Source organism: Mauremys reevesii, linkage group 2 (assembly GCF_016161935.1).
Source record: "Mauremys reevesii isolate NIE-2019 linkage group 2, ASM1616193v1, whole genome shotgun sequence".
NCBI lineage: Eukaryota > Metazoa > Chordata > Testudines > Geoemydidae > Mauremys > Mauremys reevesii.
In genome coordinates this window covers 59,523,189-59,589,255 of record NC_052624.1, presented here as the reverse complement: position 1 = coordinate 59,589,255, position 66,067 = coordinate 59,523,189, and the positions used below count along the sequence as shown (strand labels likewise).

At 39.9% G+C, this 66,067-nt stretch overlaps 1 long non-coding RNA gene across 3 annotated transcripts; it reads left to right on the top strand.

Moving 5' to 3' along the window:
• Positions 1 to 8,547: 8,547 nt before the first annotated feature.
• On the top strand, positions 8,548 to 47,835 carry LOC120396967. Of its 3 annotated transcripts, none has more exons than XR_005593589.1 (6): positions 8,548 to 8,635; positions 31,625 to 31,732; positions 37,072 to 37,141; positions 38,957 to 39,033; positions 46,106 to 46,727; positions 47,753 to 47,835. It is a non-coding gene; the product is annotated as an uncharacterized LOC120396967 (long non-coding RNA). The 3 variants fall into 3 exon arrangements; XR_005593588.1 differs by lacking the exon at positions 8,548 to 8,635 and adding an exon at positions 17,163 to 17,247 and having other exon boundaries at positions 37,075 to 37,141; XR_005593587.1 differs by lacking the exon at positions 8,548 to 8,635 and adding an exon at positions 17,163 to 17,247.
• Positions 47,836 to 66,067: the final 18,232 nt, after the last annotated feature.

Here is a 66,067-nt window from a genome sequence, read left to right as displayed (position 1 = left end):
GAAGTCGACGTTAGATCCACTTACCGCAGTGGCTACGCTGCACTGTGTCAATGGGAGAGCATTCCTCCTCTCTACGTGGCGCCTCCCTTCCCTGCCTGCACATGCCCCCTCTCGGGGACAGGCATGGAGTGAAACCAGAGAGCCCTGGCTGCCTGCTTCTCTCCTGCCCCTGAGGCCCCTGGGTGGCGCACTCCCTTCCCTGCCCCAGCCCACCCTGAGTCTGAGCTGTGCCTCCACCCTCAATGCTCGGGGAGTGGAGCCGGAGACAGCGCACAGAGCTGCCTGGGCCACTGCTGGCTGCACCTACGCCAGCAACAGCAGGGATGGGGAGCTGCTTGCAGGGAACCACCCAAGGTGACCATGACACTTGTGTCCGTGTATGGACATGTTACCGACCCCTGCTGTGATCTGCAATGAGTTTTATTCATAACCTTTTCCTATTTTTATTATGCAACCATTTATATGGTAATTTTTTGTCTCATTTAATATACAGTTATATCACAAAAGAATAAAGATATTACAATAAAATGAGGATGAAAAGGAGTATAATATAGAGAAATGAGGGATGACATCACCACAAATAGTCAGTCTTCACGCTTGTGGTTACCATGAAGTCCTGAGCATTTCTTGACATCTACGTAGCAGCTACGTAGTGTGGCCCCCTGTGTAGTATCCTCTTGGTCTACACACATGCACAGATGCATCTATACACATATACACACATATGTGTGTGTGCACTTGTGTGTATCAAAGGAAAGGATTCAGATACTGATGGGGAAATCATGGTAAGATCAGAACTTTGTTTCAGATCATATGTTATATCTAAATATATTCTGATCCTTCCGAGGATTCTACTTTCTCTCTGCCCCCAGGACATATTTAGTGGTGGCAGCTGAACTCTGTAAGGGAGCTTCTGGGGCCCTCCTCCTGCTACCAGTTAATCTCTAAGGGAGGCTGGAGACAGCAGACACCTCAGCATAAAGCCTTCACGTCCCATGTTACCAAGAGTGGCAGCAGAAGTCTTCAGGGGGAGGCTCCTTAGTTTTTATGATGCTGGCCCCTCTGCTGCCTATTTTAATACTGCATTCCTTGGGACTTCCTCAGTAGTAGCACCCCAGAGTGCACAGTGTGCCTGGAAAATCCCAGCGCACTAGAGGAGCAAAGTTGAAAGATGGAAAAACTTAACCAAATGTTCCCAAGCTTCTCATAAGGGCAAAAGATTGGGAAGGTGCGGGGGGAGGGAGAAGGAGTATATATAAACTTTATGGGTTTTTTTGTCCCCAATGTGTGCCCATGGTAACTGCCCTTAATTTTAATGATAATTATAGATCTACCTCTTTTAGGTTTTTATACGGCACCTACCACAGTGATATCCTAAGCAAGTATGTACTAGTGGCTCAAGAGATACCCTAATACCTAAGCTATAGTGAATTGGAACTGAGATGTTATACAAGGTTATCACAATTTTTAATGTAACTGCCAAATCTCATCCACTTCGTTACACTGCCTTTCACAATGAAAGCGCCAAATGGATGTGTTGCCTTTGCTGTCTGTAACCCCCCGACCACACTGCTCCTAGAGCCAGAAACAAAATCAAGAAATGCTGACTCCCATGATTTCACTGCAGTGTCATGAATAGGTGAGCAACCTGCCAGCTCAAGAGTGTCATGTCCTTCTCTAGGGGCTGGTGTATAGAGGATAACAACCTACTCCTTTAGCTCAAGCAGAAGAGGTTGGTGCTGTGGATCTGAACATCTGGGTTCACATCCTGCTGACAGCCCAGATAGGAAAAAGTAGTGTGTGATCATGCAATTAAAGTCTGCATCATAATACATCTGCACAAGAAGATCAGAATTAAAGGTGCACATGTAGCCTTAATGCTAGCATTTTCTAACACTCTGCTTGACTTTTCAACCGTAATGTTCTTTTAATGTAGGGATTTTTAAAAGAGGTAATAGATACATCTAGGAACCCCTCTTATTGAGGGACTGAAAGCCTCAGACCAATGAGTTACAATTCTTTGATCAGCCGGCCACCAGTATGAGTTCAGGCCAGTTCAGGAGGGATTGAAAGTTTTCCATTTCTAATGGATGTTTGATGGCCCCTATATGAGATGAGTTTGGTGGATCTCTGCTCCAGTTTCCACATCACAACCTCACCACGATGCTTTACACTAATTGGCAGATTCAGCAGAGAGGAAAAGAACTGCATGGATTGTGGAGCCTGAACTACCCCTGTTGTCCTGGGAGGAAAGCCCTTCCAGATAGGACTGAGGCATGCCAGCCAGACAGAGAGTGAGAAGCTTGCCATGCTGTCCCCTGTAGATATATAGAAGACTTCATTCATCAGTGCAGACCAAGAACATTGCATGGGACAAGAACATTGCATCCATGCCCCCTTTGCTCTGCCCCCATTTCCCTGTGATGCGCACAGCAGGGAGCAGGAGTGATGTAGGAGCGTTTACACCATCAGGGGCCAGTTATACTAGTGGAGCAGTGCAAAATGGCTGTAATCACAAGAGAACTTGGCTCATGTCTATCTTCTCTGTCAATATACGTAGAGCTGGATGAAAGTTTCCCACCAAAATATTTTTTAATGGAAAATTATCTTTTTTCACCTAAACAAAAGGTTTCATCAAGCAATTGTACTTTCCTTTTTGAAAAATGTTTTTAAAAACCCCAGAAAAATATTCAGTTTTTCAGTTTTCAAAATGAACTTTTTTTTTCAGTTTTTAGTGTTGTTGTTGTTGTTGTTGTTATTTCCCCTTTTTGCTTTCTTTTCTATTTTCCATGTAGTCTCTGGAAAAGGAGAGGAGAGAGAAAGGGGAAAACAAAAACCAAAAAAATTGCAGGAAATTTTGAAAAAATGTTTTAAAAATGATTTCTAAAAAAAAAATTAAAAAAAAAATTTGACCAGCTCTAATGATAGGTTATCTTATAAAGAGAACTCTCTGAGTCCTAACGGATGTCACTACTGTATATGCTTACTTTCTGATTCCGAGCCAGAAACTGCTCACCTTGCTCCTGTGTTTATTCCCCTTGCTTTGGCTGTAGAAACACTAGTCACATGTGTCAGGCAAGCAGGAGCTGGCCCTTTTATCTGTACCGTAGATGATTCTGTATTTTAATTTTAATGTGGTGTAGCTTGAAAGCTTGTCTCTTGCACCAACAAAACTTGGTCCAATAAAAGATACTACCACAACCACCCTGTCTCTATTTTAATGGTGATCATGGTAAAATCATTTCTACATCTTTGAATGCACACGCACACTTATGTACAGTAGAAAAAGCTTAGAGTCTGCATGTGATATACATAGTCTCTCTCATGCACACTCTCTAATCCTTTCTATTTTACATAAGGTGTGTGCCTATGAAGGCATAGTAAATAATTATACAGCATTCACCATTAAAATGTGTACAATTCTTCCTTTCACCTAATTAACATTTCTGTAGTATCTGAGGTCTTCCCTTTCCAAGTGAATGGAATATCAGTGTAAGGTTACAACTGCCATTTGCAAGTACTTAAAAGGCAGTGACTAATGTAATAGTGTATATCTAGAATACAGTATATTCTAAATTCCATTTCCACAAAATGTAGCATGGTTCTCCTGTTTGATTATAAAACCAGCTAGTAATTCTTATTTTATAGCATTTGCTGAGTGAAAGGGACCATGTTTCACTTTGCCCAAGCACAAACCTCTATCTCAGACTTTTCAATTCACTATTTATCTAAAATGAAATATTTTGCTAACTATGTGCTTTCAACAATAGACTGCTCTAAGCAGCTGCATTGTTTGTTTTTAAAGGATTCTATATTCAACCGGTTATAAAACAATAATGTCCCCTGTTCTTTGAAAAAAGCATGAGGATTAAAAAGGTATTAAAATATCCTCAAATGTTCATTAAATACAGAATTTCTTCTTGTTTCCTCTGTCAATATGTGCAAAGTCAGCGTCAGAGTAGCTTTTGCCTATTTCAATCACGAATCCACACAGAAAAATCTTAGTCCCCTACATACCTTTCTTGGAGTAATTTTAAGTTTTCCCATGTCCATTAGGCCCTTACAACCTAATCTTGCTCTGCCAATTGCTCCCATGGTGAGATCATTAAGTAAATTATTTTAAGATCAAACAGCCTGCAGTGACAATGGAGTTCCATGTAAGGTAAATGCTTCAAAGCCCCCCTTCCCCCACCCTCTCAAATTATAGCTCTACAGGCTATTCATCACCTCTCGATGGGGCTTGCCCCACCATTACTTGGCTTTTTGCTGCAGGCTAAGGTAGCACCACTAATTGGCCTTTGTAACAAAACTGACCTGTGGACAGGATAAAACTTGTTTGGAGCTTTAGAGACAAAAATTATTCAAGGTTAAAAACACATGAATGCCCCAGCTACGTCACCATAATAACTAGTGAATGAATTTCTTCCTCTTGGTTCTTAATGTGAAAGAATGCGTTCATGTGCCCACGCCAAACAAAAGCTCCTTCAGGTAGTTGAACTAGTTCACTTTTTTTTTTTAAGCTCAAGGACAAGTAGGTCTATCATTTCCTTTATTTCTTTGGAACCCCTCACAGTGAGGACCCTTTGATCTCAGAGAATAATGGTAGATGGAACAATTTAACTGCTTCATACAGGTGCAGGGAGTTTATTTGACAGATTGTGGCTTTTATTTCTAGCACATTAGCTGTGTGCATACAAATGGACTCTTGACAGATTCAAGCAGGTAGATCAGAATTAAAAAAAATAAAATAAAACCTCAACAAAAGCTTGGTCACACCTGCAAGGATAGCACAATTTGAAAATGCTGCATAAATTAAAGACAGGTAAAGCCATTAAGTTCCCCTGCTGTGAATGAATTTTTACAACTGAGGAAGACAGCGTGTGGGTGGGAAAGAAGCTTGAATGAGTAAACAACAAATCATCCAGACAATCTCCTTCCAGTTTAAAGAGCCTATACTCAGGCTGAGTTATTTTAAAATAAATAACTCTGCTAGCCAAGCCTTGTACTGTAGCACCTAAATTATATTGTCTATAACAGAGGACTGAATGGATGGGAGACGCAAAGTGAAGGAAAGCATTTTCAAATCATGTTTACTCAAACCGGCACTTTTTTCCCAAAGGATGATTATCTGTGCAAATTATCTTACATTTACAGTTACTCATGATTACAACTGCTGAAGTGAAAATCTGCCCTTTTAACTTTGTAAGCTGTTTTTTTTTCTTTTTTGGTTTTTCACTTAGCTTAAGTGTAGTTAAAATGGCTGGTATAAGATGCTATTCAATAGCCTACCATTTACAATAACAAGTCTTCTAAAGTTTGCTTCTTTAGACTGATACTGCTTATGAATGCCACTCATTAATTCTGCATTTATTTCTGTTAATTTCTGTTTTAAATTTGATGTCTTCTCAGTGCATTCCCATGCTTCCAGTAATGTCTTGTCCTTAGAGGCCTTGTCTATACTTGAAACACTGAGGTCTGGTCCACACACAAATTTTGTACCAGTATAGCTATTTTAGTTAGTGGTGTGTATATATTACCAATATAGTTATACTGGTACAATGTCTAGTATGGAATTTAACTATACCAATATAGTCACAGCGGTACTTGTGTGTGTGTGTAGCCAAGTCCAGAGAGTAGTTTGCCACTGGTGATAGCAATGGTAAAAACTGCAGAGTAGATCAGTTTCCACTACTGGTAGAGAATTACAAGTTCATTGACGAAGTACATTTCCCAGAAACTGAATAAGAGCAAACTATCTTACTGAAGGCTGAATACTAACAATAGCCGTTAGCCAATATCACAGATAGTTGCATACAGGGCCAAATTCAAAGGCGACATAAATGGTGGTTTCTTTACACGTTGGTGTAAGTTGGTGTAACTTGCATACTAAATGAGCTAAAATAGCAGGATTTCAGAAAAAGGTTTGGTCTACACTTTAAAGTTTTATGAGCATAGCTATGTCAATTAAGGGAGTGGTATTTTGCTGACATAGGTATGCTAGTAAAAGCCCTAATGTAAGTGCAGTTATATCAGTATAAGAAGTCCCTATACTAATATAGCTTATGCAGGTTCCCGGAATGCCTTTTCTCTAGTGCTATCCTATCCCTCATGAAGGAGAGTAGGATGCAGCTGCAGCTGGGCCTGTCAGTGACAGTGCAGTTCTTAAGGGTGCCAGGCTGCCAGGGGAAAAGAAGGAGGCTTTCAGCAATGCAGAGAGGCAGTCCCTCTGTGCAGTGGGAGATGCCTTTCCCTATGGAGCTATAAGATCACCAGAGTTTGAAGGCCACACCCCTAATTCCACCTGAGAGAAGCACTTTGAAAATTTCATCAGGCAAACCCAGGTGGAATCTCTGGCCCCTGTAGAAGAGGCTGTTGAAGGGTGCAATGTGGCACTTAATTTATACAACAATCTCTGAAAAATAACTCTATTCCATATTAAATTATTTTGTGCCCCTCATTGTATCAGCCACCATAGCTCATGTCATTCCAGAACAGAAGCACCTAAAGGTCAAACAAGCTTTTATTTTTTTTTTAGTTAAAAGCAAACTCTCCTTTGGAAAAAGCCATAGTGTGTGATTGCTGAAAGGCTGCCTCAGAGACACAGTAATATTTCCTTTATTCAGTCTGCTTCGGTGGTTTCCACAGCTGGAATCCAAATAATAAATGTACCATGCACCAGCCACCAAAATAAAAAGGACGTGAAATGTATTAATAATAATTTTTCAGCAAGATCTAGTGCAAAAAAAATGGTTTTAAGACTTTCCATATTCTACTTGTTTGGTCTTTTCTATTTTAACATAGGAGAATAAAATATGCTGCTTTAGACCATATTTCTGTTAAAGCTACTACAGGTTTATGAGGGTGCTAAAATGGTGCAGCAAAATAAAAATTAGCATCACAGTTTTGTAGCGTTATTTATTGCTCTTATTTAACTAAATATATGGTAGTTATTGGCATTTCCATGTAAGCAGGTTTGTTTTTCAAAAATTTGAATTCATGTCTGGTATACAGTCAATCAATCTACATTTGCACAACACCTTTCTCAGACAAGCCCCTTAACAAGCATTCTGAAATATCAGATTTACATTAATACCCACTGGATCAGAAGCCGTTCAATGCAGGACTGAAAAAAATTTCTTAAAATGTAGTTTGCATAGAGGTGGGTGCTGGGTTAATTTCTACCAGGGTTCCAAATTCTAAAGGCATGGTTTTTCCATATGATGTTTGTAATTTTGGATGAATATTGGTGTAAAGCAGCACAAAATCAGACAGCAAACAGTGGGGGGGTTTTAAATGAAAGCAAGGGATTTTGAAAGAAATAAGAGGAATTGGTGATTCAGTAGGTGGCACTCTTCCCTCTGAGTAGATATTGAACTAATGTTCTGGCTTGGAGTTGGCTACGGGTCATTGTGCTGTTGAGGTGTAGCTGTCTTTCAGATGAGCTACAAAACTATGGTCTTGACCACTTGTGACCTTAAAGAATCCATGATAGTTTTCATGAGAGTAGGGGTGTTAATCCCAATGTCCTGCCCAAATTTCAACTCTGGTAATTAGATAATATCTTCAGTGCCTAAATCTTCTATGCAATTTCAACTGGACATGGTATTCACTCTTACTATATGTCATGAACTGTTGCTGTACACTGTTAAACAGTTGTTGAGTTTCACCCAGAGGTGGCTGCATTTTAGTTGAGGGAAAAGTGGTTCTTATATAAATAGGTAGGTATAATCATTGAACAGTCATTTGGACAAAGCTACTATATAAAGATCCTGTAGCAATAACAAAAATTAATACCCACTTTCATAACAAAGCACATTTTTTAAAGCCTGGAAACAAAGGGAAAGACACTAAAGATCTAGCTAGTCATTTCATATCGGAAAATAAGTAGACAGTAATAAAAGAACAAAATGTTTGTAATAGAAATTATTAGCAGAAATGGGCCCAAGCAACAAAGTGCAGACACTAATCAGAATGTTGGTCAGAGATGGCAGTTTTTGTTCAGAGCATTACAACCATAAGACTCATGCTGCAAAGATTGGCAGAATACATGTTGCACCCTTCTGAGAGGTGGAGTTTCCAATGGAGTGGTATGCCTCCACACCACCTCCGATGCGGGTCTATGCCTACTAAGCACACTCTACCCTGTAATATTTACATCTCAGACACATCTGACTTTTTACTGTATAAAGCACTAGAACTTGAATTGTTGGGTACTGTCAGTGAACTAGACTAGGTGGCTTATCAGGTCTTTCCATCTCTTACTTTGGTAGGTCTGTCATTTGAATTCCCACTGAGAACTCAAGAATTAGGTTAAAAAAACACATTAAAAGTCCTACATTTTCATTATTTTGGGCTTATATAACAAGGGTATTTAATCTCCTGCTGTGTGTTTCCTATACATCTTGATTTTTAAGCTTTGTCTACGCTATGGGGGGAGATTGATCTAAGTTACACAACTTCAGCTACATGAATAATGTAGCTGAAGTCAATGTACTTAGATCTGCTTACCACGCGCTTCTCATTCAGGTGGAGTACAGGAGTCGACGGGAGAGCGATCTGGGGTTGATTTATCAGGTCTTCACTAGACCTGCTAAATTGACTGCCGAAGCATCGATCGCGGCATGTCAATCTCCCGGTAAGTGTAGACAAGCCTAGTGTAATGTAAATGAGAAAGCTAAAGAACTGTCTGTCATTTAAATTCCATGAACTCTTTTTTTTAATTCAAATGTATGCATACAAATGTTATTCCTTCAAATGAGCAATGAGTGGTCACTGGCCCAAGTCTGGGTACTACTCTATGATAATTCTGATAAATTTGAGGAAATTTATGAGATGATCTCAGTTGGAGTCTGAATTGTATAGTTCCCCTTAAACAATCAGTTAAGAGAGAACAAGGACTGTTTATGGACTTTGGATAGCAAAAACTAGCACAATGGCAATGCAAAAGAATGTTAGTGCTATTATTAATGCACTCGCAACATGTAGTTCCAATCAATTACATACTCTTTTCAATTTTGATGTCTAAAGATGACATGTTAGTACAGCTGGCATGGCTTCTAATTTAAGAATTTGACATCAGAATTAATGACATAATTACGTATTGCTGTAAAATGCCTATACATGAAATATTAAGTTAAGCAGTATTACAAATAAGAAATATTTGTCATTTAGCACTATTACTGATAATATGGTTTTCTTGGTTTTGTAACCCTTCAGCACTATACCTAATTTGTTAAAGGAAACATAACACCATCTGGCCACAACAGCCTCCTGCACAGCGCAGATTAAATAACCACAATGATTTCCTGTAGCGAATGGGAGGGAGAGAGTGGATGTGTTACCCACAAAAAAGGCATGGCCAGTCTGCCCAAACACAGCACATGATCCATGTGGCCAAAACCCAGTGTTGGAGGGCATCAGTGGGCTGTTTGCCACTCCATCCCATTACCAGCAGCATAGCTAATTGAATAGTACATGTGTAGTGTTCAGTTTGTTATGGCTCACACTTGTATTTATTCCCTATTCACAAGTATTCCAATGACTGCCAGGTATTTGTGGAAAAAGTGCATGAACCCCAGAAGTTTCATGCATTTTAACAAGAATAATCATCATTTAGCCCAAAATGCAGAATGAAAGTTCATTATCTGGCATTTATTACTCTCCTGTTTAAAAACTTCATTATTCAATAAAGGAGAAACAATATCATGTGACTCAGGTGACCAATCACAATCCCACAACATAAATACCAAATATTCAAAGCAAATAGATTGTGAGCAACCAAGAGGTCAAAATGATTTTTCAGAACTATGTGGTGAACAACAAATACACTCTCCAAAATCAGGATTTGATCGTGAACAATTTACTAATAAAAAAGGGTGCATTGTTAAACAAATTAAATTAATAATTAACATTATCTATAACTAAAAGTTTGACCAGATGTACACAGCAGTAGCTTGCAATGGGCCAGCTAGAAGGATACCCTAGTCCTACAAAACACGATGATACAAAGATGGCAGGGGTTGCAATCATTTTGAAGGACAGGATTAGAATTCAAAATGAATTTGACAAATTGGACAATTGGTCTAAAATCAACAATATGAAATTCAATAAAGGTAAGTGCACAGTATTGACCTTAGGAAAGAAAAAACAAATTCACAACTACAAAACATGGAATAACTGGCTATGTGGTAACACTGCTGAAAAGAGTCTGGGTGTTATAACAGGTTACAAATTGAATACGAGTCAACAAAGTGATGCAATTTCAAAAAAGGCTAATATTGTTCTGGGACGTATTACCAGGAGTGTCATATGTAAGACCCGGGAGGTAATTGTCCTGCTCTACTCAGCACTCACAAGGCCTCAGCTGGAGTGCTTTGTCCAAGTTTGGGTGCCACACTTTAGGAAAGATAATGACAAATTGGAGAAAGTCCAAAGGAAAACACAAAAATGATAAAAGGTTTAGAAAACCTGACCTACAAGGAAAGTTTAAAAACTGGGCATGTTTAGTCCTGAAAAAGAAGACTGAAGAGGGACCTGATAACAGTCTTCAAATATGGTAAGGACTGTTATAAGGAGGACTTTGATCAACTGTTCTCCATGTCCATGACAAGTAGGACAAGAAGTTATGAGCTTAATCTGAAACAAGGGAGATTTAGGTTAGATATTAGGAAAAACTTTCTAACTATAAGGGTAGTTATGCTCTTGAACAGACTTCCAAGGAAGGCTGTGGGATCTCCATTATTGGAGGTTTTTAAGATTAGGGTGGGAAAAACAGCCATCAGGGATGGTCTAGGTTTACTTGGTCCTGCTCAGCACAGAGGTCTGGACTTCTCTAGGTCCCTTTCAGGCCTACAGTTCTATGATTCTATGTTGGGTCTCAAAATTCCTACTTTATGTTGCAGCAAATTTCCACATAAGCAAAGCCCTTTCAGGGCACAATTCAAAGTCCACTGAAGTCAATGGGAATCTTTCCATTAACTTCAATGGGTTTTGGATCAGGCTCTTATCTGGGCTGAGTTGTTCACTTTTTGACGTTAGGACCCACAGATATAACCAGTCAATTTGACGTGTGGTATTTTCTCAGAACACTTTCCTCTTCTTTTCTTGCCTTAGACAGCTTGAGTGCCTATTTTCCTTACCACTTTTCACTCTTCTTTAGTAACCTTCCACAAGGGTGGTTCCGTATTATTTCAGAAGCATCATGTTCCAGCTCTTCAAAGTGGTTCATCCACTTGTAGCAAATTATGTATTGTGCAGTGGGATGTTGATTCTGACTCTACACAAGCATTTCTTTACAGGATCCACAAAGAAGGTGTAGGTTTTGGTGCCATTGTGAACAAGCTCCTGTGATTCATAGTTAATTCCTGCTCTTTACTACAGATAAATGGATGTGTCCTGGGGTTCTCGGGGTTCTCTCCAATCTGCTTTGGTAGAGTTTTAACAGAGGATGAGGAAGCCACAATAAGTCCAACAATATAAAAAAACCCCAAAGTTGTTGAATTTTCAGAATTAGGATCAGAGGCATCAAAAGGAATCTTCTGGCACAATCCTAAGAGTGCCTCAGTTCTGATGAATATAGAAAAAAGAGAAAATCCCATTCATAATTTTCAGAGTAGCAGCCGTGTTAGTCTGTATCCGCAAAAAGAACAGGAGTACTTGTGGCATTTTAGAGACTAACAAATTTATTTGAGCATAAGCTTTCGTAGGTTACAGCCCACTTCATTGGATGCATAGACTGGAACATACAGCAAGAAGATACTTATACATACAGAGAACATGAAAAGGTGGAAGTACCCATACCAACTGTAAGAGGCCAATCAATTGAGATGAGCTATCAACAACAGGAGAAAAAAAACTTTTGAAGTGATAATTGAGATGACCCATAGAAGGTGTGACGATACTTAACATGGGGAAATAGATTCAACTAGTGTAATGGCCCAAGCATTCCCAGTCTCTGTTCAAACATAAGTTAATTTATCTAATTTGCATATTAATTCAAGTTCAGCAGTCTCTCTTTGGAGTCTGTTTTTTAAGTTTTTTTTGTTGTAAAATTGCCACCTTCAAGTCTGTCACTGAGTGGTTAGAGAGGTTGAAGTGTTCTCCCACTGGTTTTTGAATGTTATGATTCCTGATGTCAGATTTGTGTCCATTTATTCTTTTGCATAGAGACTGTCCAGTTTGGCCAATGTATATGGCAGAGGGGCATTGCTGGCACATGATGGCATATATCACATTGATAAATGTGCAGGTGAACGAGCCCCTGATGGCGTGGTTGATGTGATTAGGGCCTATGATGGTGTCACTTGAATAGATATGTGGACAGAGTTGGTATCGGGCTTTGTTGCAAGGATAGGTTCCTGGGTTAGTGTTTATGTTGTATGGTGTGCGGTTGCTGGTGAGTATTTGCTTCAGGTTGGGGGGCTGTCTGTAAGCGAGGACTGGTCTGTCTCCCATGATCTGTGAAAGTTAGGGATCATCTTTCAGGATAGGTTGTAGATCTTTGATGATGCGCTGGAGAGGTTTTAGTTGGGGGCTGAAGGTGACAGCTAGTGGCGTTCTGTTATTTTCTTTGTTGGGCCTGTCCTGTAGTAGGTGACTTTTGGATACTCTTCTGGCTCTGTCAATCTGTTTTTTCACTTCAGCAGGTGAGTATTATAGTTTTAAGAATGCTAGTTAGAGATCTTGTAGGTGTTTTTCTCTGTCAGACGAATTGGAACAAATGTGGTTGTATCTTAGAGCTTGGCTGTAGACAATGAATCGTGTGGTGTGTCCTGGATGGAAGCTGGAGGCATGTAGGTAAGTATAGCGGTCAGTAGATTTCCGGTATAGGGTGGTGTTTATGTGACCATCGCTTATTAGCACAGTAGTGTCTAGGAAATGGACCAGTTGTGTGGATTGGTCTAGGCTGAGGTTGATGGTGGGATGGAAATTGTTAAAAACATGGTGGAATTCCTCAAGGGCTTCTTTTCCATGGGTCCAGATGATGAATATGTCATCAATGTAGCACCAGTAGAGTAGGGGCGTTAATAATTAATAATTATAATTTGTGTTTTTAACTAACAAAATGAAATGCCTATTTTACTAAGTGATGAACTGCTTACAAAATACAGTTTATGACAAAAGCTTTGTAATCATAAGCATCATATTACATCTTTTGCTGCATAAGATACTCATAACAAACTCCAGTATTTATATGTATGACCTAAAAAGATCAAGTTGGGTTCCCAGGGTGAAACTGTGGCCCCACTGAAATCAATGACAAAATTCCCATTTATTTGAATGGGTCAGGATTTTATACTGTCTGCCTTTTTGGAATCATCAGTTCTCAGACTGTGATCTGCAAAAAGCTCGCTGGTCACAGGTTTTGATTCTTCTCCTGGTTTTCAGCAGCAAAACTTCATTAAATCCAGCTAAAAATACATTAATTACTTTCCAGCTATTAGTTTGTCCTGTAAGCAATTGGTGTAGTTGCCTGAGGTATGTTATGCGACTGCAAATGGGAGGGGAAGTGGATCTGGAGACAATCTATCTATTAAGATAGAGAAACATTATGAAAAATTTTGTGTACCCTGTTTTAGAAAGTAACTCTTTAACAACAGATTCAATGCTGTTATTATCAATCTGACACAATAACCAACAAAACAGATGAAACAGTTAAATTATTGCTGGCTGTTGTTTCGTTTTGTTTTAAAGATGCTGGCAGTTCCTCTAACTGAACAACTTATGATTCTAAATTCTTCAATGTAAAGAAAAATCATTTTAGGGTTTGCAGAAGCATCATGGTTTCAGCAGCTCCATCAGTAAAATAGTAGGACAGTTTTTAATAGGAGCTCTATTCTTAATGTGTTGTTTCTGCACTTATGGGTTTAGCTAGCACTGCACAGTTGTGTGGGGGCTATGTTTATAGGAATAACAAATGAGCCTGCTACCGCTCTGTTTGATTTCTTTAATAAAAAACAAGGTCTGCTATATTATTACATGTACTATAGGATTGTGAATGGCCCATTTCAATTAATAGGCAATCCATTTGCCAGAAATTATGGATTTTGCTCTTTTTGACCTAATGAATAGTATAGAGTGTTATCACTTATACTCTATATTGAACCATAGTACTGCATAATGTTACTTCAGTCCATTCTGAGATAGTCAAAATTGTCATATTCTTTTTGTTAGAGCAATGATCAAATATTGACATTTCTTCAGTTCATACAAATGGATACAACCTTCTTACATGCAACTTGGTCAATATATTCTGATGTTCACATTAGGGATTTGGAAATCAATGTAGTTTTCCTGTTATTCTTTTATGATTAAATCAATTGAAGTTATTTACTCATAGCAGAAAATACGGGTGATTGCCAACCCTAGGGCTTGGTGAATTGCTTTCTCACTACTGCTGCCCGGTAATGAGAAGGTGCAGGTTCTCTTCAGGGGTTGACTAAACCTGCTCATATATAGCAGCAATCTGAAGTGCATAAATTGTTTATTATTAAGGGCTATCAGTGTTTCCTGGCAAAGGGCATCTTTATCATTTGCCATTGCATTAACATTGACAAAGCAGGGGAATACTGAAACCCAGCATTGTTGATCAGATGGAGCAAAATAACAGACACGAAGCAATTCAGCTAGAAACCCAGTATTCTTGATACATCTGTGGTTATGTGGAAAGATCAATTAAAGACAATGGAATTATCAGTTAAATTGAATGGGCAAACAAGACTTGTGGAGACACTTTTGCTAAGATTTGAAGCCATTTAGGAAAGACAGAAGACCTAAATAGATTCATATTAAAACTTCTTGTCCCAGGAGCTTAATTTGACATAATAAATGTGGTGGACAGGCTATGTTATTTAAAGATGGGAATAAATATCGCTTTGCATACCATATTGCTCTTGTTTATGCAGGGCTATAGTCATGCGTTGGAATACAAATTTTACATTGGTAGAATGAAATATTTACAAGTTAACTCCCCCACCACCATCCTCACACCTGTTTTTTTTAAGTATGTACACAATTTCTGTAGTGCTTTTTCAGATGAACTCATGCTTCATTCATGAATAGTGTGTTGCTTCAGTCTATTTGAATAACTTGAAGATGTAGAAAGTGGCATGAACATAACACTCAAACTGTGCAGGATCAACCAGTTTCTGAGTCTTAAATTACGGAATGCCATGATCTAATTCCATCCAGCTAAAGAAGAAATCATGTAGAAATACATCCTTCTCTTATACTACCCTCTACTTCAAGTGAATGACAAGAAAATGATAGAATGGAAGGGGTTAAGCTGACCAATCTTCCAAAAGACTATGTGTTTTAATCGCCAGTATATGTGCTATTGGGGGCATGAGGCCCACTATTATTTAAATATATTTTAAAACATATTATTTAAACATCTGTGGCCGAGTTGAGATGGAAGGATTGTACGTGAATGAAAAACCCAATTTGGGCCCTGATTCAGGAAAGCACATGCTTAACTTTAAGCATGTGTTTAAGTCCTCTTGACTTCAATGAGAATGTGCTTTAGTGCTTTTTTGAATATAGGTGCTTTCCTGACTGAAAACTCTAGATAGGATACTCTTTCCCCATCTTCATTCTCATACTTTCCCACCTTGCTGTGTTATTATCTCTTCCTCTGGAAGAAAAGATGAGTAGGAGAAGGAGAGAAGTCTTCATAAACCACATGCACAACTACTCTCCCTCCCATTAAAGCCAATGAGGCAAAGTCAACTAAAATGAGTGCTCATCTGGGGTAATTCTGCTGACTTCCATCAAGTCACTTCATCAACATGAAAGTAGACTTTTGATTAATGGTTGTAAAGTACAGTAGCAAATTAACAGAACTTCTAATGGACCATCTGAACCAGTCCTCCCCATTTTCCAGAGGGGTCCTCTAACTCTGAGACTCCATACAGCTAGGGAATTGTTTCTTAATGACTGGTCCATGGACTGGTGTCAGTCCCTGAGATCTGCTTGACACAGTTTTGGAAGGCAGCAAGCGAGCCCTTGGTATCAAAAAGGTTGAGAAACACTATGCTAGAGGATTTAGAGCTCTGCCTACTTGGTCAAGATGTTTTTATCTGGTTTTGCTTGTACGGGTATTGTAAACCACCAAGATGTCACACTGAAAATTCATCCCCAAATAATGCTACTTTCATACAGATTTAAATTTTATTATTTTGTGCAAATCTGGATAAATTATTAGTCCACATTATGATCTAAATACTCAGCCATTTGGTTTTCAGAAATTCTTATTCTCTCTCTTTATTTATGTTTGTAATTGTATTGTATTTTGACTGTTTATGCAACACCTCAAGTCCTGAGTGCTTTCGGGGGTGGGTGGGAGTTGGGCAGATATCACTTTAAAAATGATCAGTTATTATTATGAGTGCTATAAACCACCTCCTGAATTTCAGTTATTTTATTTTAAATACTCAAAGATAACAAAATGAAGAATCCACCCCCAACCCCTCAAAAAAACCCAACAACCCCATACTCCGGACTGAGATCATATTTGCCACGTTTTAATCAAAAGAGATTTTTATGGCTGAGTTTTAAGCTTCTTAAACTAGAGGTGTGTAATAGAAGCATTGACAGACCCTTAATTATATCGATGAGACTGAGTGCTGCTATAATAAAAGTTAGGAGCTAATTCATAAAAACATGCCTAATACTCAACACAGAGCTAGGTGAGAATATAAACAATGACAAACTTTCCAAGGCAGCAATGTATTCAGATTTTGCTTGAGAAATTGGGGTAGTTCATTCCTGTTCTTCAGAAGCAGCAGTTTCAGAAACTGAGCTCATCAACTGGAAAAAAAAACCCCAAAACTCTAGAGCCTTTGATTCAACAAAACCACTGCAGCTGAGATTTTACAAAACAGCAATTGGAAGCTCAATTCCCATTATTTTTTATGGGAACTGGGCATCCAAATGTTTTAGGAGGCATTGACAAAGTCAGCCAGGAATTCCAAGACACAAAAGTGCAAGTGGGGAATATAAAAATATGCATAGATCAGAAGCCCATATTCAACAGGGTCTCAAAGTTAACAGCAGGATCTGAAAGTCAATACCAGAATGAATTAGACACCAAAGGAATGACTTCAGAATGAGCATATTATGACCTGAACATTTAGAATGGGCAACAATGACTGACTGGCAGTAGTACTTCGAATGAAGTGAATGCTAATAGAGGTTGCCAGGGGACCAATTAGAAACGTATTGAAGTAAGTCAGCTTGGAAGTAATAAAGGTACTGTATATGCAAATGTCAAAATATCTGAAGGTAAAGTGGGCACATTTAAGCAATCTTTTAGTGATGGTAAGAAAATCACTTTGTAACATTAGAGACTTTGAGCCAATTTCTGCTCTCAGTTGCACAAGTGTAAATCTGGCATAACTCCATTGACTTCACCAGCATAAGTGGGGACAGAATTTGTCCCAGGGTTTCTTAAATGTCAGTGGGGTCATTTACTCGGATTCTGAAATAGGGGATGTCTGCAAAATTGATAAGTTACCACAGGTAATTCCTTAATTAATTTCCCCTCACCTTCTTTGAGATGAACTAGTCTGCTGCTTACATCTGGGCAGACAAACAGGTGAGGTTTCCTTCGAAGATGTTCACAGCCATTCATTAATGACACTCCAAGAAAGGGCAGTTTGCCAGTACTGTTGCCACCTCATCAATGTCCTACTTCTTCACCAGCCTGAACCTGGCCATGAATTCCAAGATCATTTTTTAATCTGGCCAGTCCTCAAACCATCATCTTGAGACACATGCCTATCAAACTCTAGTGGCCAGCTCTCTCTGGGTAAACAATCTTCCCAATGAATATATTTACCAGTCATTATAAAAAAGAATGTTTTGCATATAAGAAACACAGTTAAATATCTTGATGACACCTAGTAAATTTTAAATATAATTTTTCATGGTATATGAGTGACAGCCTCCTTGGAAAGAGTTAGGAAATGTTCATGTTATGCAACTGCAAGCTCAATTTGCTAATAAAGACTATACCTTGCCCTGAAGGTTTTTTCCAGCTGCAGCCCCTGAAGCACAAATGTCAAGCATGTATCACACAGAACTGTCAGTTACTACTGGAGCCAGAAAATTGTTGTTTCAAATGTTACAGTACAGGAAAATCGCCTCTCTGCACTTGCTGCCAAAAAAATGACAGCTTAATTTATGCCATGCTGAAGCTACATTACAGAGCCATTCAGCCTGGCAGTCAAGTACACTCCACGCTCACATCTTCCCCCTGTGCAAATGCACTGGGAAGAAATACACAGGGACTGTAATAAGGACAATTGGCTGCAGTGTTTTCCATGTCAGTGGAACTAAATACAGTTGAAACAGTATCAGCAATAAATAACATCATCTGAACTTCATATGCAAACCACAATTCAGCATGAGGATTCTCGAATAATCAGTGAGGATGGCTGACAGAATTGTTATGCATGAAGTGGATTATGGAGAGGTTTGCTTGTGTCAAACCCCTGGGTTTTATGTCGAGGGGAGGTGCTGAGGTATTACCCATGCCTTTGAAAATTATGTCAGTATCCTTGCTTCAGACCTTCAAAACTTGGCAACGTTTACACTTTCTGAAATTAAAAATCTGACAGTATTAAAGCACAGCACAGTGTCGATATTTGTCATCAAGGTTTTCAGCAAGACATTAAAGATGCACATATTCCTTAAAAATGAACAGCCAACCAATCAAACCCCATAAAATTATCAACCTGAGCTATCCCACATTGCTCTTGTATTTTAAGGCCAAAGCTCAATCCATTTGACACTGAAACAATGATCAGCCACATATTTTGGCGACGTGTTAATGGAATGAACGGAGATTATGATGTGGGATTCTTTTGCTTAGTTAATTCATATTAATCCCATCATAATTATTTTCAGAAAGATTCCCAGATTTTCAAGAATAATTAAGAACTCCAATTCCATTTGCAAACTCAACAAGACCAAAAACAGGCTATCTAAAAGTCATTTTATTTATTTCAGTTTCTTCTTCCTTTTCCTACTAGTCACAACATTCCTTTTCTACATTCCTTTTGTACCAGCGGCAACATCATGCTCTTCACTTATCTTTAAAATGCTTTGCAAACAACTAGCTGATTTTCACAACAGCTCTGTGAGACAGATAACAATAAAACAAAAGGATCCATAACATACATGAAATGAATTTACAGTGTTTTTAAAGGGTTATAATTCTTCTGTCTAATCTATTTTAGGTTTTCCTATTCCCAAAGTATGTAGTACTATGCTCTAGACAAATGTAAATGATTTGTAAAATGTAAATAGTCCTGAATACTATTTAGAACATGCTTGGAAATTCTGTATATTAATAAATAACTGCACAATTCATCAATAGGTGATGCTTAAAATGAAGTGTTGCTTAGTATTGATTTGAATTCACAGGCTTCACTTCACCAGGTTTGTGCCCACATTTTCTTTGATTGGGATGGTTCACATCCCCCCCTTTTCAGAGTTTTAGTTTTAATTGACCCCAAGATCACAAAGGAAAACTCTTGTTTCATGTTAAATTGTGAAAAACAACTAGTTTTGCATGATTTTGACACTGACTCATAAACCTGGCCCAGGTTCACCCAACAGTAGCAAATCCTAGCAGGTCTTTCAGCACAGGTAGGTTAACTTGCCTGTTTGGAGTTGAACGCCAAACTGAACCCACGTCAGACTTGCATTGCTTCCCTTTTAATTGTAAATATTTAGGACGTTAGTATTATCCAAGAATCTCCCATAAGATAACTAAAGGGCAAATGCTGCTCAGACTTGCACCCAGTGCAACCCCGTGGAGTTTTCTTTCCACAAGAAATAGGTTCCCAAACTACAAAGAGTAGTGCCAGGTTCTTTTTATTTAGAAAGAAAATGTTGGCATTGAGTTTCTCCAGGATGATTAGCCATCCCAAGTTCCACCATCAGCCTGGCAAAAACTGCCCTTGGTCTATGTACTCATCTCAGCAGGTACAAATCTTGTGTAGTTTAACTTTGTCAAGATTTTGAGCCTTTTTATCAACTAGGATAAGAAGGCAGCAATGAGCTAAGGGAAAAATGAGTTTCACAAGGGCACAAAGTGCTGTTTGCATGTTCTTGTCTCACCTGTAGGGAAGGATCATTGGAGTAATTAGAGCATGGAGCTGGGGTGTCACTTAATCCCTCTTGGCCTTCGTTTACCCATCTGTAAAAGGGAGAAAATTGCCTACCTTACAAGGTTGTTGTAAGGCTTGACTGATGAACTTTGGTAAAGCACTTGGAGATTATAATTATGATTTATTGTATAGTGCCATAGGTGTTCATAGCTCTTTACAGGCAAGTAAAAAGTGCCTTCATGACCATACAATCTTTAGCTGAATGATCAAATACTATTTCATAACTGTGTGCCACAAGGTTTCTTGCACTTTCTTCTGAAGTATCTGATTCTGGTCACTGTGGGAGACAGGATCCTGGATTAGACACACCCTGATCTGATCCACAATGGCTATTCCTGGTCCCACTATGTAAAGTAGTATTTAGCCATGGTAAAATTCTGTCAATAGCTTGATTTTACATTGATCTCTACTAACACCAAACTAGCTTCACACACAGCTCTAAGCCCTACTGTCAGCAAACCAAGACATATCTATGCCTTAGATAGCTACTAAAGGTAAGGAGATAAAATTACTGTAGCTATAGATGCAATAAGTTGTTGGGGGTCTCAGGCCTACAAAAGTATAATTCATACCAGATAGTATGAAAGTTGTGATGTCCTCTGGCTGCCCTGACTAACTCGTTTCCCCTCATTCTTCCTTCTTTACGTCTTTAGAAATGCACATTCCCCTGTCCCTAATTTTTTAACAGAGGGAGAATCCTACTGGGACCCTTCCCTGCTCCTGTGTAATGTTTCAATATTTTAAAATGAAATAAAAAGGAAGATGCAGATGGAAAAGGTTCAGTAGAATGGCCATAAAATGGGGTTACTCTTGACTGGAGGTGGTTGAATTATTTGGATTATCTGTTAGTCCTCTTGACTAGTTGTGAATTGTACATGAATCAGTTCAGATTTCGGTACCTATATTTGTTACTTGCAGTATTTGCCAAATAGTTTATATGGACAATTTTAACTCTGAAGTATTTGCGAACTGTTCACTTCCTATTGGCAATGTGCTATTGATCACATATGTATTGTTTCCTCTTCCAAACTGGACGACTGAAGCTTTTTAGAACAGATGAATAATAGAATCATAGAAACGGAAGGGACCTCGAGAGGTCATCTAGTCCAATCCCCTGCACTGGTGGCAGGACTAAGTATTATCTAGACTATTCCTGAAAGGAGTTTGTCAAACCTGCTCTTAAAAATCTCCAATGATGGAGATTCCACAGCCTCTCTAGGCAATTTATTCCAGTGCTTAACCACTCTGACAATTAGGAAGTTTTTCCTAATGTCCAACCTAAACTTCCCTTGCTGCAATTTAAGTCCACTGCTTCTTGTCCTATCCTCAGAGGTTAGGAGGAGTTCTTCCTCCTCCTTGTAACAACCTTTTATATTCTTGAAAACTGTTATCATGTCCCCTCTCAGTCTTCTCTTTTCCAGACTAAACAGACCCAACTTTTTCAATCTTCCCTCATAGGTCCTGTTTTCTAGACCTTTAATCATTTTTGTTGCTCTTCTCTGGACTTTCTCGAATTTGTCCACATCCTTCCTGAAATGTGGTGCCCAGAACTGGACACAATACTCCAATTGAGGCCTAATCAGCACAGAGTACAGCAGAAGAATTACTTCTCATGTTTTGCTTACAACACTCCTGCTAATACATCCCAGAAGGATGTTTGCTTTTTTTGCAACGATGTTACTCTGTTGACTCATATTTAACTTGTGATTCACTATGACCCCCAGATCCCTTTCCATGGTACTTCTTGGGCAGTCATTTCCCATTTTGTATGTGTGCAACTGATCCTTCCTAAATGGAGTACTTTGCATTTGTCCTTATTGAATTTTATCCTATTTACTTCAGACCATTTCTCCACTTTGTCCAGATCATTTTGAATTTTAATCCTATCCTCCAAGGCACTTGCAACCCCTCCCAGCTTAGTATTGTCCACAAACTTTGTAAGTGTACTCTGTATGCCATTATCTAAATCATTGATGAAGATATTGAACAGAACCCAGAACCAGAACTGATCCCTGCAGGACCCCACTCGTTATGCCCTTCCAGCATGACTGTGAACCATGCTGAGAATAATAGCCCACTGAATGCTGACAATAATAGCCCACTGTTTAGTGCTTTTTAGAGAGTGACAAAAACTAGCTTTTGCTTGTTGATATTTAAGAATGCCCACTTCATTAAAACTCATCCATGTACTTTATTCAGTAAAGAAGAGTTAAGTAGAAAAGAAAGCATACTAGCAAAAGGTACAGTATGTTTCCATGTAAGTTGTTATAGAACTTGCTTACTAAAGATCTCCCTAAAATGTGAACTAAATATGCAACTTCTTTGATAAATGGATACAAAAATCATTATCTTTTGAATAATTATATGATTGGGTACATCCGCATTAGATAGAGCTAATATGCAATTAAATCATTTATATATGCAATTAAATCATTTGTATATGCAGTTCTCAGACTCATCATCAATAACAGGAGAGATGGCCAATGGCCAAATTTGCTTGCAAGAGCAAAATACTGTGTGTTGAAAAGAGGGTTTAGTCCTGTGCCGATCTAACTGGAACATTGTCAAATAAAACTGAGATGCAAGTCATCCATTCAGCTATCAACTGATGTTTATAGAAGTTTGTATGTCAGTAGCTGAACAAATGTCTTAGTTTTATGCACATTTGGAAGCAGAGGCACGTACACTTTATAGTAAGTCAGATTAACTTCTGTACCCGAAAAGATTTATTTATATTGACCATGGAAGATTCTCTGCACCTTGAAGTCTTTAAACCATGATTTGAGGACTTCAATGGCTCAGACATAGATTTGATCCAGGAGTGGGTGGGTGAGATTCTGTGGCCTGCGTTGTGCAGGAGGTCAGACTAGATGATCATAATGGTCCCTTCTGACCTTAAAGTCTATGATTCTATGAAGTTGAGGTGCTTGGGAATTTTTCTACAAAATGTTTTTTCACCAAAAAATGCAGATTTATTGAAAATGAAATGTTTCACGGTAAAGGGTAAGTTCAGATGCATTCCTCAACTCAAAAAAAAAGTTGAATTTTTTTTGAAACTGTCAGAACATGTCATTGCAATACTCTCGAAACAGAAATTTAGATTTTCTGGCTAGGAGTGACTTTTTATTTCAAAATGTAAGCTAATCATAATTTAAAAAATGGTTGAAATCAAAACAAAAATGTTTTGAAATTATCAAAATGAAACATTTTGATTGACACAAACTGAACATTTTTTAGAATTTGCAGTTTGCAAAAATTCTCAAGATTTTGACGTTTTGTCCCAATGCAAGATGGGAAAATATCCAAAATCTCAAAAATTGTTGTGGGAAGGGGAAACAGTGGCCTGACCTGTTCTAGTTGTGATGCTTACTTGAGGGAAGAGAAGGCCTGATCTTGAACAGCAGGTCTAAGTTTGTGGGAAGTTGGATCAAGCTTCACTCTGAACTTGGGATGAGCTCACTAAAAGGTATGCAAATCTCAGGAAACAATTAGCAATCCTGAACTGAGTTTTGACTAGATAATGAAAAACTGAAATCTAGCAAATTCGACCTGTTTTCTGTACAGAAAGTTCACATAGCTCTCTTGTGGGTCCTGGGCTCTGTTCTGAGCTCTGACATTGGTCACATTACTTAAACTCTCCGTGTCTCAGTTTTCCCATCTGTGAAATGGAGACAATAAAAATACTACATGAATAATAAATAGTAAATAAATAATAAAATCATCTAATTCAAGGGGATTGTGATGATTAAGGAGCAGATTATTGGCTAGTGTAAATGGTCATAGCTCTACTGAAGTTACTGGAGCTATAACAATTTACATCAGCTGAGGATCTGCCCATATGGTTTGTAAAGCATCTGTGCCCCTCAGATGAATGGCTTGATACAATAGAATATTATTGTTGTTTATAAAGTGTATATTTGTAGATCATTTTGAAAAGTAACCTATTTTGGTAAGTAGCAAAAGCTATTGCTGCGAGTTTTGTGTTGTTAATCAAACACAAATGCTTGGTCAATTTGATCTAGTGTGAATTCCTAACACTATGGGCTCTCTGTAGGGGGAATCCCTGGGTGCAATGGAGCCATCATTGTGATTCTATCCATGCCCTTATCACACATCACAGAAGAGGTGTGGCAAAGGAAAGAGCATGGGATTGGAGTATCTCTATATTCTGGCTATTTTGGGCTAGCAGAATGTCCCTTTGGGGCCATAGGCAAAAAGGAGAAAGTTAGAATAGCCCTAACTTTAGTGAGGAACCAAACTAGCCACAGAATCTACAAGTTACAAAGTTTAGCCACTTTCCCTTGGGTCTAGAATCGGGCCCTGTATTTTTCATCTTTCACTCTCTTTGTATTCAGGGTTGGGTTTTTTTGAGGGGGGGGGAATCATGATTTAGTCTTTTTCACACTATATTTTCCTTCTTTTCTTTCAACTAAAACTATGATGTGCACAAGTAAAAGTGCATATGTTTATTTTATAATATGAAAATATACAGGAGTTTTATGTTAAAATGCCAATTACAAACACAGAGACTGGTTTCCCATTTTAAAGACTGTTTCCTGCATCAGCAGGTGCAAAAGACAATATATAAGCTCATTCTGCAGGGCTACCTTTGGAATAAAATGGTATCTGGTGAACTAAGACACCATTGTCCTAATATGTTACAGAATGGCATATATTCACTGCAAAATGGCATATTTGATTGTCTTAATTGCATATCTAATTCTTTAAAATGCTTTGCTTTCATAGTTGTGACAAAACATATTTTAAACTGCCAGGTTATACAAAAATCGAAACTGCTATAATATCTCCAGTGGAAGTATTTTCTGACAATCAAAACTATTTTTTTCTTTATGAAAAGGTTCTATGTAGAAAATGATCCTTTAAAAATGACAACAAAAAGCTACTGGTATTAAAAGTTTGTGTTTGAATCGGATTTGATAATATTTTAACAACTTCTATTTGAAGACAACTTTTTTCTGTTTTGATTTGAGATTCGCAAAGAGAGACAGGGGAAAAAGCATCTAAATAGGAGAAATGTAAATTTTTTCCTTCAAAACTGAAGTGTTTTACAATAAGCAAAGAACTAAATTTCTAGAGACCCAAATCAAAACACCTGCCTCTTCCAGCATAGGCTGCTGCTTAACTCATTGTGGTTTCTGGCCTCCTACAGTATGATGTTGAGATGGAGCAATGAAAAAAATATCTCCCTTATGTAAACATTGGTAAAGACAATTAACAACCTTTGTGTACATATTTCTTTGATTTCAGGTTACATTTGGGGTGCTACTGAAGCTTCCTTGTTATTCTTTCTAAGCAAAACAAAAAACAGGGACATGTCAAAGTACATACAATCACAGTTAGGAGGTTTCCATTTAAGTAATAAGACAATTGTCGCCAACATGTGACCCTTTTAAAAACAAAAAGGATGGTTGCAAGCAATATCTTTAAGTAGTGCATGCTCTGTATTGACTAACTCCCACACTGATGATGTCTTTGACCCTGCTTATAAGAGAATGTGATGCTGCAGGTCAGCAATGACAGCTATAGAAGAAACTTTCAAGAGTGAAGAGCTTATTATATCTGTGTGTAGGAAATCAGACGGCATCATAAACATATTTGATCACTGTTTGGGGGGTTTCCAAAATGGGCCACTGGAAAGACTCCTTTTATTACAGGGCCAATCGCAGATCTAATCAATTCAAATGTGCTTTAAAGCACTGTTGATTAATCTGGAGGAAATGTCCAAACAAAAGACCTGGAGTACAATATTTACCCATGCTGATAGGTCCCTCTCATATGCACAAGGCCAAGGGATAAGTTTCTGCACCTCACTGAAGGCTGACCTATTTGGCTGGAAATTGGACTAAGCTATAAAGAAGGTTGCTTTGGACCTCTCCAGAGGGACCTCTTTCCAGTTCCATTCAGCACCCCTACCTGCTTCGAATGCACTGATAATTTGCTTTTAGGTCTGACAGGAAAAAAATTATTATAAATATTCCAGTTAAAGAGTTAGTTAGCAATGACATCTTTCCTTAACTATAGATCTTAACATTGTAGGTCCTAGTCTTTTTATGCCATTCAGTTCAACTTCCTTAGAAGTTTATGACCAAGGAATCTGTTCATCACCAACAATCAGTGCATGTACCATACATGTTCTTTATACTAAACTACCGTCATTACTCCTCTGATGGAATGTACAAGCACCAACTCCCAAGCTGGTTTCACCTTTGGCCTACAGTCAGGACAATGGGCATTTTATACCACTTCAGGAGTTGGAAATCAGCACCTGCTTTCAGACACTTGATAACAGATTTAGACTTCTTTGCAAGCCTTCCCTCACCCCCCAAACTATCTAAAGATGAAAGCGATTTAGACAGGGAGCTCATGGTGTGTCTGGTAGTCACCAGAATAAGTTGTATTAAAGCAAGTACTATACATAATACATGAAGAACAAATAGGGTATAAAACCAAATGCAACAGGAAAGAGTTACTCAATAGATAAGAGACCAAAATCTGACATTAAATATTTGTTAGCCTCATATACCAAGTTAAAAAAAAAAGAAAGTGTTCTGAAGCCTATTACAATTTGCCTAAGAGTGTGAAGCCTTGAGGCTGTGGTACCCTGTTGAGAAGATAGTTTTTCCCTATCACTCTCATGAACGCTAGGTTGGAATTCTGCCCAGTTACTGTTTGTGGGGAGGAAGTTCCATAAATCCTATTTCCCTACTAGCATATCCGGGCAGAACTGCGTAGGAGTCAGCTCAGAACAAATAATCAATCTGAGGGAATATTGTCTTTGTTTTGTATTGTCAGAGGCCTAACTGATTTTATTAGGTTTGGTGCAAAATACAAGTTACTGCATATGTTTATATACCTCAGACATGGAGATGGAAGGTTCACAGAAACCTTTAAAAGAGTCTTGGTTTTGATAGGTGGCCTTGTTTTATTTTGTAGGTTTTGCTTTTTATTTTTAACTACAGGCTTTGACTTTAACATGACATAGCTCTTTAGACACATGACCCATTCAATGGTGTCGTTCAGTGTTAGTCTAATCAAAACATGTTAGCCACATGAATATTTGTGAAATGTACAGATGACAGCTTCACTATATGCATCCAGGATGAACTATCTCTTCAAATGAATGACATCAATGTAATCTCTCAGAATACAGCAAACTATAAGTCATGTCAGCTATGTTCTACCAACTTTACAAGACTGTAGGACCCTAATCAATCTCACAGTCATGTTTTTAATCCAAAATCTTTAACCTTGCCCATTTACAATGTCATGCCTCGAAACACACATAGCAAACCAGTCTCATTTTCTTTCTTAGAAATTGTCCTTAATAATTTCTGTTCTTGCTGACTCATAAACAATGTGATTATCAGGGAAGTCTAACTACTTCCTCCAAATGATTTTCTTATACAGAGTATTATTTAGGATGATATTTTAAATTGGCTGAAATTTAAAAATAAAATGAATCATTAATATAAAGAGATGCTATTTTATTTCTATTTATAATGAATATATATATATATATGCATTCATAATTTAGGAGGACAATCTAATCTTCTAGATACAAACCACAAAAATTATATATTAAAGCCTGATTGTATGCTAAAACCATATTGCTGCCAAAAAACAATTAACATACTGCATGCTGGCTTGATAAAGCCTTCCTTCATAATTAACTAATTAATTTTAAATTGTTTAATTTTAAAAGATGCTAAAAAAGAGATCTGATAAAATACAAAGAATTCCAAATACCAAATTGTGAAATATGAGACTTGATTAAACCTGTTAAATCAATAAACCTGATAAATATATTTGTGCATTAATTTAAGGGGCTACATCAATACTATTAAGAGATTACAGTACATGCTCTCATTTCCAAGGCTAAAGAATCCTCCACTGTATGTAGGTGCTGAGGAGAAGAAGGCTAATGAGAAAAAGAGTGATTGTGACAAGCAATTATGTCACCTATGTGAATAGCTTAATTTTCTAAATTAGCCACTTTGATAATTATGACATCTCATTTGTCTTTTAATTCCATGAGCTGTGAAGTTTACCTTTGATAATTTTTTTTGCAATCAGATAAGAGGCTTTGAGAAGCCAAGGGTCTATTATATGCCTGAAAAACTCACATTTCAGTCTGATTGTGTCTGCTCATCTGCCTGAGCTAGAGCAAACAGCACTCTTCACAAGAGCTCTCCAAACAAGGCTTCCACTCCTTCTGTTTGCACTATTAAAAATGTTTGCTAAGTAAATTAATAATGTAAATAAGACTGCAAGTGGGAATGCTTAGCCAGCTTAAGAGTGAAAGCAAACAAACTGTTTTCAAGCACTTTTCAAACCTCTTCAACAACAGCCCTTTGCATACAAGCAATTAACATGCTACTTACAAATAGTTCTTATCTACTCATTATAACATTTCTAAGATTCACTGACAAATATAAAGGTTTTTCGTTACTTATTTTGACTTGTAGGGGATATATAAAAAGTTCGTATTTAATTAAATTAATCCCAGAAAATAGTGTTTTAAAGGAATTTTCCTGTGCTTAGCTATAATTCAGGATAAAACTAATATTCAGTAAATAATACTGTGTGCATGCAGATGTCATGTATGTATTTGTACCACTATGTACTATATACTGTATAGACAGAACATTAAAGGGAATATTTTAAATTATTTTTATAAATACATGTGACTGTCATTATCTTTATTCAACTAATCGGCTGATTATCACTGTGGGAGCTGTAGTAATAACCACCAGCTGGGGCCAAGTTTGGCCCCAGGACTGAGTGATCAGCTCTCTCATTAGAAAGCACTGGCAATACATTTCAAAGGTGCTGAAATATAACTTCTATTCCTTTTTAAAATGTCAATTCATTTGATACTTATTGAAAAACGTAAGTTAACCGAAAATGAATATTTTACCCTTAATCAACACTGACATTTTCCTATTATTTCTAAAGCCGAAAATGATTTTTGTTCATCCGTACTTTGAATCACCAAGGTGCCAAGATTATCAATACCATATTAATATGGTAGCACCTAGAGTCCAGGTCATAGACCCTATTGTGCAAGGCACTGTACAAACACAGAAGAAAAAGTCCCTACCCCAAAGAGTTTATAATCTAATATGTCTGCTTCCTTCTTCTTAATAATAGAATCATACTAATGTAGGACTAGAAGGGACCCCGAGCACTCTAGTCCAGCTCCTGTGCTGAGGCAGGATCAAGTATATTGCACCATCACAGACAGGTCTTTGTCCAACCTTTTCTTAAAAACTTCCAGTGACAGGGATTCCACAACATCCCTTGGAATCCTATTCCAGAGCTTAACTATCCTTATAGTTCGAAAGTTTTTCCTAATATGTAACCTAAATCTCCCTTGTCTCAGATTAAAACTGTTACTTCTTGTCCTACCTTCAGTGGATGTGGAGAACAATTGATCACCATCTTCTTTATAATAATAGCCTTTAACATATTGGACGACTGTTATCAGGTCCCCACTCAGTCCTCTTTTCTCAAGATTAATCATGCCCAGTTTTCTCAACCTTTCCTTACATGTCAGGTCTTCTAAACCTTTTATCATTTTTGTTGCTCTCCTCTGGACTCTTTCCAATATGTCCACGTCTTTCTTAAAGTGTGGTACCCAGAAGTGTACTGCAGCTGATGCCTCACCAGTGCTGAGTACAGCAGGACAACTACTTCCTGTGTCTCCTGTTCAGGTGCGGCTCTAGGAATTTGGCCGCCCCAAGCACGCCGGTCCCGCGGCTCCGGGGGACCTCTTGCAGACGTGCCTGCGGATGGTCCGCTGGTCCCGAGGCTCCGGTGGAACATCCGCAGGCACGCCTGCGGGAGGTCCACCGGAGCTGTGGGACCAGCAGACCCTCCACAGTCATTCCTGTGGGAGGTCCACCGGGTCCGCTGGTCCCGTGGCTCCGGTGGACCTCCCGCAGGCATGACTGCGAAAGGTCCGCCGGAGCCGCCTGCCGCCCTCCCGGCAAAATGCCGCCCCAAGCATGCGCTTGGCGCACTGGGGTCTAGAGCCGGCCCTGCTCCTGTTAATACACCCCCAGCATGATATTAGCCTTTGTCACAACAGCATCAGTTGTGCAGATTGTGCAAATTGACTCATATTCAATTTGTGATGCTTTATAACCCCAGATCCCTTCCAGCAGGACAGTTATTTCCCATTTTGTAGTTGTGCATTTGATTTTTCCTTTCTAAGTGAAGTACTTTCCCCGTCTTTATTAAATTTTATATTGTTGATTTCTGATCAATTTGTCAAGGGTTAGTGTCATCCAGCTTAGTGTCATCCACAAATTTTATAAGCATGCTTTCCACTCCATTATCGACTCGATACTTCCTCCCAGTTTTATACGGAACCATCAATAACTAATATTTGAGAATAGTCTTTCAACCAGTTGTGCACCCATCTTATAATAATAATTATATCTAATATAATAATTTCATCTAAACTGCATTTCCCTAGTTTGCTTATGAGAATGTCATGTAGGACTGTGTAAAAAACCTCACTAAAATCAATCTAGATCACATCTACAGCTTCCCCTGCATCCACTAGGCCAGTAACCCTGTCAAAGAAGTAAATTAGGTTGGTTTCCAATAATTTGTTCTTGACAAATCCATGTTGGCTATTACTTATAACCCTATTATCCTGCAGGTGCTTGCAAATTGATTGTTTAATAATTTGTTCTAGTATATTACCAGGTATCAAAGTTAGGTTGACTGGCCTATAATTCCTGGGTCCTCTTTGTTCCGCATTATAAAGATAGGTACTATGTTTGCAGTTCTCCAGTCTTCTGGGACCTCACCTGTTCTCCATGAGTGCTAAAAGATAATCGCTAATGGTTCCAAGATTGCTTCAGCTAGTTCCATATGTAGCCTAGGGCGAATTTCATCAGACCTTACTGACTTGAACATATCTAAATTATATAAATATTCTTTAACCCGTTTGTTCCCTATTTTGGCTTGTGTTTCTCTCCCCCTATAGTTAAGCATCCGGTCATAATTTACCTTTTAATTCCTTTCGTTGCATGTTGTTTTTGTTATTCTTTTTATTATATTTCACATACATTTATGTGATTTTGTCTTCTTTGTAATTAGATGCACCTAGAATATTTTATAATAAACCTGAGATTTTCTGTTAAAGAACAATAGCCACATTTTAAAAGGTGATGGGAATCCACAAGTTTCACTAAAATCATGGGGGGTTCAGAGTATGCAACTTCTCTGTAAAAACAGGTTATGAGTAGAATGGGCAAAACTTTTTGACAAATGTGGACATCTTGAATTTTTCATACCATCAAAAATAATCATAAGCCAGTTAATGTCTGGAAGAGATTTTCCTGCTGACTAACTAAAGCTTCCAGCTGCTGTTCTAATTCTTCTGTTTTATTTTCTCATGTCTTTCTACTCTGAAGGAGAGAAGTCAACAGCTGGAGTCACACAAAAGGCTTGATTGATGGCTGCAGGACCCAGATGGCAAACTCTAGAAAATGTTGATGGCAGATATCTTTACTGCTGGAATGGTTTGTTTTTTCACTGTTCACTTAGCTGAGGCTTTTACTAAACGTTGAGCAGTCACTTCTTGGTTAACTCCATTCAAGCCGCATTTGGATCTTGCTGGGATGGCTTTGGCCTCATAAAATTCATTGTTTATATTCACTCTTGATCATGAAGAATTTGCCACCTGATATGCTCTCATATTCCTATGACTGCTTGAAAATAGCTGCCATCCATGGGATGTTTTGACTTTACTTTTATTGCAGAGAAAATTCTTCCATAAAAACCCTGTCATGCTGTTTAAACATCCTGTACATGTCATGTGGGTTATTTATAGAATGGTGAGAGTTTTGAAAGGCTAGTGCACGCTCTTTATTTAATAGGTCTCTCAAGTCAGGAGCACGCAATAGGGCACTGGAAAAAAAATCTCTGAGAAATATTGTCATTTGAAAGTCTTCCACCTCAACTGCTCTCCTTCTCAGCTAAAACTAAAATTCTTGTATATATATAGAAAGATTGGAATCTTTCAGGCTCCCTATTCTCATCCCAAGCCTTGTGGGTGAACACAAAAAGCACAAGGTGTTTTGTAGGAACTTCTTTGCCAGAATTTGAAAATCTCTCCGACGGGTCACTTCAACACAAGTTACGTTGTGTAAAACAGCTGCAGTTGTAAGGATAAGCATAAGTTTCATCTACTGGTGACTCAGGCGGCTGTCTTCCCTTTGAGGCAATATTGTACCACTGCCTCAGCATAGTGCTAAATTCCACCAATTCTGCATCTTTAGTTTTTTTTTAAAAATAGGAAGTGAATGTTCTTTAATGGCACACTTTGTAGGATAGGTGGAATTTAAAGGACCAGGAATATTTACAAACACATGTTTTATTATAAAATTATTGTATAGACACTCCGAGCAAGTGGTCCAAGTTTTACAGACCAACAAAAGGGATCACCCTTTGGTTATTTGCTACTTGTTGAATTTTCCCCTGTAAATTAAAGTTGAAGGACCAGACTCGGACTTGATGTAATGGGTGCAAAACCTCCTTTGACTTGCAGGCCAGAACCTGGTTTGAAGACTATCGACACATCTTTCAGTCCCTTTATATTAGAAAAGGTCTGAATCAACAGTATCATTTTCCTTCACCCTTTCAGTGGCTTAGGATATATGACACACATTTTGGGAAGGGCACTCAGGCGTCCCTAGATCTCAAATATTGAATAATATATATATAAAAATAAAGAAAAAAAGGGTTTGTTTTTTTTTTAAAAAGAGAAGTCACTGGGCAACCATGAGAGATGAAGCATGAGAGTGCTAACTACTAGTAAAATAAAATAATTTTGGAGTATTAGCATCAAAGTGCCTGATCTAAAGCCTGCTGAAATCATTAAGGCTCAGATCCTCAACATTATTTAGGTACCTAACTCCCATTGAAAACAAGGTCATGATGCATACGTACAAGGTCATGCTGTGCGGAGGACAACATTTTGTATAGCAAAATGGCGTCCCTCTTGTGCTGTGATCTTGCATGTATGGTGCATGCGAGGTCACACTGAGTGGAGGATGCCATTTTGCTCTTCAAAATGGCCCATGCTGTCTTAGGTCTTGGGAGGAAATAATTTATTAAAATGGGGTTGTGCTGGCAAAAAGTTTGGGAACCGCTGTGTTACGTCTGATGTCCTGAAAACTATGCAGCAATAGTCTAGAAAATATGCCACAGTGTACAGTTAATACCCCAAGATGCCTGGGATTCCGTAATAACCTCAAATTGCTACAGTAACTCATTGACATAGATGTTCATGAGAATATTGGGAACCAAGGGGATAGAAAATGAGAAACAGGGCACCCCTAAATTATTGGGGTGCAGAAGTATGAATAAGGAAAAAAGGATTGGAATCCTTCTGCATATGTATGAGCCTTAGCAGGCACAATGATAACTCAGAATAAAAGGGGTTGCCTGACCTGTGTGATGGGGGAACATATGGGAAGACGGTAGGATAGCAACCACTGGTGATGATGGTAATAATGATGAAGATGAGGAGAAGGAAGATAATGACTGACACTCCAAGGTCCCCCAGCAGGAGATGTGCGTGATGCTAGTCATAGGGCTAAACACTTTGCTCGCTCGTTCTCTGCTGTTGTATTTGTTTGTGAGATTGTTTATCTCTTTAGTAAGGTTCTTAATAAAAGGACAGTTGAGAACTTCTAAGCACATCAGTTGTGGTCATTGTTCTTTGTGTGCTCCATTATAATGATAATCCTAATGGTGATTCTCACTCTGCTAATCCTGGTACTGTAGTTGTTCAACAGGCCAAACCCTTAACCAAGGACACTGTAATCTAATATAAAACAATCAACAATCAATATGTTATTCCAGAAATTAATAGGTTACAGAACATAACAAAAATATCATGATGTAGGCCTCACAATATAATTTAATTTTTAGTTATGTTGTAGCATCACAGAGGCACTCTCATTGTCAATATAAACACACAGATTAGGTTCTTTGTTTTCTGTGTTGGTTCAATTGTTAAAGAACGTTGATTTGTGTGAAGAATTCTGGTCAAGAATCCTTTAATCTGAAATCCAGCACTATTACAAATTTTCTGGACTAAAAATTAAGGATTTAATAAGTTTTGGTTGCTTTTCTTTTTTTTCTTGTATAGAAGAATAACATCTTTCTTCCATCTATTGAAATTTTCTTTTTTATAAAGCATCTTGTTACCATATTATCAGTTTTTGTTCTAATAACGGACCCTTCAATTCTTGTCAGTGTCCCTGGTGGATTAAGAGGTAAACGGAACTGGATCTTAAAAAAAACACTAATCCACGACTGGATCTTGGAAGCAGGATAAACTGAAGGGGAAATTCCACATTTGGAGGAGTACCTGGGAAGGAAAAGAGGAGATATTTTTATAGCAGATTTGAACAAATATGACAGCTGTTGGAAACAGCTTAGATGTTCTGTATCGCCAGAAGAAGTCCCATTGCAAAGGATTAGCGAGGGTAGTGCAGATGAGGCAGGCAAAGGTGCAAACTTCCCTAAATACAGTTTATCACGATTGTAGAAACTTATCATGGAGATTTCAAAACCAAATATATATTAGAGAGAGAGAGAGAGAATAAGTATCTATAAATGTATTATCTATAGACAAATATTAATCTCTATATATGTACACTGAAATATTCTGACAATGTCCTTGAGGAAGAACATCTGGTGTCACCACATTACCTAGCACTTGTTTCCTTTTAGATTATTCAGGATCTGTTTAGACTGAATTTTCTGCCATTCCCTGTGATCTTTTATCTAACACTTTTACCTGTATTAATGCGTTCATCATTCTCTTTTTATGCTGCCATCCCTGTTTTATTGTCACTCTCCCCAGCACATTGTTTGCATCCATCCTAAAGTATTCTTATGCAGTACCCTGTCACAGCTTGAAAAATATATGGTTTGTTATTCATTCTGTGTAGAGCTTGTTGGGCTTTTTCCATATTGACTTCTTAGGTTCTTACAATCCAGTCTTTTATTACTAATAATAAATTCTAACACTACAGTCAATTTTATTTCAAGTAGAAAAACCTGTCATTGCTTTGTCACTTTTTGCAAATCTCACTAACATAGCAAACCTGAAGTAAATATCAATATTTGGAAAGTTAGAGTTTATAGTTTTGTTCCTACAATTTTTAACTTTTCTTAGTTGGGGGAAGACAACTAACCATTCTGATCAAGAACAAAATAATTTTTACTATATACACCTTATTACATTACCTTTGTTTTATATTGGTTGATGTTTGTAGTGATTAGATGTGCTGTGGTCAAGTGTTTATTTATAACTATACCTGGAATTACCATGGTGTCATTCTGGGTTGCAATCCAGACCCATGAGGGGCTTTGTCACTCCTGCCCTGCAAACTTGGGTGCCTCAAAATGCTTTGCTGCTGTAGCTCCTATCTGGGCCTGCCAGCATGCAGGTAACACTTGAGTGTCTGCATAGTTGCAGCCTGCCAGCCACACATTAGTCACACTCTGACTTCTACCACCCTTAGCTACTACTTGCAGAGTGACCTCAACACATTCCCAGTCCTATATTTTTCCTCAAAACAGGTGTTCTACACTGTCCAGCCCTGTCCTGAATAGTCCAGATATATTAGGTCCATTGCCCCTCTCAGGGGATCAATATGTAATATTGCTACCCTAAATGGAGTTACCCAAACAGTTCACAACACTGGATTAGTTTTGATTAAAGAATAAAACAAGTTTATTTAACTACAAGGAGATAGGTTTTAAGTCAGTACAAGTATAAGGCATTAAAGTCAGAAATGATTGCAAGAGAAATAAATACAAAATGCTTCCTATACTAAAACTTAACACACTAGACTCAAGGTGAAGTCCCTTACCACATGTTTCCAATAACATTGCTGACCAAATTATCAGGCCAAGATCTGCTCCCAAAGTCTGTTTCTTTTGTCTTCCGAGGTGAAGGAGAGAGAGACTAGAGACAGATACAGGAGAGAATTTGGTGTGGTTTTGCCCTTTACTTTTACAGTTTAGTCACTCTTTGAAATGCATTTTTCTGAAGGTGACCCCTAGAAAAAGTTAATTCCCACTGTGAGGATGGAGACAAGGAGTCTGGTGGTGAAAGAGGTTCCATGCTGTTGTTTGCTAAGATGCAGATCTGTTTGTGCCTGCTTCCCTTCCTTGCCAAAGAATGGTCACTTGATAACTGATTTTCCATCAGCTTTGATGAGACCTGGCTAGAGGTGTCAGCTTGTCCTTTGTCTTTGAGAAACAGGTTTATCCATTCCCCAACTTGTCCAGTAAACGCACTTCAGTCATGATTTCAGCTTATGTTCATAACTTTACATGTAATGTTGCTACACACATTTCACCATGATATTGACCAGCAAGGTACACCTCTACCTCAATATAACACTGTCCTTTGGAGCCAAAAAATCTTACCGCGTTATAGGTGAAACCGTGTTATATTGAACTTGCTTTGATCCATCGGAGTGCGCAGCCCTACCCACCCCGGAGCACTGCTTTACCACGTTATATCTAAATTAGTGTTATATCGGGTGGCGTTATATCGAGGTAGCGGTGTATTAGTTTTCATGTGATACCTCACAAGGCATATTTTGTACAAAAATTATTACAATGGTGCATAGGGTGTGAATACAAGGTTGCATTTGGTCACACATGGATAAACCCTGATAAATTCACTTTTGAAATCTTGGCCGAGGCATTCTTGGTCATCAGTCCTGAAAATGTGTTCTCCATTCTTCAATTACAGAGCAGTTATTTTTATATTACTAATAAATCCTCACATTCTGTCTCCCCCTGGTGACTGTAAAATCTTCTCCTCAAGAAGAGCGTATCGTGGTAACTCCAGACAAAGTTTGTTAACCACACCTTCATCTTGACTGGCTCATCAGCATGTAAGTGTGTGTGTGTGTGTTTTCTTTTTGCTCAAATTTACTGGCTTTATTAATTAGTCTTATTTTTTGCACCTAAAAATAAACACTAAAAAATGATGGACTTCTATTATGTGATATTTTCATGAAACTCACTTGTGTGAGTGATAGAGAGATAAAAAATAAGCCAGGTAATGCCAATATATTAAGAATGCCAATGTGGCTGTCATGTACATTCTATAAAGCATACGCCAAAGAAAAATGCTGGCATCCTTTGTGTTGAAATATCAGCTTAGTTAAAGGATTCACGATGAACCATTTGTCTTTTAGCCTACCCCCACCAGTTCTGCCAGCAATTCTCAGTGTCTGCCAAAATGAAAAAGGGAGGGCTGCCAAGAGGGAGGATTTCAAAGTGTGATTTTTGTTTTGTTTTGTTTCAGTTTCTCTTGGTCTTAGAGATATTTTATTGCCTAGAAAATCAAGCAAGTTGGATGTTAAGATAAGTTAATCAGGAAAGCAGTCAGTAGTGAAGGCCCCACTTGGGCTAACCTTTCTTTTGAGTCTTTACATCAAAATGGAGGGAAGACTGGCAAACATACATTGGCAGCAGAAACTATGTCGGTGGGAGAAGGTTTCCCAATGATATTCTGCTGTCCACACCAATGCTTCTGTTGGTGTAGCTTCTGTCACTCAGGGGAGTGGTTTATTCACACCTATGAGCAACAAAAGTTTTGCTGACATAAGCAGTAGTGTAGACATAACCTATGTTATCAGGAATGACTCAAACCACTAGACAAAAAGAGGGGGTTTTGTTGATATTCATTTTTTGTAAACACAACTGTAAAAATGTGCAGAACTATGTAATTGTTAGGACTGTGTAACCAAAGTCCTACAATTTGTGTTGTATTTCTCCATATACAAAGTGTAAATGGATAATCAGACTGAATCACTTTTATTTTAGATTAAAAAGAACTCCTCCTCAAGGGTGAGCAAAAATGTTCTATAACAGACCAAATATCTCCTCCATATCAGTCTGAACTGCAATGAATGCAGAATGGCTGCCACTTCGTGCAGACAGCAGTCCTTGGTTGTAAGGGGCAGTACACAGAAACACTGTATAGGGAAACTGTGTTTCAACCATGGTAGTTCAAACCATGTTTATACCATCTTTAGAGCAGACCTACCAACACAGGACTGAATTGACTTCACCTCTGGAAATAACTATGGGAAGGATCAACATGTAGCTGTATCTACATGGCCTTCACTGGCTACATATGCCCCCGAGGGACTCAGCATGGTTTCCCAACCTAGGGATTACTTTTTCCTGGACATTTCCCTGAGGTCAAGTTGTATATGTGTGTGTGGGGACAATGAAGCTTCCTCCCCACTGAACATAGACCTAACCTACTCCTTGATCTTGGCTCCTTTCCATCCGTTTTCCACCTACTCCCCTCACTTGGTTCCTGTATCCATGGAAGACTCTCTGTGAGAGTCCCAGCCAAGAAAGGGGTGGGAGAACAATGCCACAGCAGTACCTGATCACTACTTTCACGTGAGAGGGAGTAGATCTATCAGGTGCAGATGGAACCCCCTTCTCTGTGAATGAGTGGGGAGTGAGGAAGATCTTGGCTACAGCCTTTTTTTCTAATGCAGACAGACCCTCTTAAGTCTGAAAACTGTGAACAAGGAAAATCTCAGGCTCTAATTTTGGGTTGCATGAGGCAATAAATCATAAAGCTATTTGGCAGGGGATAAAATTAATCTTTACTTCCTTCCCTCTTTGCATTTTTTTCTAACATAGGTTTGCAGTAAAATTACACATGCTGTTAATTATTACAGATATTCCAATTGACGAGTATCAGAACCATAAGTGATCCTCACCCCATGCAAGCAAAGCCTTTAGACAGATGTCACATGTAAGTGCAAGCTGATGTGTAAAACATTGATATCAACTATTTTTATAAATGCTTAATTTAGCATTTATGTCACATTCTACTTAAGGGTGAAATATAAAATTAATATTGCAAATAAAGTAAACGATTAGCTGATTTCGCTGTCTTCACTGCAGTTGTGTAAGTGTTCACCATTATTATCCTAAAAGTTTGTACTACTGCTCACAGAAGGGTCTAGAGTAACTGTTATGCAAACAATGCAATGACTATGAACTACTCACATTACAAGCCCCTTTGTCCATTCCACAGCAAACAAAATGGATGATCTAGAGTTTTCAGCTGTTCAACATTTAACGGCAGGGATTTTTTTTTATAGTTCACCTATCATACTCATGTGCAATCGAATGTGTCTTCCATATGCTGTTCTTGCCAACTCTGTCTCCCGCAATTATCCTTTTCTAGTACTCCATTGCAAAACACCTGCCAACAATGTGAAATTTGCAGGTGGTAGTTACAAAGCACTGCTTTTCTCTTATGTTTGCAGGCACCCTGTAGTGACAACTGAGGGTGTGTCTACACTGCAATAAAACACCCATGGCTGTCCCATGGCAGCTGACGTTGGGTCATGGGGCTCGGGCTGCAGAGCTACAAAACTGTGGTGTAGATGTTCAGGCTTGGGCTGGAGCCCAGGCTCTAGGACCCTCTCCCTTCGATCAGAGCCCAGCCTCCACCCCGAGCCCGAAAATCTGCACTGCAATTTTATAGCCTCACAGCCAGAACCCCACGAGCCTGAGTCAGCTGACCCAGGCCAGCCAGGGCTGTTTTATTGCAGGGTAGATATCTCCTGAATGTGATGGCTCTGACCACTTGCAATGGAGGCTATGACACAGGGCAGGTCAACTGAACTGCCATCTCCATTTATCATTGATCCAGATGACTGTTGAGTATTCTTACCCACTTTTTCATGTGGAGATGGGTAGTAAAGCTGCTACATTCAAATGCAGAATAATTTCAAGCTAGGTGTTGGTGGAATTAGGTGGCCTTCTCCTTACTTTAAATAATTTTCTTCCTCTGCCCCTTACCTAAAAATTAGATTTTTTTTGTAGTTTAAATGCAGTGAGACAATTGTGGACAGAAATTTTTAGCTAAGACTGGCTAATTGTTGACCCTGGGAATGAAAGCATAACCTCCAGTTACTAGTAAAATATAAGGCTTCTCCTAAAATATGCCATTGCCGGTGACTTGTCAAACTGATAGTAATGTGCCTGTATAGATCAAAATTCTCTCTCTCTCTCTCTCTCACACACACACACACACATCATCATAGAAATGTAGGGGTTATAAGGGCTTGAGAGGTCATCTAGTCCATCTCCCTCAACTGAGGAAGAACCACGTATACCTAGACCATCCCTGACAGGTGTTTGTCTTACCTGTTCTTAACAGCCTCCAATAATCAGGATTCCACAACCTGTCTTGGTAACCTATTCCAGTACTTAATTACCCTTACAGTTAGAAAGTTTCCTAACATGTAGTAATATTTGCCTTTCATAACTGCATCATATTGTTGGCTCATATTTAATTTGTGATGCACAATAACCCCCAGGTCCTTTTCTGCAGTACTACTTCTTAGCCAGTTTTTTCCCCATTTTGCATTTGTGCATTTCGTTTTTCCTTCCCAAGTGTAGTAATTTGCACTTGTCTTTATTAAACATCATCTTGTTGATTTCAGGCCACACATGCTGGAAATATTCATGTGAAAAACTGCAGAACCATGTGATAATCTGCATTTACAGTTCACCTTTGTCAGCCTCAAATACATTTTGGTTACTAATACACCTCTGTTGGGACTACTAGCATCTAAACCTATGAGCACTTTGAAGCATTTGCCTTTAAAACAACCCAGCAACCTCACAGAGAACTTTTTCTCCCTGTGTCCCATAAATATGAAACTTCTCCTCCACGCCTCTCCATATTACACTGATCTGAAATTTAGGATAGTTGATACGTGCATCATGCATATCTTTGACCAGAAGAACAGGTTTCAGTTCCATTATTTCTCATGCTCAGGACTAGAATGATTTTAGAGAGCTAGGAGTAGGATTTAGGAGCATTTGGTTAGATTACAAGATATCAGATCTTTAAAGATCACATTTTTAAATCTGAAAAAGCTATTTTAGGTAATTTTATTAGTAACTTTTATTTGTCTTTCAAAGTCTATCCAGATGGACTCATGGTACTCAGGTACCTGGTATTATGGGCAGAAAGATACAAAAATAGAACCAGTACAAATTTTTAAAACTTTCTCAAACACTTCTGAAGTTGTTTGTTTGTAAAATACATGACACATACAGAATACATGATGGTGAGGTATGGTATAAACATTTTATTAGTACCAATTTTGGATGACATGTATGACTTTGCCACTCATGAGTAATGCAGACAACCCAAATTCTTGTCGATAAAACCTTCATACCACACTATCATGTATTTTATGTTTGTTTACATTTTGTAGACATGATTATACATATTCCCATACTATTTATTACTCTATACAGACTGATAACAGTTTAATCCAGTACCAGAGGAGTGCTATTTGGGCAATTATTGTGAATGAATACTAAGCACATGGGCCTGTATTATTCCTTGGAGACAAAACTTGGCTATAATTAATATAAATAGGGTTCATTTTAGGGGCTGCTCGACAGTGACTAGTTTCTGTAGTTCTCCCTGACTTTCTAGTTCCCAGGTTACTAAACACAGCCTAGGCCTTCCCCACACAGAGTTTCCTAGGCCTCTTGCTGCTGGCCTGGATTACACAGTCATGAAAGAGACTGCTGGCTAGAGCTGTGGAAATAACTGATTTTTCAGTTTGCTGGCAGTTCTGAAAACAGACTGAAAATGTTTGTCACATGGAAAAAAATTATTCAGAATTTTTTTGTTTTGTTTTTTTATTGGGGGCAGGGAGAACAATTCCATAGAATTAACAAGAATTCACAAAATGTTTTGGTTGATCCAATTCTGCTGCATTACTGACTTACACCACATGTCTCTCCCATTTAAAGTAAAGTGAACACTAAAGCAGCAAAATATTAACTGGGCATATATAGAATAAAATGTTTCCCTCATTCAATTGGGGTTATCAGCAAGCTAAACTATAGTATCCAGACCACTGTCTGTGGGGTGATGGATCACATCCCACTGATCAGTCATGGGGGAGGTTTGTTAACTCACAGGTTGTACTTCAGAAGAGTTCTGAGTATAAACTTGACTGCTTGTGGAGTGGTGTCATCCCTATCATCTTCCTCCTCTTGCTTGGCCAGAGGCCACCTCTGACCTCTGCAGGCTTTGAAATATGATGCATTTTCCATTACAAAATATCCATTCCTCTGAGCAGTGATTAAAGAGTCTTTGAAGTCACCACAAAGGCTCCTTAAGTCTTTTCCTGGACTAGGCAGTCATGGAAGGTTCTGCTGACTTGAACAAGCCCCACTCCTTTCACAGGCTCATAGAACCCAAAAGGCAGCAGAACCAACACAGTCCCACTCAGCTGGCCTGGGACAGGGGGGCCACATTGCAAGTTCGGTCCTCCTTCCCTGTGGCCACAGAGCTGTGGCTACCAAGAGCCATGTCTAGTAGGTTGAGAGGGAGGAGGTTGTAGAGCAGGTGTCAGACTGGTAAAGGGTGCTGACATTGCCAGGGAAACTACAATGAGGCATAGCCAACTTTGTAAACCCGAGGTTACAAAGCGGCACAATGGCTGTGGAAGCTACTGCAACCCATGGCTGCATTAATGGCTGCAGAGCAGCTTACTAGTGCTCTGCTGCCTGGAATCTGGTTCCTTCTACCTCTACCCCACAGCCTATTCCTGTGCAAACTCCATTTACATTCTACAAACAAAAACCTGGCTTTAAAGGAATTGAAGCTGGTTAAGTATGACATTCCCACCAATGCAAACCCGCAAAAACAAGGAAGTACTCCTCACAACCACCCTTGTGCCCACACATTGCCTCTCACAGTGATAGACTCCACAGCTTCACAAGGAACTTCCTTCTGCTTCTGATGAATAAGGAAGACCAGGGCATACCACACATGACTCTCCTTCACAGTGTGATGCAAAATCTTGATTACAACCTAAGCAACATTAGCAGATATTCAAGGCTGACACATGCACAGGTTAAGCCAGGGGTGGGCAAACTACGGCCCGCGGGCCACATCCGGCCCACGGGACTGTCCTGCCTGGCCCCCGAGCTCCTGACCCAGGAGGCTCACCCTTGGCCCCTCCCTTGCTATCCCCCATCCCCCACAGCCTCAGCTCGCTCACTCTGCCGCTGGCGCAATGCTCTGGGCGGCGGGGCTGCGAGCTCCTGGGGCAGCGAGCTGCGGAGCCCGGCCTGACCCAGTCTCTATGCTGCACGGTGGTGGCGGCTGCGTGGCTGTAGCGCCGCCAGCCAGCGGTGCTCCAGGCAGTGTGGTAAGGGGGCAGGGGACAGGGGGGGTTGGATAGAGGGCAGAGGAGTTCAGGGTGGTGGTCAGAGGGCGGGGGTGTGGATAGGGCAGAGGTGGGAAAATTACGGACCGCGAGCCACATCTGGCCTGCGGGGCCATCCTGCCCAGACCCTGAGCTCCCAGCTGGCCCCGGCCCCTCCCCGGCTGTCCTTCCTCCCCCGCAGCCTCAGCTTGCTGTGCTGGCAGCGCGGCATCCTGGCTGGCTCCGGGGCTGGGCGGCGCGGTGCAGGGGCAGATTTACAAGTGAACACAAGGTGCCCTGGCAAAGGCCCCCCAACAACAGGGGGACCCAGGGCCGGGCACTCGGGCAACTCAACACTGGCTGCACTGAAATCATATGCAGGCGGGCGGTGCAGATGGTGGGAGTGCAGGGAACGCAGGCGGAGGACTCAGAGGGAGCACTGGGAGGCCACGCAGCTGGCCAGAGAGAAGCGGCCCTTTGAAGGGGAAACCGCCGCTTCTCTCTGGCTGTGCGGCTGCCCCTGCTCCTGTTGAGTCCTCCGCCCATGTTTGCGGGGCCACATTCCGAAAGGGGCTGGGGGGGGGAGATGGATAAGGGGTAGGGTCCTGGAAGGGGGGGGGTCAGGGGCAGGGGGTCCTGGAAGGGGGTGGTCAGGGGGTGGGGGGGTGGATGGAGGGGGGTCGGTTGGGGACAAGGAGCAGAGGGGTTGGATGGGTTTGGAGGTTCTTAGGGGGGCAGTCAGGGGGCAGGAAGTGGGAGGGGGTGGATAAGGGGTGGGGGGCAGGCTGTTTGGGAGGGGGCACAGTCTTCCCTACCTGGCCCTCCATACTGTTTTGCAACCCCAATGTGGCCTTGGGCCAAAAAGTTTGCCCACCCCTGGGTTAAGCAGGGAATGTATTTGTGAAGGAAATATGAGATTATAATTAATTTTTTGTTATGATATGAGGTACCAATAGAGTAAAAAGCAGTAAAATACTTTGTACCATGAAAACAAGCACATATGAGTCTGAACACAAGGGCAACAGATCTATCAAGTAAGAAGGTGCTATTTTTACATCAATAAAATGCACGTTAGTTTTGTTTTGAATTTTAAGAGTGTCTCTTTTATTTAACATTTTTATTGTATTGCTATTTTTCTTAAAATAACATTATGGGGCATCCTATGAAAATCAGCAGAGGAGTTGGGAAGTTAGAGGCATTCCAAATGCGCTGTCGGTGCAAAATCCTGAACATAAACGTGGTTTGACAGAGATTGGCCTTCCTTCAATCACTCATTATATTCAAAAGGCAGCATCGCATGTTCTTCGGCCATGTCGTCAGAATGGACAAAACCATACCAGCACACAGTGTTTTCAAACTAAGTGGGTGCACGCTGTGACCCGACATTGCACCGCCTTCAGGGGTACCCTAGAGATTTGTGGATTCGCAGGATGCCTTATGCAACGCCATCAACAGTGGTCACTCTGGCTAGCACAATGGTCCTTAGTAGACTGTGTGTTTGATGAAGATGATAGAGTTGGGAGGGGCTTTAGAATGGAAATTATTATTATGCAGTACACCAGAATTACTTGATTGTAGTATAGCTGATCTGGTCTATCATATGAATACATATTAAAACATTTTTTTTTAAATGAACAGTAAATATCTTTAGAAAAGTATGGTGAAAATCCTTAAAAAGTTATCACATACCTAAAATAACCATGTTACAAAGATCAATATCACAACTGTTTTGAGCTTTTTCAAAATGCCAAAACTGTGTACCATGGTATGACCTAAGAGGCTAATTTTTCTTTTTAATCTGAAATTGCTTGGTTTTATCAGCAAAAAAGCATTCAAAACAAATCAGATACAGTTAGTTCTTTTCACACTGGCATCATCTGAAAATGACTAAAAGCCATCTTTTTACACTTAGTTATAAAATGTGCTCTTAGCCCAAGAACTTGTATGTTGAATATGACTGTAAATAGGGTGTGATAGAATCCTTGTAAGAATGGGGCAAATGTTACTCCCTTGTAAGAAGGGAGCAAGATGCTGGGAGCCTCTACTGGGGCTGGACACTTTAGCATGCTGGAGAGCCCAGTTTCATGTTTGACACTCACAAAGCAGTAGCTTGGGACCTGAGAGAAGTGAGGGCAGGGCCAGTGGAACTGTGGTGATGTGAATCCTCTCGTTTTGTTTCCCCTCTGCAAAATTGGGGATGGTAGACAAGGAACGTGGGAGCTACTGGAGTCCTGAGGCTGCACTGGTGGCTATACTGCTGCTCCAGTGCTTGGGAATGAAAACCATAATCCCCTTAGCTCTGCGGAATTCTTCTGCATGAATGCCTACACTTGGGCTTGCAGGTAGGGAACAGACAGTAATTGCCTGGTAATGCAGGATCTTTTTGTAATGAAAAGTGTCATCCATGCCACATATGTTTCATGGAGATGAATGTTTGAGATATTGTCTGTAAATGAGTTAAGAGTTTTATTAAATGAGATTTGTCCCAGTTAATTTCTGCTATGATGTCCATATATCTAGCTATCTTTGGGTTTGGTATTGGCTCCAATCATTGTTTTATCTGAGTGTCTATAATAGCCAAAGCAACAACAAATAGACCATTATTTAATTTATCAATCTTTCTATCAGGATGAAGTATGTGAACATCTTGAGAAAAGTGGATTATTCTGCTTGAAAACTCCCCCCGTACGTGTGGAATAATATCACAAAACCCAGCAAATCATAATCAATTGGTTGCCAATTCCAGGCCAAGGTGGGGGCATTATCCCTTTGCGCCCACTGCTGCTGACAAGCCTATGCTAAGACTGTTGAAGTAGCAGAAAAAGCCTCTTACTAACATAAATACAACCTCAAAAATGGATATTGCTGCATGTCTACATACGTCCAGGGGCCACATGGTGTCAGCGGGACAGGAAAACAAAAATGGAATGAGAGAAAGAAGAGAGTAAGATAGAAAAGAGATCCAGAAAGAGGGGAAGGGCTGAGAAACCAAAGATTTTTACAAGTTTGACTTCAGGTAGAGCTACTGCTGTTTCTCTGTTGGGGTCACTTCAGGCAATGCCCGCCTATCACCACCAGAGTGGCTGTGGTTTAATGCCGTCTTCATGAAGGGAGCAGTTCCCCTATCAAAGGCAAGGCAAAGGGCAATGTATTACAGCCACAGAGCCACGCCAGCGGTCAGGAGACAGACTGTCACTACCAAGAAAGACAGTAACAGTCAGCAAAGCAGCAAGAATGGTTGGTCTTTAAGGTACGTTTTTTTATAATTAAAAAATAAATCACTGACAAAACACATTGACTCTCTGAAGAAGCAATGTGCTGTGAGGTGGCCTATGAACACTGCTGTCTAGAAAATGGTTTAAAAGTTGGAAGTCTCCTCCACCCTGTTTAGCTCTCTTTTAATTGAAACCTAACTGGGTTGAGATAAACTGGTGAATATGTTTTCATGTTAGTTTTTTTTCATCAGTTTGCTTTACCGTATTTTTCACCCTGGAAATGTAGACTCTTGCAAACACATTTTTTAAAGAAAAAACATTTTTTATACACAAAAAGCTAAGAAGTCACTTACTCATGGAAACTTGCATTGGGGAATTTTCAGCCAGGAAGAAGTGGTTTTTTGAGGGGGAGGAGGGGAAGGTTTAGGAAGGTTACAAAAATATAGTGAGAGAAAGGAGAATCTCCCCCAAAACTACATGGTTTAGTGAGTTAAGAACAGAATTCTGATTTCTACTCCCAGCCTCCTACTCACCTGAATACTACCTTGCTCTTACAAGTATAATTTAGCTAAGCCTCACAGAATCCTTAGGAAATAGAAAAATGGAATTTTACAGAAGGAGGAAATGAAGCTCAGAAAGGAGAAGTGATGTTCTCAAAGCCACACAGCTAGTTGGCATCAATTTTAATCCTGGTTCTTCTCAGGTCTGCTCTCAGTAAACTGGTGGCTAATCCAACAGATTACAGTGCCTCCTAGACAAGTAATTTAACCTCTCTAAGCGTCAGTTTTCTAACCTGGAGAATGGACTCTCATACTACTTCAGTACATCCCTCCTTCCTACATATGCAATAGACACCTGACAGTCTGTACATTTTAAAAATATTGCTTATGGTAAAAAATCAGTGTGCCTATTTTACAGAGAGGGAAACTAAGACCAAGATTCTTCACAGTTTTGGTTCTGACATTTACTTTCTGAGTGCCCCTCAGGATAGTACTTATCTTCTCTGAGCCTTATTTTCCCATCTGTAAATGGGGGGTAATGATATTTGCTTACTTCTTAGGGGCGGTAACATGCCTTCTCAGGAGGAGAGGTAGGAATAACATTCTGGACCACCCATTTTCCACCCAGATGCTTAGCCCCCAGCTCATGCTCCTCGACTACAATCAGAGTGAAAATTGAGTAAGGCCGTCAGAATTTGGCTCAGCATCTCCTCAGGACCAGTGTGTCACTCTATTGCCATGGACTTCCCTGAAGAAAGGACTGCTCCCATTCACTATCATGCTTTTAGCAGTAAGTTTGCAGAGAGTCAGTTTGAAAGCAAAAGACCTCATCATGCAGTGAATATTCACTGAAAGAGCAACAGTGAATGTTTAAAACGTTGCAAACCCCTGAAAGTTTGCAGCAGAAGGACAATCATTATTTACAATACAGTAGCACTGTATAAAGCTATTGAGATATTTAGTAAAAGAGAGTGTCCTCCTCAAAGTGCTTACAATCCTCGTTTAAAACAAGATGTAATGGGTGGGTAAACCAAACAAATGGTAGAGAAGAGACAATGGGGTAATAGTAACAGACTAGCTCTAGCTGCATGCGCAATACATAGGCACAGGGATGGAGTATTAGTATAATTTTCAGAAAGGGTAGTAAAGAAGTAACTTACATTACAAACATCTTTGCAGAAGACTATTTAATGAACTACAAGATTTGGCTTGTGTCAAGCAATGCCTTCCAGGGGTGAATATAGAATATTCTTGACGCCAATTACTATAGTTTCTATGTGTGTTTATACAGACAAATGGCACTGGTTGCCACAAAGAGCCGTTTCAATTGCCAAAGGCTCTTTCTTCATTCATTATACACGGAAAAGCCTTATTAAAGGAAACACCTTTATTACAGTGCTGCCCGCTCGCACTCTAATAGTCAGGATGGAGTCAGTCATCAGTATGTCCATTACGAACCTCCTTTCTCCGAGGGATTTTCTTTTTTCTTTTTTTAATTTGGCTGTAAAAAGTTGGCTCCTGGGCTGAACACAGTCATACAAAAATCTCAGCCTGGCAACAATTTTCTGTTAACAATTTAAAAAAAATGTTTTTTGGGGGAAGGGCACTTTTTAAGTTAAAAGAATGAGGAAAATGTTAAGTTTTTTCCTTTTGACATTGTTCTCAATTCCAACTGAAAATATCCCAGGCAGAAGCAGAGAAGGGAACAGAGCAGCAGCTGCAATGACACTGGGGCTCTCTTCCTTGCTCTTCCCCAACAGAGAAATACCCAGCTGGGCTTAGGCCAGTTTTTGCCTGGACCACTCCTGGACACACATTCCTGTTGATGATCTGGCTGTCAATACACAAACTCTGCTTCACCTACCTCCGATGAAGATTCTTCAAGCCAGGGCCGGCTCTAACTTTTTTGCCACCCCAAGCAAAAAAATATTTTTAAAAAGCGCTGCTCTGCTGAAACACCCCCCCCAGCACCGCCCTGCCCCGCCAAAACACCCCCCGAGTGCCACACCACCCCGCTGAAACAACCCTCCAACCCCCAAGCACCACACCGCTTTGCCGAAACAACCCTCCCACCCCCGAGCGCCGCACTGCCCCGCCGAAACAAACAACCCCTGAGCGCCACCTGGCCAAACCAAAAACAAAAAAACCAAAAAAACCCTCGAGCGCCGCCCCGTCGAACCAAAAAAAACCCCAAACCCGAGCGTCATCCCACCACCCGATGATTGGCTGCCCCTTACAAGGTGCCGCCCCAAGCACGTGCTTGGTCGGCTGGTGCCTGGAGCCGACCGTGCTTCAAGCAAATTTTAAATGGCAACAAAGAAATGAAAGATGATATCCAAACAAAAATTGAGGATTCAGAAGCCAAAGTGACTTCCCTGCAAAAAGAAATGGAAAACATGGTAACCAAAGTAATCAAGCCAAAGATGCAAGTGGGGAACTGTAGACGTCCGGTGTTGGGGCTCGGCCCTCTCAGGTGCGGCCGGAAGCCAGGCTGCCTCACACCACGGCCTAAACCAGCAGTTCAGTCTCCAAAGGTCCAAGCCCTAGATCAGGGCGGGGCAGCGAACAATAGTCTAAGGGCTCAGATCCTCAGGCAGGGGCTGAGCAAAACCAGCAATAATTTAAGCCCGAGCCCTTAGTCAGGGCGGGGCAACAGACAGCAGTTCTGGGCTCAGGCCCTCAGGCAGGAGCTGAGCAACAACAACAGTAGTCCAGGGGCTCAGGTCCTTAGGCAGGAGCTGAGCAACAACAACAGTAGTCCAGGGGCTCAGGTCCTTAGGCAGGAGCTGAGCAACAACAATAGTTCAGGGGCTCAGGTCCTTAGGCAGGAGCTGAGCAAACGCCCAACAGGTGAGTCCAGACTTCTATGCCTGAGCTCTGGTGTGAGGGGGAGACTGCCACCCGTGAGTGGGGTGGCAGGGGGGACACAGGCCCACCCACTCCACTGTGTCCCAGCCCGGGGCCCTAACAGCGGCAGTTAGTCTGCTGCTGTGTCGGTGGGGTCCTGACCGCAACACACCGACATCAGCTCGAAATCTGCGGTAGCCAGACTGGGGTCAGCTACCCCCGGGCTACTTCCCATCTCCCCCTCCATGGGTACCTGCTCATCTCTGGGGTCCGCAGCGGGGTCCCACACCATGGGCTCCTCGGCATGCTGAGGGCTGGCTAGGTCAGGCTGCTCCTCAGGACTCGGGTAAGGGGGACGCTTGGGCAGCTCCTCGGGGTACCGGGCTCGGGGAAGGCTTGGCCAGTCCTCCTCAGGCTACCGGGCTTGGGGAAGGCTCGGCCAGTCCTGCTCAGGGTACCGGGCTCGGGGAACGCTCGGTCCAGCAGGAGCTCGGTCAGTAGCGTCTGTCCTCTCTGGCCGCTGGGCAGCAACTGAGCGCTGGGGCCGGGCCTTTATACTACCTGTCCCGCCCCTTGACTTCCGGGGGGCGGGGACAGGCGGCAGTGGCTCTGCCCACTGCGGCGGCAGCTGTTCTGGCTTGGCCCTCTCAGGTGCGGCCGGGAGCCAGGCCGCCTCACTACAGGAACATAGAGAACAAAATCACTGGAATCCATAAAAATGAAAATTCATTATCCCCCTGCACATGCATCACTGAGTATCTCATCATTTACAAAAAGATGTGTAAATATGGACTTAGTTACCTGACTTAATTAAACTAAATTTGAAAATTGTGGCTATAGGCAGACAACTAGATTGCTGTTGTATGGCTCTCCCCCATCCCCTCTTTATCATCTTCAGAGTTGGGTCTGAACTTAAATGAAAGATCCAAACATCCCTGGATTTGGATGCACTCAATATTTGAACTCAGATCTAGATGCAAAATTTGTAAATGATCTCTATCTTTATAATACACCAAACCAGAAGTCTGGATCCAAATACTCCTGAAATTTGAACTCTGGATCCAAATTCTGCAGCTTTAGTCCATATCTGATATTTATTGTTAGGAAAAGAGTATTGAAGCAGGGCTTAGTGAATAGATCTGAGAAGGAAAAATTATTCTTTGACCTTACCGAACTTAGAATAGTTAAGGAATTGGCACAAGATTTTTTCTGAATTTATGAATAATTATTCATATAGGAAATTAAATGTTTGGCTGCATTGTATTTTTAATATAACATATCATAAAGTTTAGATAACTCTCCTAAAATACATAATCAGTAATAATACTGAAAATTATCTATGTGATTATATCTACATGTGTATTTATTCCATGGTCACTAGAATTTTTTCCTTGACTTCTTATAAGCAGAAAAAAGAAACAACAGGTTGCTAGTGCTCATCACCTACAGTAGTGACAGCTAAAATGAGCACAGATTTCACAAAGGGATTCTAAGTTCACATATTCCTGCACTGTGATCTCACACTGAGAAAGGGGAAAATGTACTCATTTTAGCTGTCACTACTTTTCAGTCTCTTCATGTTGCCTTTTTAATTTATCATTTACAGCCGTACCAGACTAATAACAGAATCACTTTCATTTTTGGCAATTTTATGGTACTTTTACAGAATTCTTACAGGCTATTATTCTTCAGAAGGGGACTTTTATTTTTGATAAAGCAAGAAGGCATATCCCAGGCTTGGTTCAATAGAAAATCAGATAAAGGGGAAGTTATTTCATGCCAGATAACATGTGTGGAAAGGTGAAGAAAATGCACCACTGTATTGAAGATAGAAATAATCTGCTTGACTTCAATGAGAATTTAGCCTGAGTAAGGACTACAGGATTTGCCTCATAGTGATTTGGCTATATGATCATACAGGTTCTTTCAAACAATAATATACAAAAGATATATTTGTATCTTGCAGTGATTCCTTTACAGCACTGCAATAGTATTGGTGTTAAACTTTAAAAAAAAATCATTATTTTTAACCGAAGGTCATACGCTGCTCTGAATCCTTTTTTTTTTTTTAATGGGTTTTCCTAAGTAACCTTCAGAAATGAACTTGGAAGGAAGTTCTCTCTGCTTAAGATGCTGTCCCAATGTAAAAATCAATGTTTCTAATGGACACATCTGTTGTTTCAAAGCATTTTCCTAGTGAGCTGTTTGTACATTATCCTCATCACTACATCCCCACCATGAAGTATAGCTCAATGAATAACTAACAGATGATTACATTTATGAGTAAAGACTACTCATGGCAGACAGCTACTTCCTACAGGTGACAAGCAATCTTCTGCCAGGGCTTCACCTGACTAGTCATTTTGGGACATGATCACAAGGGTTGGAGACTGATGAAATTATCCTGTCCAACATCAAACACAAAGTGGGTGTAAATCAGCTGAGGCTGCAGCAGAAGGAAAACAACTCATTCTTTATGCTTTGCTGGCAGCTCCTACATTACAAATCCTAACAATATCATTAAGTGACCCTATTAAGAACTTCATTTTTTTTTTGCTATCAGTGTGAGCTTGAATTTAACATTCAAATCAGATTGGAAAAATCCCATGAAACACAAAGTTTTGCCATTGAAAAAGAGTAAAATAGTTTATTAGAGAGGATTAGAGCTTCGTGGGACAGCACTCTCCACATGTATACATAAAATATGTCTATTGTGACTCTTCTTTTGACCTTGGACAGCCATGTATGTGCTGTACCATTATAATATCCCTATGGCTTACTCCATAAAAAGAAAATGATAAAAAGCTGGCACCTGCTGTTTAACCTTTTCTTCCTCCAGAATAAAGAATTGTTTTTCAAAAATTAGAAAAGAAAATAAGGACCACATCTGCTAATCATCTGCAATGCACATGCTGTAAAGGAACTGTAACAATGAAAATCCATTTTAAAGTTACCTTTTCAAAGGACATAAATGTTAGTAAAAATTCTGTCATTCTCATTGTAAAGGGGAAAGGATTTCTAAGGATTCTATTTACTACACATGCCAGGAATTTATATGCATCAATCCCATTTGTGCAATTGGTGAGATGACATGTAAATCCTCTGCATACCAGCAACAGAATACTAAAGTGTTCTCAGTACTTAACAGCATACTAAAGAAAAAAAAAGCTTTAAAAACAACACAGCAAATCAAATCTTTGTAAATGAAATAAAATATCTATATTAGAAAAATAAACAAGGATTGACAGGGTCATATTGCAATCCATTAAAAGCCAAGTATTTTGCTCTTAAAAAATACTCTTGCCACACCTGCTACACAAGAACATTTCAGCCGATCTGCATGAAAGGAATGTGCACAGTTCAATAGGCAGCCGGAATAGAAACTAAGAATGAAAATAATCTCTGTAGGTTCACCTACTCTTTGATTCTAACTCATAATTCCCCATATCTATATATCAATATCTGTTGAGCAATCATGAACCAATCCTGATATTAGCAAATGTATATCGTATTCATAAATATCTGACCAATGTCAAAAGAGGGTGATGAGCACCCAATAGCACCCTATTGATTTGTCACAGAGTATCTGATTTTGTTATTTGAGGTTCAACACAGATCAACCTAGTCATACAGATGTGTTTTGAAGCTTGGTGAATGTATGACGACTTTAAGGCTTGCATACTCTTGAATTGAGCTAAAGGCCTAGTATTTGCTGTATATTAATATTTTTCCAGTATTTGACCAGTCTTAATATCTACTTATATACAGAATCTGTTTTTCCATATTATGTATTGTTCAAAACAATTACACAGGAAACTACCCTTTATAATATGCTTCCTATAGCTCTCTTTGTCTTTAATCTTTTTCTACACTCAGAGAATATAAGATAAAAAACTCCTCCAAAGCATAAGAGCAGAAAAGAAAAATCCCCTTACATGAAAGGCATATGGGGAACAAATGAATGCAACAACAATCCTCCAATATTCCTAAGAAATATATTTCCTAGCACTCCACTGATGGCTATTTTTGTGTTCTCTCCGCAGTGCTCCTTCAGCGCTTACATTTTAATTATCCTGCACTTTGTTCACGGAAGGTATGTATTGGCTCACTGCCAATGTTGGCTAAGATTCTTCCTGTCACTACAGTGTCTAACAGCATGTACAGAACAATATCCCAATTAGATCTTTAAGTGATAGAAACATGATACACCATGTTTTCTCTGGGCCTGATTGGTACGAAGTTTCAAAATATATACTGAAGGTGACTAGTCATGCCAGCCCTTTACACAACAACAGTAAAAGCCTTGACAAGATTATTTCAAATACTAGAAATCCTGGCCATGACCCTGCTTTGGTACGGCTATTGTGAATAGCATTGTGGGTACTTCAGCAGGGAAGGTTAGAGGTTCTTCTTTTTAGCACTCTCCAATTCAGGATAAAGTCCTATGTCAATATCAAAGTTATCACTTTATTTCTTCAAAAGTTCATGGATTAAAATGACCATCCCCAACAGCGTTTTTTCAAAAGAATCCCTTCACTTTTTGTAACAAAGGGATCTATGCTGCCCCTACAAAGTGTTTTATTGTGTATGAAGGGATATTTTAGAAATTTAAGGGAGAGATGTTTAAAATATCTCTCTTAAATTACTCTTTGAGTTAATTCTCCAATCCGTGATAAACATAAACATAGGGACTCTTCTGGGTGTGATGTGGGGAAATGGAGATGATGGAAATCTCTGAGGAACTTTGCAAGGAGAATTCTCCACAGCTATTGAGAAAGTAGCTGTGAAGAATGGCCAGTGTGCTCTAACTCAAGCTTGCCATAGTCATGTTTAACTTATGCTCCAGCTGTGGGCTATAATATAGCCCTGTCTTCTTTGATTTCCACCAGTCAGGTACTTCCTATGACCTTCAAGGACAAAACACTTAAAAACAGGAAATCATTTAAATCCCTTAGATTTTGCACATTTAAAATTAAATTTCCAACCCCCCCCCTAAGGCCCTTAAATGAATTTCTTGTAGTTTAGATTATTGATAATCACCTTTGGGTGGGTGAGTACACACTTTATTCACAAAATCCCAGAAGGCTGGCTATCCTATGTCCTTAGTGGCTTGAAGGCAAGTTGACTACTTTAGAGAAAGCAAGTGGGAATTCCCAGTAATGAGCTGCCAAAATCTTAGGAACTGGTTCCCTACCAGTCCTTCGGCGACACTTCGGCGGTGGGTCCTTCACTCGCTCCGGGTCTTCGGTGGCATGTCGGCAGCAGGTCCTTCAGTGCCACCGAAGACCCGGAGTGAGTGAAGGACCCACTGCCGAAGTGCCGCTGAAGAACCGGTAGGGAACTGCCCAGAGAGTACAAGCCCCATGTGCCTCCCAAAACAGCTTATCCCCCCTCATCCGACCCCCTCCCACATCCTGCCCCCAACTGCCCCCCTCAGAACCCGCAACACATCAACCCCCCCAGATCCTTGTCCCCTGACCACCCCCTCCTGAGACCCCCCACCCTAACTGCCTCCCAGGACCCCACCCCCTACCCAACTCTCCCTGTCCCCTGACTGCCCCGACCCCATCCACCACCACCCCAACAGACCCCCGGGACTCCCATGCCTACCCAACCCCTCCATTCCCTGTCCCCTGACTGTCCCCCCAGAACCTCTGCTGCCTCCAACCACTCCCTGCCCCTTATCCAACCCCTCTCTCCCAGCCCCGGCCCGGCCCCCTTAACATGCTGCTCAGGGCAGCATGTATGGATGCTGCGTGGCCCGCTGGAGCTCGCAGCCCCACCCCGTTACTCAAAGCAGCTGGAGCTGCAGAGCTGCCCAGGAGCGGTCCAGAGCGCTGGTGCCAGTGGTGCAGCACACTGAGGTTCTGCCAGAGGAGGGAAGGCAGGGGAGGGGAGCTCAGGTTGGCCAGACAGGCCAGTCCCACGGGCCAGATGTGGCCCGCAGGCCGGAGTGTGCCCACTCCTTTAATAACTGGTTCACGCGAATGAGTGCGAAAGGGCTCCAGCTCACCACTGGGAATTCCCTTGTGTGACTTTGCTGAGAGAGAGGGAGGAGGAGAACAAACTCAGTGGTTGGTTTGGTGGTACTCAGGTTTATTTGATTTTTTTTTAAAGACAAAGTGAGGCAAGGAACATAAGAACATCCATACTGGGTCAGATCAAAGGTCCATCTAGCCCAGTATCTTGTCTTCCATCAGTGGCCAACGCCAGGTGCCCCAGAGGGCATGAACAGAACAGGTAATCATCAAGTGATCCATCCCTTGTCAGCCATTCCCAGCTTCCAGCAAACAGAGGTGAAGGACACCATCCCTGACCATCCTGGCTAATAGCCATTGATGGACCTATCCTCCATGAACTTATCTAGTTCTTTTTGAACCCTGTTATAGTCTTGGCCTTCACAATATACTCTGGCAAGGAGTTCCACAGGTTGACTGTGCGCTGTGTAAAAAAATGCTTCCTTTTGTTTGTTTTAAACCTGCTGCCTATTAATTTCATTAGGTGACCACTATTTCTTCTGTTATGAAAAGGAGTAAATAACATTTCCTTATTTATTTTCTCCAAATCAGTCTTGATTTTATAGACCTCAATCATATCCCCCCTTAGTCGTTTCTTTTCCAAGCTGAAAAGTCCCAGTCTTATTAATCTCTCCTCCTACGGAAACTATTCCATACCCCTAATAATTTTTGTTGCCCTTTGCTGAACCTTTTCCAATTCCAATATATCTTTTTTGAGATGGGGTGACCACATCTGCATGCAGTACTCAAGATGTGGATATACCACGGATTTATATAAAGGCAATAAGATATTTTCTGTCTTATTATCTATCCCTTTCTTAATGATTCCCAACATTCTGTTCACTTTTTTGACTGTCGCTGCACATTGAGTGGATATTCTCAGATAACTATCCATAATGACTCAGAGGAAGGGTCTCTGTGTGTATGTGGCAGATTTGGGTTTCTTGTTTCTTATTTTGCAAATCCTTCTAGGCTTGTATGGCTCCTTTATTGAGCTGCACAGCTTATTGGGTCCATGGCTGAGGTCAACCAAAGGCAGATATTCATATCTTCCTATCAGAGAGGCTAATGCCTGACATAAATAGCTCTCCCATGGTGTCTTCAGGAATGGATGTCAGTAAATTATCAAATTGTGTGCGGTCTCTAAAAATTTTTTACCTGAATACAGTGCTGCATGAAAGGTGCAAGACTGATCAATTCTGGAACCTGTGATCTTATGTATCCGCAAACAGGCTGTGGCAATGCAAGCTTCCTTACACTTCATAGCCAACGTTTACAGGAATGCCTGTAAAATGAGAGTACAGCTCACTCTCCAGGCCAATTTTGCCCTGGGTTTCTCTCTCTAGACACTGCAAATAAGGGTGACAGATGTCTGATGGCTTTTATTATATAGACGCCCATCCACAGAACTGTAGACAGATTTTCTAGATCCTAACACATTTTTAAACCGCTGACATGGTTTAACCAAACACTCTTTTAAAAAAACAAACAAAAAAACAAACAAACACTTTTCCCCTAGTCTAGACAGGGCCCTGGAATTCAGTGGCCATAGTCACCTGCATGTGTGGAACTTTCATGGTCTCAGTACCTGTTTGACACAAAGGTTGAGGGGAGTATAAGGCTCCTTACATGGAAGCTGAGCAGGGTAACTGGCCCCTCTTTTGGTAAAGCAGGTTGAGAAGAACTGAGGTTCCAATCCTGAGAGGGAGCACTAGGCAGATGATATTTCCCTTTAAGAATCATGATTTTCCTGTGCAGCTATGGAGTAAAGGAGGCAATGGAATGTCTTTGACTGCAGCCATGGAAGATAATATATTTGCATTAAATGCCGAAAGCAGATAATACTTAGCTACTGAAGCTTCCCTGCACCTTAGCACCTCTTACAAATCTAAAGCAGAGATACTCTTAGAGATTTAACACCAAACGTCAGAAAAATAAGTAATCAGTAAGGCCTAAATCCTCACCTTCATGGCCATGAAGCCAGACTTGCCACAGGTGTTATCTTCAGAAACCTCTCCTCCATCACCTCGCAGGCCAATGGAGCAGCAGTGGAGCCACCTGACAGCTATGAAATAGCCCCCACTCCTCCTGTGCACCAGTTCCTTAGGAACAATGGTTGGTGCAACTCAGAAGCAAACCCCCCTTTCACTGACTCCTGCTCCTCCCTGCCTTCAAATCCATCATTGCTGAGGCACCTGGAGAGCCCCGGCTATATTGTGTTCCTGGGAGGCTGAGGGTCCATAACTACACTGTGGACTGCCCTTCCTACACAATTGAACAATACCAATTCTGCTGTACCTGGGCCCGTCCAACCTCCAGATTGGATTTGCCTCAAGTAAACACTTTATTGTAATTGGAATGATTTTAGATTTTCATAATAGGTAGAAGTGCAAGGTCTCTTAGAAATGTCACCCACATTAATCTGTGTTTGAGCTCTAGAGACTGTCTGGGTATCTACTACTAGGTGGGCCCCTAATCTTGAAGAAGGAGATTCAATCAGTTATAATTAAAGGTTTCAACCAACAAATACTAACAAGAAAGACACAACCCACCTTTCCCCAAGAGAGGCTGGACCGCAGCAGTGTAAACTGCCTCTTGCTTTCATTTCACAGTGAAGAGGAAAAATGTACATTTAAGATCAGAAGTGCAATTGAAAATAGTCCTAGGGAAGTTCCCAGTTTGTTCTCATGTCTGAATTTTACTGTTTTTCAGGAAAGGTTTTCTCCTAATTTAATATGTTAAATACTACTGTTTTATAGAAATGGTTTTATTATATACATGGTACTGATTGATGTTTATAATATTCCTCTTTGTGTTCCTGTTATAATTGCTTAGTTCATTGTAAAGTTAAAAATTGGGTTAACACAGTGAAATATTTATTGATTCAGCAGCCAATAGTCAATTTCATTTGTGGTTCCTATAATCCAAAGTATTAAAATCTTTCAGACTAATTTAAAAGTAAGCCAACCAAATAAAGTAATTTTACTAGTAATTTTAGGTCTGAATTTTTTTTTGTAAGTTTGTTAATGTGGAGCAGAATTTGGAAGATATATTTGTGACATCACATGAAATGCAAATTTAATTCAATTCACAAGACTAATGAATATAACAAGTCCAGCAATTTACAAGTTGTAGAAACCATGTATGATATGGTAATAGTAAAAGTATTTTATAAGAGTAAATTTCCGAGAAGAGTTGCAGACAGTTTGTACTCATGTTTGAAACGTACTGTTTTGCAGCTCGACACTGGTTGCACACGCCGGACCACGGGTACTGCAAAGCCGAAAAACAGACACTTCTGGAGTGTTCTCAGTCTGTTTTAAGGTATTAAGAGGTAACAAGATTAGCTAATATATGGTCATTTTAGAATATATCTGAAAATGTTTTGCATGTTAAAGGCACACACAGTCAATTCAAAATCGAGTCAATTAAGACAAAAGTTAAAAGTAGATTATTGTTCAATAGTAGTGCCTGCCAGTTCATGTTTTTACAATCACATTTTCCTATTTTTAATGCATCTCTCTCCCCAGTAGCAGAGTGTAAGACCCACACAAAACACCAGGAAAATGGACTTAGACCACAGTCCTGCAACTGGATCCACATAGGTGAAACTCTGCTGATGTGCCAGATCCCGCTGTAATCAGTATGGCTCAGCCGGGGCACAGGACTCTTACTGGGTGGATCAGGATGTAACTGATTATACAAAAGAAACAGTGACGCTTACTATTGCTATATAAAAGTACTGCAAATATTCAATATAAAAAACATAAAAGACTAAGACCTGTTTTGCTCTGTCAGTAATCTCTTTCAGTTCTAGTAATCACATCTGTTACTGCAGCAAGAAGTGAAATATTTTCAGACAGAAATGTGGGGTGAAATCCTGGCCCCACTAAAGTCATTGACAGAGGCTCAGATTCCCAAACATATCTAGGTGTCACTGAATAGGAATTAGGAACCTCTAAATACCTTTGCAAATCTGCACCAAAATTACAATTGGGGGAAAGGATTTCACCTGTGATTTTTTTAGCTGTTTCTTCACTTTCAAAGAATTCATCTTTTAATTCTAATTATTTGGCAAATTATTGTAATGATCCTTTTAATAAAAAAATAAATAAAATAAAATAGAAGAAGGAAAAGCTTCATTAGTGCCATGCAGGTTATTTATTTATACAGGGCAGTATTAGAAAGACAGTCTCAAAGGATGCATCTGGCAATGAATCCTGTTGTGTACAACGACTGTATCTCATTCACGTTAGGGCAGAATTGACAGTCGCACATTAGAAAGGAAAGATCCTATTTTGGTGGTTTGCTTACAGCTAGTTCTTCCCAGTGGTGACATAATCTTACATAACAGTTCTTATCAGCCTTAGACAATCCTTCTCTTGATACCAGAAGCAGAAAAAACAGTAGCCAGCCCAGATGAATAGCCATTTAGTGAATGTATTTCATGTATTTCACATGGTGCCAGTGTAAACCCAGCACATATCAGTTTTTGCATGTATTCTTTATCTAATCTATGAAAAGGAAAATACTTGTGGACCAGGTCTAAAATGTACGCCTATCAGAGGAATGAGAACCAGCATACACTCTCCCCCATCTTCAGCTCTTTATTCAGTCAAGGATTTTGTGAAAGGGCCAAATTTTCCAAAGAATCTAACCTGCCCTCCCTTTGTGTGTGCACAATTAGTTCATACAATTTCAGTGCATTGTCACTTACTTGTGCAAATAACATAATTTAAGCATGCAAATCCCCATGGCACTCAATTTGCACAAGAGATTTTGCATACAGATATAGCCTATATTTTAAAAACTTGGTCCAAACTGCAGAGTTCTCTCCACACATTTTTTTTCTGGTCTCTCTCCCCCACCTCCAGCAGCATGGCAGCTATAGAAGCAATGCTGATATTGGGCAAGTGCCCCCTACCTGCACAAAATCCCCCTCAGAGGTTCAGAGCTGGCTCAATCAGTAGTAATTTAGGCACAGATATCCATCTGGCTACATGCTGCCTAAGGAGGCAGGAAAGCAGCTGTAGGGGACTAGAGCGAAGGAAAGGGCATACCATGGAATTGGCACCCCATCTTTCTGTTGGCATCCTGTCCTCCCAGATAAGTTAAGTTGTGTTCTGTTACCCTATGTTCATATAAGGGTTTTTGGTTCTCCCAACTAAAACCTTCCAAACGATTGGTAGATATGTAGAAAAGAAAAAAAAAGTAATGTCTCTCTGTACCTCACAGTCTTTAAGTTATCTCTGTTTTCATGGTTTCTGAAAGCTTACATTTTGCCAAGTTTTCATTTTATTTTAGATAACACTCCTTAGAATGGAAAACCCAGTGAGTAGGTAAAAAAAATAATCTGTGAACCATAATAAATGGATTTCTGCCAATGACAGGTCATGATACAGAAAAAAAATCTGTGATGACCCTCTTTCCTCTACTCTCATTTATCTCCTACCAGTGTCCACGGATAGATTTCTGCTGTATGATTTATTGCAGAAAAACACCACCTAGAAATGGGCTTTTGATAAAATTGTTCAAGGATTCCTGGACAATAAATCCTAATCTTTACATGCATGCTGCAAGATGTTTCACCTTTCTTATGCTATAAATAATATATGCCAAATGTGATAATAAATCCATACATTTAAGCAATGTTTGTGTAGTTTAGGAAGTAAAATTACAGTATGTAAGCCTGATGTTAATAGCAGCTACATAATGCAGAGAATATTGATGGCAGTATTTTTTTATTTGAGATCCAAATTTCCAGCACTGTGTTGTACTTTGTGTTCCATAAGGAAATGTGTGAAAAGCACAACAGACACTCTGGGGCTTGAATCAACAGAGATGCTTCTTTAGCTCAGTGGCCGAGCACCTGCTGAGGAAGTCAACTGAAATTTCCAGTTCTAGTCCATGCAAAGACCTCTCTCTCTTCATAATAAATCATCTACATCAGAAGTGTGTGATAGCATCAGTCACCTTCCTATGACCCCACTACTGTTACATTGGTGTTAAATGTATAGGAACCCAGCATTTAAAGCTCTGTATATACTATAAAGTCAAGGTCTGGTTATGGCTTAATGGTACAGAGAAATGGGAGTTAAGTATAACTTGGCTGCCTTGCGTATATTTGCTATGGCAATGAGTCTAGGCCTCAGGATTGACTTTTATTACTGATCCCTCTAGCGCCTGGAAAATACTGCAAAGCATCCATCTCTTCAAGTTGCCAGACAAAGAGTGCAGATCTTAATCTAGAATGTAAAAGTGAGCTAATGAAATATATGCCATTCCAGGAGGCAGCTTGGCCACAATACACTCTGCTGTGTAGAAAAGAAAAAAACTGAAGGATAAGAATGGTTTCAGGGGAAAGGTAAGAACATGAAAAGTTGATATGAAAGAGAAAATTCAATTAGAGGTAAAAATAATAATGCTAATAATTAGTGCGTCCCTGGGGACAAAGACATCCAAATTTCAAACAATGAAGTCATCATGTGTCACTTTTGACTGACACTTCTGTTGTGTTTTTTTACCTGTATTCCTAATGCTGTAATATCTACCTGATGCTTGTTTTTCTAACAAAAAACCCAAAATTAAAAATATCGACCATGTTGCCTTTGCAAGAAGATAACACTGCAACAGTATTTCCCCCACACAATTATTTGTCAGGGTATCACTAAAGATTTAATGGTAATGTACAGGTACATTTGGAAAGGGACTTTAAAAGCAAAGCAAAGCAAGAAAAAGGAAAAAAAGAGAAACTGAAGAAAGAAAAATCTTTCATTTAATTGGAAGGGGAGAAACTCAAGTAAATAACATGTTTGGTTTCAGCCGTGTCCTCTGATCTAAACTGAAGGTCACAGACAGAGATGCCACAGAAGTTATGATTATGTGAAATGAAGTGAGAAACAATAATTTAGCGTAATAAACACTTTTAGTAACTACAGAATGTCCTGTTCACTGAAATTGTCTGCCAGGTGTGTCTGCCTGTCTCTAGTATACTTGGCTAATCTTATGCTGAAATGACAGCAATACATGTTATTCTTAGAAATACATGACTAATGTTGGGTTGCATGAAGGGAAGTTCACCTCACTTCTCCAGCACACAGCAGAAACATTTCCCTCTGGTTTGCCTAGCTGAAACATAAAGACTTCCATTTTCAATTCATTGATTCAAATTTCAATCAACCATGAAAACTCATGCAATTTTCTTTGTATAATCCTTCATCCCCACAGACACAAACCAGACTAAACTATATTTGGAACTATATTCTTAGGGGGCTTTTTTCTCTCTGGGCAACAAGTCTGACAATAAAGAGGAGTATCTCCTGACAAAACAGTGAAGGCCATCAAATCTCTCCTTGCACATTACTGCACTTGGCAGTCCACGAAACTCTTGCTTTCAATTTGTTGTTTTTATAAATGGAACCAGGACTCAGTCTTTTTTCCTAGACTAACCACCTTTCTCAGACACATACTGTGCCTCCAGCCATTTTGATTCTTAAAATAGTCTGCTTCCTTGTCCTCTTGGAAAAGCTACTAAGGGCTTGTCTCCACTAACTGGGGGATCGACGTATGGCAATTGATCCACCGGGGGTTGAGTTAGTGGGTCTAGTGAAGACCCGCTAAATCAACCGCTGATCACTCTCCTGTCGACTCTGGTATGCCACCAGAATGAGAAGCACAAGGTAAGTCAACAGAAGAGTTTCTCCCATCAACCCAACACGGTATAGACTCCACAATAAGTCAACCTAAGGCACGTCAACTCCAGCTACATTATTCATGTGGCTGGAGTTGCATAACTTAGGTTGACTTAGCCCCGTAGTATAGACCTGCCCTTAGTGAAACAGAAACTATTATTTCACTAGTCTATTATCTCTCCTCTTAGCCATTCTTGAGATCATGGTTCCTCATATCATGTTACTTCAAATTTTTTCTACTGTATGTCAAATAACCTTGCATTTATTTTTGGAGAAAATATTTAACTATTAGTTTAAAAGAATGGGTAGAAGTGGCTCAGCACAAGTTCAGAGAACATATTTTAATGAAAAGGGTGGTTCCAAATTCATTTATCACATGATTATGGCTTGTAATATCATAGTCTATACCCTCCAAAAGGATTTCAGGATAGCTCACCGAAAACCAACAAAATATGATGTTGATCTGCTGTACATATCAAAGCCCTCCATCACATAAGAGGAATGTCTTCAGTTGGACCCAACCACCTTTTTTCAAAGTTTAAAGAAGTGTGGTAACCTTTAATTTTGTTTTATTTATTAGTTATTTTTCCACTTTGTGTCTGGGACTGAAAACAGGAACTACCAGAAGTCTCAGGAAAGAGCACATTTTTACAGCGTTGCTAGCCCGATATTGGAAACCAAAGAGGTTCAGATGAGCTGCAGAAAATCTTCTTAGCTATTTAGAGCTTATCTGAACTTGTGAGGTTTACCTAGCACCAACAACAAGGAGAGCTGGTTGAGTATCAGAAACACTTATTTAGAAATATATTTGTTGAAAAAAGGCAATATTTGAAGAATAATACACTCAACAAACTGTATTAATAAGGGACAAGTGTAGGGCATATGCAACTGCTGAGAAGCTTAAATGCTTGGCCCACCATACAAATGACAGGTTTCAGAGTAGCAGCCATGTTAGTCTGTATCCACAAAAAGAACAGGAGTACTTGTGGCACTTGTTAGTCTCTAAGGTGCCACAAGTACTCCTGTTCTTCATACAAATATGGAAAGCTCTAAATGCCATAATTTTGCCTTGTACCTGAGAGCAGCCCACAGACAGACTGTGCAGGACTCTGCATCTCAAGTCTCATGAAACTCTGCTCTGTGATGACTGTCTTTGACACCGCAGAGAGGGGTACAGAGAAGCTCAGGGAGGAGGGGCAAAAGTGTGGTCAGTGAATTCTTTTACTACTGATACAGAGGTACATTTTCTGTTACTGACATCCCTTGCACATGTCTTTGTCCAACTGGAGTGCTCCGCAACACCTGTTCAACCAGCTAACAGAGGCCCAGACTCTAAGCCTTTTCTCCTAATAAGCTGAATGTCGTTTTCTGGATCACTCTCCTACACTTCTCTGTGTCACTGGCACTGATATGCAACACATCACCATAGGATTCTCCTCATACTCACCAAAGTCTGTTTAGATGTTTTGTGAGATCCATCATGTTTGCAGTTGGTAGGGAAGTCACTAAATGGTTCCCATAGACATAACAGAGCCAGTTATCAATATTTCTAATGACTGAATCCCCTAGTACCTCACCCTGTCTGTCTAACAATGGCATTCTCATCTACTGCTAAGATCTCCATATGTGTGAGGAATGATCTTCTTCTCCTTCTTCTTCGGTATCTCTATTACTGGAGGTTTGCAGTCATGGTAGCCCATTCTGTATGGTCCTCTGTTAGTCTCTTTGGGGCTGAATAGGCCTTTTGATTCAACCAGGATACCTCATTGTCCATCCAAGATCTTTTTTCTCTGCCTTGCATTCTTCTGCTATCCAGGGCCTATAAATGTGCATTACCCGCTGAACCACTTACAATGTGCCTGGCAAATTGAATCTTTCTTTTCATAAGACCTGAGTTCCAACTATCTCTAATACTCTTTTGTTGATTAAATGGTCTAGCCATGATATTTTCAGAATTCTTCTAAAACACCATAATTCAAAGGATAGTAGTTTCTTTATTATTGATTGTTTGGTTCCCATGTTTCACAACCATAATTTGATACAGACCAAATTTAAGTTGTTAAGAGTTGGAATTTAGTCTTCACATTTGTTTCCTCTCTCATCAGATGATTATTCTTCCAGAATCTTTTTTTTCCACTTCTGCTAGTCTGGTGAAGACATCAATATCCAATCTTTCGTCTTCTGTAATGATCTGTCCTAAACAGCAATAATTTCTCACTTGCTATATAGCTGTGTTGTTTACTGGGTTTGTATGTTTTCCCAGGGTCCTTGCATACCTCCTTAGTTTTTGTCTAGTCCACATTCAACTCTAGATCATTTT